The sequence below is a fragment of the Mytilus californianus genome, unplaced genomic scaffold, assembly GCF_021869535.1.
Source record: "Mytilus californianus isolate M0D057914Y unplaced genomic scaffold, xbMytCali1.0.p SCAF_33, whole genome shotgun sequence".
In the NCBI taxonomy this organism is placed as follows: Eukaryota; Metazoa; Mollusca; class Bivalvia; order Mytilida; family Mytilidae; genus Mytilus; species Mytilus californianus.
In genome coordinates this window covers 632,825-704,913 of record NW_026262683.1, presented here as the reverse complement: position 1 = coordinate 704,913, position 72,089 = coordinate 632,825, and positions in this window count along the sequence as shown.

The window sequence follows — 72,089 nt, the reverse complement described above, 5'->3', positions numbered from 1 at the left end:
TGTTGTAAATACTGTATACTCTGTGAATACCTCTAAACTTTATGATCAACTATCTTTACGTTCTTTCACGTTTCCTCTATGTTGTGTCTATTTTTCCTTTAACTTAAGTAAGTAAGTCAGTTAATAGTTGCGTCCTGTCTCAAATGGGATTGCTATGTTGAATGTTTTAAACGTTTCGTTTTGATACGTCTTTGTTCAATGAAAACCTCATTATAGTATATTTTAATGGCTTTATGTTGTGTTTATACATAATTATGTATCTTCTGTGAAATATATAATATATCATGGTATAGCTTATATGCGTTTTGCCAAACAATTGATACTTTCTGTTGACATTCAATATTTCATGTGAATCTACTGGTACGTTATGTGCAAACACGCTTTCATTTTATGTAAACACCTATTACGTTATGTGCAAAGGCCTATTACATCATGTGCAAACACCTATAACGTTATGTGCAAATACATATGACATTATGTGCAAACACCTATTACGTAATGTGCAAACACCTTTTACGTTATGTGCAAACAACTATTACGTTATGTGCAAATACCTATTACATTATGTTTAAACACCTATATCGTTATGTGCAAACACCTATCACGTAATGTGCAAACACTGATTACGTTACGCGCAAACACCTTTATCGTTAATGGCAATCTATGGAACGCCATGACTGTCTTTCGATGTTTATTGTTTAATATGTTCGGTGCTTTATGCATTATGTTCAGTAGTATTTATATTAATAATATGTTCAGTAGTTTTCATATTATGCACACCATAATCATTACTGTCAAAAAAGGGGCATAACTTTTTCAACAGTGGTGCTAGAGCCACATATTTTTAGGACAAATATCAGGGAACCAATACCAACCAATTTATCAACTTCATTTTGACTTAACTCCAAAAATTAAGGTGACAACTTTTGCACTCAGCGGAAGTGCAAACTTGTCCCGGAGACTGTTTTATGATCAGTAGTTTTCATATTATGCACACCATAATCATTACTGTCAATACTCGCATATATACATCTCTATACAAATATCTAAATCTGAACCCCCCCCCCCCCCCCCCCCCCCCCCTAGACACCGAGGTTCTGGATCCGCCCCTGTTAAATGTATCCTATTATATACATGTTGTACGGGTCTAGATAATAGCTAACAGTACAATCCTATAATTTGTTGGATACGAATCATTAGAGATTTGTATGTAATTATAGTATATACTGTATCACAAAATATACTTGTATACCCCCCCCCCCCCCCCCTCTTTTCTTAATGCAGTATTGAAAAGTAAATCATTTCAGAGTCTTGTTGAAAAAATATGTTTTGAAATATTTCCTACATACTTATTTATGCAAATACATATAGTAATTATTGGACTACTGTGGGGCTTGAAAAAAAATTCTATTTAAGGGATTCAGAGATGGGAACAGTAAAAAAAAGCTCAGCACCGACACCTAAAATCAAATATTGCATTTGAATGACAAATTATACCATTTAAAAAAAAAATATTGCATTTAAATAAATAAATATACCATTCAAATTAAAAAATATTGCATTTAAATGAAGAAATATACCAATTAGATAACAAATATTGCATTGAAATGAAAAATGTCAAAATTTTGCAACCAATACCACGCCATAGACGTTGAACATTTCATCTTCATGCTTCCTTATGTGGATATCAAATAATTTGATATGCATTTCTCTATATTACAAAGTTCATTGCGTTGGAACTTTACTTCTTGTAAAATGATACCAGCAAAGTCATAAAACTTTTAATCATAGAATTTCACACCGTAACGTTATCCTGACGACAGAAGTAAACATAACGATAATGTTTATATTGGATAAATTTTAGTTCATAATCATATCAGATAAATATTAATATAATTGATTGACTGGCAGACCTTCAGTTATATTTGTTTACTTCTTTATTCAATGTTATACTGCCATTATCGGAACTTGAAAGAATATTTAACATGTCTGAACGAAATGTTTTGAAAATAAATAGGTACACCTCTGACTTTCCGTATTGAATTTGCCTCGGAGTTTGGTATTTTTGTTATCTTACTTTTTGAATTTTAAATTACGCCTGCGATTAATATGCCCTAGAAATATGCATTTTGTTATTCGTTTCTTTATCATATTAGTTATAATATGCCGTTAAAAGGTATTCTCTGCCTTTGATGCAAAATGTTTTGTTTATATTTTCTCCAGTTAGGTCATATGTGAGCATTTTATTATATATTAAAGAAGGGAAAGATACCAAAGATGCGATCAATCATTTAACATGTTTAACGAAGATAAACGGTGTTGACGGTTGCTTGTTCAATACTGACTTTTTATCCTTCGCAGATTTGAGGAACAAGAACACGAAACCAGGAATGTAATTATCAACAAACACGCTGTGTTAAACAATGGCACATTAACTATAGTCATCTTTTTTAAAATCGTTAATAATTGAACAAAAATGTCGGATGAAAAAAATGAGAAATCATATTAAATCCCGTTAAGAACTAGGTTAAAAAAAGATAGATCACTGCATATACGTCAACAATCAGCACAAGTTCATACCGCATAGTAAGCTTGTTTAGGGGTCAGTAAAAGCACACCTTCGGGTGCGAGATTTTCTCGCTGTGTTGAAGATCACATTAGTATTTGCCCATTTAGTACCAATCCATGTGTCTAAGAACTAAAGGCGAAATTAGTATACCGGTGTTTAAACGTCATAAACCGATTGAGACAAACCAAATCCGGGTTACAAATTAAAATTGAGTGAAACACATCAACTACAAGAGGAAAACAAAGGATCACCAGTAACACTGAAGCGCAACAAAAACAAAAGCAAACATACAAAAAACGATCCAAATGATAACTGCCATTTTCCTGACTTAGTAGAAGAAATTTAAGGGCTTATATGATAATGTTAGACAATATCGCTAAAATGACAAGACTACGTGACAGAAATACAGCACAAACACAGACAAGAACACTCATTACAGAGAAATAGAGGGGGAGCAGATCCTGCTCCACATGTGCCATCCGGTGCAGGTAATGGAAATTTGTATGCACAACTTTTAAGGATCTTCTTTTGTTCAATTATATAGAACCATCGCAAATACATGCAAAAGAAACTCTTGCACATGTCTAACTAAAGTAACAAATTATCGCTTACGTTCGAGAAATATGTATTTAAATGTCTCATATTTACAACAAAGCTAGATTCTTTCTGTGAAATATCGATGGTCTGCAAAAATGGTTTTAAAAAACTATGGCCGGTACCAGAAGGATTTCAAACACTTCTTTCGTCTTCAATCCATGCACTTCTAACTTGGCAGTTGCAATTTTGTTTTTTTTTCAAATGTGAGCGACGTCATTTAAATAGGTAAAATCAAGAGGCTCAAATTTTTATTTACCGGTGAAAATTGTAGTTCATTGCACATTATTACTTTTTTAGGATAAATTGACAACCTGGCTATTATCTGAATAGCAACAAAAATAGCTCATAGTAATCTTGTATGATTGTTCTTACCGTGGTATTTGTCCTCGATCACCGTTATGTTTCTATTCCAAGACAAATGTTAATAGAAGCGTCATAAAATGAATATTTTCATCTTATTCCTGTATAATGTCCTCGTACAGTTGTGTTTGATCTCTTCTGTGCCTCAGGACAATACAGCTTATTCAACCCGAAACGAACAATAAACATGATAAAGCATTAATATGTATTTAATAACACTATACAATAAATTAACTGAAAATGGCTTCATATACAGATCGATATACTACACTAAAATATAACAAAAACACAAAAAACACAAAGTACAGATCTAAGAGTACTAGCGTCCATTTAAGCATATAATGACTAATTAACAAATAATGTATCTATTGATAAGGGATTTTCCGTTTTGAGTTTTCCTTGTAGTTAGATATTTTAATAGTTGTACTTTTTTTTCATCTAACAAAGGTAATTCCAAAGTTTGCATATTTGCATTAAAAAAATCTAATGAAATGATAAGATAAGAGTTTGGAAACTATTTAAAATGATTAAATATTAGTTTTAGACACGTACGTGCTGCTCAATCGTAAGCGTTCCATTTGATTTTTTTTTTTTTTTTTTTTAACATGGTATTATTAGTTTATATTCGACTTATGAGTTTAAATATCCTTTAGTATCCTTCCCCACGTTTAAAAAAGAGACCGAGAAAAAATAATAATTAAAGGGTTTTTTTTTTTTTGTGAAGTTTCACAAATATAATAGGTGATTCTATGCTAACAAAATTGTAGATAGACAGTTTTGAATGGCAGAGTCATTAAATGTACTGAATGACGTTGATACAATACTCCTGTTTATTTTGCAGAAAAAAAAGTCATTTGTAATTTTCAGGTTTATCGATACACGGAAAAGCAGATGGTCACAAAACACTTTCGCGTACATTCACAGAGCGGGATGAAAAACGAGATAGATTCACACTACTTGAAAACATTATGTAATTAATTAATTTGTATTTGACCAAGTGTACATAATTGATCATGCCTACCAATTTTTTGAAATACAGATAGGTGAAAGTCAAGTATATAATGTATACGATGTTTATTGAGAGCATTGACTTTGTGTCATGTAATAATATTTGATACATGCTATCTTTATAATCATCGTTACTTAAGCGATGTAAATACTGAGGATAACATGTATTAGTTCGAATGTTTTTGGCTCTTTTTTGACAAATAATACTGATTCCAATTAAGGTTGCTAATGAGACTTTATGAAACAAGAAACGATGCGTTATTACAAATATTTTATATATTTACCAAGTCATAGCATATGAATACGTTTGTTTCTTTGTTCTGTATGTCATAATTTGTTTTCATATAGTAATTAGCTCTTGATTGTGAATAGTGTTTTTCAATTGATGATTATTGTTCATGTATAATACCTATGTTTAACAATAAAATAATAAGGTTTTAGGGGACAGATATAAAGAAATAGAGCTTTAATCTTTTATGTATTTGCAACACTTTTTTTATGAAGGTTGGTTTGTGTTAACATACGTTGTTTTGAGTACATTTCCGTTTTAATATAAGATCGAATACTTTGTATTCACAATGTATAAGTTGATAATGAACTGTCGACGAACGTTGTTAACAGGTTAATAAAAAAGTTTAAAATAAAACGATTATAAAATTATCGACACGATAATAAACATTAACATAATTGATATCTAGCTGTGGCACTAATTGAAAACATTTAGGATTTTAAGTTATAACCAAGAATGTATCAGAAACACTATTTTAGATCTGATGAATACACGGATATACAGAGAAGCAATCCAACATTTACAGATGACTACTCTACGATCCAGTCTGATAATGGTATGTGCATTATTACAAAAATATTGTTTAACTATACTATCTAAATATGAGATGTTAATTTCAACATTCAATACTGTTTAGTGTTTTGTAATGTTGGTATTATGTTTTTATATTGCAGCAGAGATCGGAATTAATTTACAATTCATCTGTTTGCTAAAATGACGTTCAAATCATGACATTTGTTAACATATAATAAAACAAATATGAGTGGTGGAGCATTTTCCTAGCTTCAGGTTGTGATAGTACATGTTTATCAAATGGCATTTTTGCAATCTCTTACGTAATGTCTTCATGTCGTATAAACAGCCATATTTTCTGACTTTTGGTCAGATTAGGGGCCTCGGTGGTTAAGTGGTCTAAGTAGTTCTACTGCTGTAATCAGTAGCCAGTCAACACTGTGGTTGTGAGTTCGAACCCCGCTTGTGCACTCGACTCCAATCTTAATTGACTGGATTGTCGGTTTTCCTATCGAAGGTCGGTGGTTTTCTCCGGACACTCTGGTTTCTTTCATCAATAACATCTGACTGACCCGAACAAACCCAAAAGTGGCGTTAAAACACCAACAATCAATCATATCTTAAGAGCAACATCAAAATTTAACGGAGCAATGTGCAACACGTGATTTTGTATCGTTCAAGAAGAGAGACGGAATATACCAGAGTGATATTCTAACTCGCCAGACGAAAAGCGACCATAACAACAGTAAACGAACACAGCATTTGGCCGTGTACTCACCAAACATCCCCTACTGTAAACATGTTTACAATTAGTTCAACGTAGTTTCACGTTACATTTGTTTTCATCTGTTTGTATCTACGTGTTTAATTCAAGTACATTGCAAGTTATTTAATGAGCATGACATTTATTTGAAGAGTTTGAAAACCCAACTGAACTCCGGGTTGAAAATCCGCATAAGAATATGGTATCAGGTTTGCTGCATGTAAACATTTGTGAAAAATGTGGTGTCTAAAAAGATTGAATTAACATATTAACAAATTATAATTATCACTTGCAAGTGCTATCGTTTCAACAACAGTGTATACTTAGATGGAGAGTTATCTTATTGACGAGTTGTCTCATTGACACTCATACCACATCTTCTTATATCTACATGTAATTAGGGATATTATGTAATTCCAATGTGTTCCCGAGGGTCAAATATTCGATACGTTCTGCAAAAAGTAGTTTTTAATCTAAAACCACACAATTTTAAAGAAACTTACTTATGCTGTTATGTTTAAAGGAATAAAACGATATTATAATACGTGTGTACTTCTTTTCTAAATTGAAAAGCGATATGCTATTTGCAATAAAAACAATGATTTATAAATTAGAATCAGAAAACTTGATAATAATATTTAAGTGTAGTTATGGTTTTAACTTACATTGGTATCATACTTTAACTTTGTTTAAACCTGTTTATTTATTTATGACCTTATCCCTTATAATGTTTATTAACTATGTATTTGCATTCAGGTATTACAGATAAAATTTATTAGTTCATGGTGTGTTAATTTTTGTTTTTTGATTGAGATAAGCCTTCCAATTGATATTTTATAGTGTGTCTTTTTATGTTGTGATGTTATACTTTTTTTCAGAAAAGGGAGAAGGTTTGGTACCATTAAAACGTGTAATCCCGCTGCAAATGTTAGCACCTGTCCTAATTCAGGAATCTGATGTACAGTATTTTTCGTCTGTTTATGTAGTTCATACGTGCTTCTCGTTTCTTGTTTTTATATAGATTAGACTGTTGGCTTCCCCGTTTGAATGGTTTTACACTAGTAATTTTTGGGGCCCTTTATAGCTTGCTGTTTGTGAGCCAAGGCTCCGTGTTGAAGGCCATACCTTGACTATAAGGGTTTACTTTAAATAAATTGTTACCTGGATGGAGAGTTGTCTCATTGGCACTCATACCACATCTTCCTATATCTATTGAAATAGAGGTATTATTTGAAACAGATTTTGGTTTGGCATTGGCTATCACTTTTAAAACGCCCATTTAAAAGTATGAAACATGTTATAAAAAATCTTTGAAGAAATTCTATTCGTACAAAGAATATATCCCAACATATTTAGTGGTTTAAATTTCTGATTTAAAACGTTTCAATGACATGTATATCTACTGCTTTGGAAACAATGAATGAATCGAACCTTGCTTTGTTGTTTTTCATCCACTGAGCTGAAATATTAACGTTAGGACTGATCAAAGCGATGACTGTTCATTATATCCAGACATCCAGTTTTCCTTTAGGCAATGTTAGCTTTTCAAAGTAGGAAATATATCACATTTATTACTTGTAGTGTTTTGTTAATGTAGATTTTGTGCCAACAGGTTCAATTTGAAGATGTGATTGATCAATGAAAAGTTAAAGAATATTAACAAGAGACAAACATATAATATTATTCAAAACACAAACACCACAAATAAAGCAAGGGAGTCGACAACATCACACGCAAGCGACGTACATTAGTTTTTTACCACATAGTTATGAATCACGACGTATCTTATTGCGAAATTATGTATCTCGAAAAAATACCACTAGACCACCTTTCGATTCACTCATTCGCAAATTTGTTTGGGTTTCTAGATTCAAAGATATTTTATGTATTGACCAATAAGGATTCTGCTGGCCTTATTACCATGATTGTTCAGTCATGATTGCCTCTATTTCTAAAAGTGAAACCAGGGTTAATGTGTGTAAATACATATAATTACAAATGTTTTTCTTAAATTCATAATTGTCCATAAGTCTGGTGAAAAATATACGAGTAAACATATACATGAAAATTAGAAGATGTAGTATGATTGCCAAAGAGACAACTCTCCACAAAAGGTCAAATGACGCAAACATTATTAACTATAGGTCACCGTACAATGATGAGCAAAACCCATACGAAATAGTTAGTTTTCCGCCGTAAATGACCATGGAAGTATTTGTTGGAAATACATATAATCAGTACGAGTTTAGCTATACGATATTTTAAAGATTTCGGTGAAAAATGAGATGGCAGTCAATTGATAATCGTAACAACAGCAACAAAACATACGTTCTTATTAAGATATCAAACGCCACACATGGAAATGTTTTATTTTCTTCCTTTTTTAACAATATTTGTTACAAATTAACAAGATCCCTCTATAGGAAATTAATCTTTTCAAGCATTCATTTTACCTTAGTGCACAGTATTATTCAGAAAATTAAACCATTTTGACAGACATATTTCATTTTTATGTTTCCATCGTATCCAAAAGATATTTCCACATATTTCGGAGTTTAATTGTATGCAGTTGCTTTCACGATCCGATCTTTGATCCTTCACAAAACCGCAATGCTTATCACCTATTCTTTCACAATCTTTTACTCGCGAAACCGATAGTGAACCGTGAATATACCTGCTATGTCTGTTTGTTTTGATCAAGCATCGTTTTCAACATAATGGAATTTGATGCGACTGACATACAAGTGATGGGTTTAGCTAGCTATAAAACCAGGTTAAATCCACCATTTGCTATATAAGAAAATGCCTGTACCAAGTCAGGAATGTGACAGTTGTTATCCATTAGTTTGATGTGTCTGAGTTTTTGATTTTGCCATTTGATTAGGGACATTCCGTTTTCAATTTTCCTCGGAGTTCAGTATTTTAGTGATTTTACTTTTTCCTATCGTTCCTATTTTCTTGAAATCAAGGTTAAACAATTGTTTTATTTGTAAACATTTGTAGCAGCAAAGCACAGTCCGATCAATTGTATGTCTGTGATTTGGGGAGGCGATTGAGACATAACAAACAAACCTGATTATTTTCAGATGATCAGTGAGAATGTTTTTTTTATATAATAAGGGGAAAATATTCAACATGGTGGTTCCGCAACTACACCCAAATGTTATTCCTATATGTTATTAAAAACACCCATTGTTTGATGCTGATTGAAGTCCAAACAATTTCCCTGAAAAGTATAATGTGAATATTTTTAGTTGTCAGTCCAAGTTACTCTAAACAATCCTATTGTTTTTAAAATTCAATCAAAATAATATCAAAAGAAATTGCAAACAATCCAGAGGATACGGAGTTTACTTACACGTATGGAGTCATTAATTGATGGTTATTTCTCTCCAAAACTACTTATCTTTATTATCTACAATACACTTTCAATACAAATTATGTAATTAATCCTGGAAAACTGCCAGAAGCATCAATATATGTGATTGTTTTCTATAAAGAAGGGTACATATTCAAGTTATTTACCAAGTGGGAGGGGATTTACCTGCATATTGATTTGTCATTTGACACAGTAATGCTCACTATTTCTTACAATGTCCTGGGTTTAGTAGAACAAACTATCTTACAGTATGTATCAGTACGAGATCATTCATTTTCAACACCATTTGTGTCTATTGTTACGCTGCTCTAGTCTGCATAACTGTGACATCTTTAGAACTCTTAAAGAACTCTAAATCAGTATAGTAAAACAATTTTTCTTAAGGCGGCGATCAATTATCTCTGAGGGACAAATCATTTTCAATTTAATTTTGTTTTCAATTCCCCCCATAACAAATCTATTATTTTCTTAAAAATGGTATTAAAATATTTAAACCACCTAACACTCCAAATCAAATTTAAACAAATATGAATTGGTCTAGGCCTAACTGATACGAAAGTTAACAGAGAAATTTTCAATTCAATTCTGTGTAATGTACATTTGAATGACTTGTACCTTACAAGTGTAAACAATTATCACGTAAAAGTATTTTACGTCTCTTTGACACATTCCCCTTTTCCATTCTCAATTTTATTTCAAACCAGTGTACAGACCAGAACAAATTTAATGTGAAAAATATTTTTATTACTTATAAATCATTGTAAACAGGCTAACAGAACGCGACGTTCGATGTGAACACGGACTATTTTGTAGATTACACAAATATTATGTTATGATGTCTGTTTGATGTATTAGAGTAACTTTCATTTTCTCCGATCAATAGTTAAACTGATTTGCTGAAAATAAATGAGTAAATCTTGAAATATTTTTTTTTTCAGAATCGAGACCACTTCATGAACACAGGTATATATACTTAATGGTATAAAATATTTTTCTTATTACACATTCGGGAATACAATTATGAATTATCAATTTATGTGATTGTTTTGTCGTTTCTTGCTAATCAAAAGTAAAGAATCAGCATGGTATGTTGCCCGCTGATTGATGCCTGTTTAATGTCATGCAGTAAATACCAATTATAAGTCTTCGATTTGATAAGGACTAGTTTCGAAACCAATGATCAATGACACGCAACACAAGACCATTAAAGTTTTTGCATGTAAAGTATTGCAACATTATCGATATGACACCATACATATAAACACCAAATTCATTTGTATTACCATAAGCGCATCGATTGAGCATTCGGTGAATATGTATTATGCCCAAAAACAAAGTAGTTTGTTACATTTATTAATTTAAATGCAGATTTTGTTTTCCGAACCTTCAAACGTAGATACGATCGGGGTAAACTTATCGGTCCTTTGAATAAATTTATTATAGTAATAAGCTTATTTCTTAACGCCGTCACAACCGTTGGTCTAAACTCTCTTTCGCATAGTCCTTAAAAGGAATTGAGATACACTATTTACAAATTAAGAAGTTGAAGAATAAATAGAATCAAACTATGATATAAACAACGGGTATTCGTTGGTAAACGGTCTCTTTATACTGTTTGTTTACATCGATTGAAAAGTAGCGCTATCGTTGAGGTAACCCATTTAACCAAAAAACATTAGACCAACGGTTAATTTAAATCAGTATCCTTCTTCTTTGCGTTTTAATTATTTTCTTAAGTAAGTGTCCTTATCATTTGACAAGACTAAATGATTTTGTATTTTCGTGCTTATAAAAGTGCCATATATAAAGGGACAAATATTTGAATCGATATTTTAGTAGAACGTTTGCACAACATGATGTCGGTAGCATTTATACTAGGTAGTCAATTCAGGATCACAGTATGTCATCATGATATCATTATTGTGTAATCATATTTATAATTTATATAGAAAACTTATCATGATTTTGTTGCAATTAATACTTCTTGCTTATTGACAGATGCTTTATTATGTGCATAATTCCTGAGTAAGTATTGCTGTATTTTTTTGTTTCTCAAATTTATATTTTCCCTTTGGAAATTTAATTTCATTACTTTTAAGAATATCTTAAGATGTTTTGACACGGTACGATTGTCCTTCCGGTTTCCATCCGACAAATATGATCAAAATCACATCGTCAGAACGGGGAAACGACAGATCTGTACGATTTCTTGCTATTCTGATGCTGTACAAGCAGTTAAAAAAACAAAGATAAATTAATAAAGAAATCATACATCATACTGTACAGAACTTCCCCTTTTTTAAACACTTCTAAGTATCATTGCATTGTTTACAGTTTAATTTTTTCAAATAGTTGGATAATCATTTGATATAGATCATACTAAATAATCGTTTTTCTACATAATAAGATTTATTTTATGTTCATTTTCAACATGTTTGGGCGTTAATTTACAAATGGTTTCATCAAAACGAGCAGATGTGTCCTTATTTGGTGTAAAGTGACTTATAGTTTCATAATTATGTGTTTATATAAAAGTAAGGAGACGTGGTATGATTGCCAATGAGACAGCTATTCACTTATGTTCACTTAAAGTGGATATACTAGGCAATTATATGCAACCGTAAGTCTGATCACAACTATGTCGCCGTCATGGCAACCTACATATAACTTTTATCAATAATGTAGCAATGAATATTTTGAAAGTTGTGTCAGCTTATTCTCATTGGTATTTATAAATTCATCATATTTTATAGCCAGATTTGAAATAACAAAAGCACTAATTTTTAAGTCAAGCGCTGCCACTAAACACCCGATTGGTCTTTTTGCTACTGTTTATGTTGTTGTTGCGTCAGGCAATAAAATGTTATTTCGAAATGACTTATTGCAGATTGAACGTTACGACGTGGAAAGACAAATTAGGGACTGACCATTCGATTTGTTACCAGGGGGTTCAGGACAAAAAGTTTTTTTTTATAAAACAAATTATTTTTCGATTACATGCAGATGCACTACATTTCCGGAAATCAATGTTGAATTATTTTTTTTCCAAATGCAAGCGGTTAATAATTTTGTTTGTTATTTCCATAAGTTCTGAATTTATTCACGCTTTACTGTCACCAGCAAAAGTTGAATGGTCAGTGCCTAACGGTAACTCTTTTATTTTCTTATCGACTGCACAATACGATGAATGCAACAGCCTTACATGATTATGTATATCGCCTAACTATAGAGGTTTCTCAACATCTTACAAACGTACGAAACTCTACAAACGTATCATTAGTTAGGAAGCGGTGATTTTGTTCAGTCACTTTTTTTCGACCGATTTTTTTGTTTGTTTAAAAGAAACGGTTTGATATTCTTTATGAAGCTTGGATTTGTTTGTTGTTGTTTAACATTAGTGTTCCAATTTATCTTGTGTTGTTGAATGTTACATATTCTTACGTTGAGTCCGTTTGTTTACATGTCGTATATGCACTCGATTTATTTTCCTTATCCATTAAAAAAAGAACATTGTTTCTGTGAATGTCGTTGTTCTTAAAAATCCGCGTATCTGGTTTGCATTTGATTGATTGATTGTTGGATATTTAACGTTCAGTGGCAGGTATTATATGCATATTACGGCGATATTAGCATTTGATAAAGGATTGAAAAGTAATTGAGATGACAAATGTTATATTCATTATATCCACACGTCTTTTTGATAATCCAGCGCAATGTTCTACAACTCACAATTGCCATCTTTGGTGAGTGTTAAACAAACTACACACATATGATTCTTCGTATTTTTGATTCTTCATTACATGTTCTACGTAAAGACGCCTGCTTTTGTGCCGGCTGTTAAATTTTCCTAGATTTGTTTACCTCAGTTTATCGCAGGGTTTTTGTCTTTTGATCTGAGTCTAGATTAGTTATAAAAAATATTTCTAGCCCCTCCCATTCCAAAGTTCTACATTTAATTTGTTTCACATGTATGTACTACAAACTTCGATATGATGTAATGTTTATCAAAATTCTTGTATGATTACTATCCTTTGTCTAAATATTTCATATTCTTCGCTACAATTAATTCATAAATTAGATTTACTACTGTGTTGATTTAATTAATAATTATATTCTATATATATCACGTCAATATAATATGTCTACCAATCAAACTGGTTAAAAAAACCTGCATATATAATTTTATGTAAAAGACATTTCTAAGTGAAGATAACAACCGATAATCCAATGTTTTTAAATAAATGAATCTTAATGCCTCCTTTATTCTCGTTACAGAAAGTGATTTCTTGAGAAACCTCTGTTATAAAGATCATTGGGGTCCCTATTAGTATAAAACAAAACTTTTCATGAATACATTGCAAGCAACCTGACATTTTGTACATACACATTTTAATGTTGAAGCCTGTATGTTGGCCTTTATTGGTCAATATGTATTTTTATCCTTTATTATCTTTTTTTCAGGAACAAATACTGTTACAGTAATAATTTTTCCATTGGAATTAACTCTTAAAAAGAAATAAACGTAAACCAAACTGAGGATTTTTTTAGTTGTATGATATTCGATGTGATATTTGTTCAATTATCAAGCAAAACCACCTGTTCGCATCTGTTCAAAATCGGATGAAAAAAACAGATCGTGTAAACATAACGCTGTACGATTTACCTGAGTGACAGTAGAAAGAGTCATTGGCATCACAAAAGAGTATGATAAAACAATTAGCAGTTTATTCGATGAAAATAACATAACGTCTGTCTGCTTGATTTTCAAATGTTTGATTTAGAGCGTACTTGTAAAGGCGAATCCACTGTACCAATATTTCAATATAGGGTTATTTTTCGTAATCGAGAAAACTGACTCTTAATCCTTCGCACATTTTGTCTGATGTCGAATAAACTGCTAACATAATTCAAAGTTATTATAATTTAACATGAACACATTTAATTATGAGTATACTCGTTTCTCGATGCTATGGCTTTTCTACCTCAGGAATAGATTACCTTAGCTGTATTTGGCAAAACTTGTAGGAATTTTTGGTCCTTAATGCTCTTCAACTTCGTACTTTATTTGGCCTTTTAAACATTTTTTGATTCGAGCGTCACTGATGAGTCTTTTGTAGACGAAACGCGCGTCTGGCGTAAATATAAAATGTTAATCCTGGTATCTATGATGAGTTTATTTACAACCACTGGAAGTTTATATGGAAGGATCACTATGGAAATATCCGCTGTCATGGAACATGAAAATCGTGTTCAGGGGCATATTATAATAAAAGTCAGGAAATGTATTTGCTTTGCTGATTGAGAATTAGTCATACATTATTTTATCGTGATTGATTGGTTGAAAACTGTCTGTGTTAAATCAGGACGATATATTCCAAAGAGTTTTTTTCCGTATGTATTTAAGAAGCAACACAAAAGCTATTTTGTCACTTAAATATCTAAGAGTAACATATGGTGTGTGACACAGTAACGTTTTGGTAATTCTAATCTATTTTTAGGTTAGTTCGTCGGTTATACGTTACATGATACGGCAAAATGATAGTGTCAACTGATGAATATCGAATCAACTTAATTGTAAGAAAAACATGTGTTATAGCTACATAATAATCGCAAAACGATTCAAGGATATGATGATGTGAATCACGTGAATGTATAGATTGCAGTCATGTTTATGAATTTACGGATTTTATATCATGAATGTAAAAAAATATAGGAGGTAAGGACTTGTACCCATATACTTATAAAATTTTTCATTTTGCAGTATCAATACATATGAAGAATGTGGACAAACGTCAGCATACCAAAACATCAACACAATAAAGTCCGCTGAGACATTTCAACAATAATAATATATTGGGAGTCAGGAATAGCATATTTTGAAATATTGCATATCTATTAGTAAAAGAATAGATCTGATATCAGTCATCATTTAGACAGATTTAATGTAAAATAAAAGATACTTCTACCATCTCAAAATTATGTTAACAGAAGAGAGACATTTATTAAACAGTGTGATTCACTTTTATTGTCCTTCCCTGCGCCTATATCATCCTGATCAGTCGCTCCGTAATCATAGTATCTTGACAATGTATGAGAAGAAGTAATCAGCGACGTCACAATGAGAGAGGAGACACTATAAAGCTTGATTTCGTAAAGCGTAAAACCTTTTTTTTTGGCGGGGGGGGGGGCGACCAGTTTAGGAATGATAAACAGATAACCCGGTTTTATAGATATCGTTAAATATCAGCCGCTCGACACAATATATAGCTTTTTTTGCTCGTTCGCTGAGCTTACATGCCAATACGGTTCACATCACGTGAAAATAACGTGTAGAAAATCCGATAATCTATTCGTATCAAGTTAGTATGGCATTTGATATCTTAAGATAATATTTTAAAGATTAAAAATACATCTTCATTTTTTTTTCAAATGGTAAAACACTGATCGGACATATTTCATCAAAGAATCATAACATGTCGACGGATATCACTTTACGTAAATGAATTATTCACACTCATTTTTGAAAGGTTTACTGTTGCTCCATCTTTTGTGTTTTGTATAGGTTTTTTAAATGTTTTTTTGTCCTTTGGTAGTTTTTATTTCTTTAACCCATTGGTTTGTAAGTTTTACTTCAATTAATAAGTTTTGATTGGCCATTGGTATATTCTCCTTTATCCGTTTTTCAAACATTCTCAGTGACAACTACTTAATAAACTTAAAGATGATATCGGTCACAAATGAAAAATGCATCATATATTAGTCAAATTAGTATATAAGTTCTGTGAATCCGCTTCTTTCTCCTATTTACTTCATAAATGTGTACGACCTTATTTCAGGCGGTTTTTGTCAAATATTTTAGAATGCAAGAAACAGTAAAATAAAGAAACATTAAAACCAATCCCAGAAAACGCCATACCAGTTTGAGAATTACAGAATACCAAATTTCAACTTATTAAAGAAAGAATTATATTAAATCGCAATGCGTAATACGTTTGCGCGGGGAAACAACACGTTTGCGTGATAAAACCCTGATATTTACCTGCTGAAAGTGTTTTTGTTTGTGTATAGCAATATGTGTCATTATTTATATCTCATATACCTACATCATTTACATATGGAATACATAACTCCGAGTTGATACGTTATTCCGAAGCTTACGTTTCCTATCATGTTTTCTGGTGATAAGTCTAATTCGGTAGGTGTCATTCTTGGAGAGAAGACGGGAATTCTGTAACCTTAATTGGAATACAACTTTGAAATGTCGTACTTTATAGGAAGCTTTTTACATCCTTGGTTATTCGTCAGATACGTTGTTACCACCGTAATACATGCGAAAGAAAATACACATGCTTTTTTGTTTAATATTTTCATTCAAATTTATTGGATTACATAATTTAAAAATTGTGTTTCTTTAACGATAGAATTTAACAATTATTTCTGGTTATAGTCTCAAAAAAATAAGACAACTTGAGGTGGTTGTTTTACATATCACCTGCTTTTATTTTATAAGTCAATTGATCGATTCTGTATTCACCACAGACTATATTGAAGCTTTGTACTTGCCAAATATAAAACAAACCAAATTGACTTGTTTGTATTTTGCTGACTCTTAAACAAAATAAAACATTTCTACATTTTAGATAATAAAAACTCAAAATTAAAAAGAGAAACAGAATGCAAGTGACTTTTTCATTATTGATTTATGATCTATATAAAGGAAAATTTTCGAAAATGACAACAGAAATATATGTTGAAATGTAAAAACTAATCTGCTCAGATATACACAAACCGATTGAGTTTGTTCTGTTTATACTTACAAGTATTCATTTACTGCGACACTGATGTGTATATCGAACCTTTTGAATAAAAGTTATTAAAGCAATGCAAAGAGATTCTTGTGATCTTTAATACCAGGTATATATTGTCTAGTTGAAAGACATGTATGGAAACACGTCTATAATCGTTGACATCTTATCAATGACGTATATTGACCTTCATGTTTAGAGAGGCAAACCATTACCAACTTTGGACTCACGATATAAGTGTAGATTCAATATTGCTTAAGAGTAGGAAATACGAGGTCAACATTTTCGACGCTAACGCTATGCTGACACAAATAAAAAACAATATGAATACGGTCATCCGAAACCATCATGATTTGTTATAATGTTTGTGCTATCTTACATCATATAGTTAATGTACATCATTTGCAAACATTAGGTGTTTGGCGCGTCTGCGAAACTTTTTGAAAGAGAATGAACTTCCTTTACGAATTACTTAAATCGATTTTCAAAGCGCGTATGTGTTATTTATGTCATACATTTTATGTAGTGAAAAGGATTTATTATAATTATCAAGATAAAAGGGTTGATGATCAATGTCCTGTTTACAAGCACCAATTGTATGCTCAACTCTTATTTCGAACTTCTTAAATTTTCAGGGCAAGAGAAAACTCAAAAGAAACAGGTCATATATGACAATATGGAGATTTAAGCGTCTGATAGGATTTTTGTTCTCATTTTATTGTTGTGTAGCGTTCATGTAGATACATGATTAATGTATGAAATTAATCAGGGTCAGATTTTTTTGTTATCTTTCTAATTCCTTTTCCATCTTATAAATATGCTTAATTTATGAAATATGGTAGTGACGTCTGCTATTGCATTTTGCTCTTGTTTATGCTTGTTATCTCAGTTTTGACAACAATTGCAATCAAATATTTAGGCACAACAGACGCTTCTTGTTGTAAAAATTGTTTCACATTTTTTTTTTTTTTTAATTTTAGTGAAAAAAAAATTAACGTTTAAGTTTGTGCTATTGATTATAACTTATACTTATTACATTTTAATGAATAATTCATAACATACTTATAACATTTTAATGAATAATTAGTAGCAATATCTTTAACATCAAAATAAAATAGTATAAAAGATAGTGATCCGACTGCAGTTTTTTTAAGGAAAGTTATTAAAACAATTATAAAAGATCATTTCTTTTTTGCAAGTTTATACCAAATATATTCTGCTTAAACTTTATCATGTTTATCTATAATGTATTATAATTTCGTAACAAATAAATGTTATCGTGTTTGTGCATTATTTATTAACACAGAGAACGTACTACATGTAAGTCCATTCGGGGTTAAGATAGATTATTTCTCAATAAACTGATCCATACGATTTGTACGCGAAATGTTGAATGTATACAGAGAATTATGATACGGAAATAGAACATACATGTGTTATTTCAAGTATGCTTTTAACCCTTTTAGAGGGTGGCGTATCTTTTTCGGGAGGCCAAGACTTATTCATTGATGTGATCGATTAGCTATATTTAGATTTTTGCATATGGCGTATTGCTTTATTCGATTCATTATGTTATGGCAGCAAGACAAGTCCAATTTTTTTATATTTGTCTTTTAATTGTAATTCAATTTGTTTTAGCCTGTAATATAATAATTGTCCTTAAGAATGAACCAGTATAGAACTTAAAATGACTGAACACAACTAAATATTTCAATTGCCTCAAATTATTACCATTCTATATCGCTACTGTACATTTATGAATTATTAAAATTGAGAATGGAAATGGGGAATGTGTCAAAGAGACAACAACCCGACCATAGAACAGACAACAGCAGAAGGTCACCAACAGGTCTTCAATGCAGCGAGAAATTCCCGCACCCGGAGGCGTCCTTCAGCTGGCCCCTAAACAAATATATATACTAGTTCAGTGATAATGAACGCCATACTAAACTCCAAATTGTACACAAGAAACTAAAATTAAAAATAATACAAGACTAACAAAGGCTAGAGGCTCCTGACTTGGGACAGGCGCAAAAATGCGGCGGGGTTAAACATGTTTATGAGATCTCAACCCTCCCCCTATACCTCCAGCCAATGTAGAAAAGTAAACGCATAACAATACGCACATTAAAATTCAGTTCAAGAGAAGTCCGAGTCTGATGTCAGAAGGTGTAACCAAAAAAAATAAACAAAATGACAATAATACATAAATAACGACAGACTACTAGCAGTTAACTGACATGCCAGCTCCAGACTTCAATTAAACTGATTGAAAGATTATGTCTTCATCATATGAATATCAGGCACAATCCTTCCCGTTAGGGGTTTAGTATCATACCATCATAACATATATGAGAAGAACATAACCCGTGTCATACCAACAACTGGTTTTTAAATAAATGTGTTTAGTGCCGATGCAAAGACCCTATAAGTGAATCAATATTAACGCCAAAAACAATTTTTAATGACCTGACAACAGTATCGTAACTATATCCCTTCTTAATAAGTCTATTTAAAGGTTTTGTTAGCTTCAGAGGTGAATACTGACATTTTTGTGCTTTATAAAGAATATTTCCATAAAAAATTGGATGTGAAATACCTGAACGTATAAGAAGTCTGCATGTTGAGCTATATTTACGAATGATTTCCTTATACCGATGATAAAATTTGGTAAATGTTTTGACTAGTTTGTGATATCGAAAACCCTGGTGTAATAATTTTTCAGTAATACATAAATTTCTCTCGTTAAAATCTAAAACATTGTTACAGACACGAGCGAATCGTACAAGTTGAGATATATAAACACCGCAAGATGGTGACAAGGGAACGTCACCATCTAAAAATGGATAATTAACGATAGGAAATGAAAAATCATCTCTTTTATCATATATTTTAGTATTAAGCTTTAAATTTAAGCTTTCGTATGTAAGCTTATTGCTTGCATGTTTCATTGCAAATTTTGAAAAATAGAAATTACTTATTGCGATTTCCGTAAAATCTGGGAAAACATATATATGTATGTATCGGATATTAGACTAAAGTTTTTATTATTTTGGTACCCTTTATATCATCTCGCATTATTTACATTACTAAAAAACTGGCAATACTTTCTAATATAAAGTATTCGTTAAAATAATGGATGATATTATTTAAATTTAGAACAATTGGGTCAATATCTTTAATTGTTTTTACAAAGGCGGTAATGGTAACGTTTTTTCCTGTAGCTCAGTCCATAACGTAAACTTGGATATGTATGATAGCTTGTTTCGAAGCTGTGACATTTTCACATATGTGGTTAAATTTTCGGGGTACGAAGTGAGATTACTTTTTCCGTAAATTAGCATACCCGATCATCCTTTCGTGATGCGGCTCCTTATGGTAAAAAATCCCCTTTTGAACACAATAAGTTCTTTGAAAATTTAATACTTTGAACACATTTAATAGCTCCATAGTTATTACACATTTATTCTATGTTCCTCTTCTTTCCTAATCACCACAAATGGTTAAGCTCATTCATTTGTAATAAATAGAATCATGTCCAATATCACTATACAGAGATTTTTTGTTTACACGTAACTTTTGAGTTCCTCATTTCGAGGCGAATTAGGGATATTGTCCCAATTATCAGAATAAATATGTGAAGAAAATTGTATATTTAATGACCTTCTGAATATGCAGGTATGAAATGTGATATGATAAATAAAAAATAATGTAATTAAAAATGTAATTTCAAAGCTGAACAGTTCTAAATTAATATTTACATTGTTCAACCAAATATTCAAACTTGACAACATGTATTCACAGTTTAAGGAACTATATGGCTTCAAATAAAATACACAAAAATAGTATATGGATTATGATTGTTGATGATGTATCGAATTTGATAAAGCTGTTCATCTGTAATCTTTTAATGTAAAAAAAATACGAGTTCTGGTATGATATTGACATTTAACTTTTAATTCGTACAACATCTTCATGTTTTACATAGTTTTCTGTTTATTTCACAAATGAGGTCACAATGCAGGAAAGGATGAAGATCAACTGTTAAAATTCAGTTATCAAGTCTGTACCATTACAATAACTCAGTTATTGTCGAAAGGGGAAAAAGATAATTGTATACATGTAACTGGTTTGAGAAATCTACTCTTGTCCAACTTTATTAACTGTCTCGGGAAGAGGACTCGTGACAGCAGCGTTCCTTTCGGCTTCAAAAACTACAAATGTATGTGTAATCGCTAATTTTTTTTATGAAGTTGATGCAATGATATATCAAAATTAGGGATATTATAATCAGCGAAGCCAATGGCCGACGATAAATCGTATATATCTAAGGTTTATAAATAATAGTATATGTTGATTGATCTTATAGAACTTCTTTAATCCATCACCAATTTTTCAAAATTTGTTAAAGATAATAAATTTCTCTTTGTTTTTTCTACTTAATACATAATCATTTTGGTAATAGTCACTAAAAAGATATACACTGACAAGTGACGAAGACAAGCGATAATTTACGTTATTTTATTAACCCATACATATAAGAAGATGTGGTATGAGTGCCAATGAGACAACCTTCCATCCAAGTCACAATTTATAAAAGTTAACCATTATAGGTCAAAGTACGGTCTTCAACAAGGAGCCTTGGCTCACACCGAACAGCAAGCTATAAAGGGCCCCAAAAATAACTAGGGTAAAACCATTCAAACGGGAAAACCAACGGTCTATTCTATATAAAAAAAAACACGAGAAACACTTATGAACCAAACCAACAAAATAACCTACTGAACGTCAAATTCCTGACGAAGGACAGGTGCAAACAATTGCAGCGGGTTTAAACGTTTAAATGGTATCAAACAGTCACCGTTATCTGAAACAAAGCATCACAGCATAGAAAGACACACAATTAAATATCAATTGAAATGGCTCACTCAATCAAAAGACATTTTAACACAAGGGAAACATACAATGAACGAATAAATTTGATCTATATGATACAATGTAAATACAAAATCATTCAAATGAGGGCAGAATAATTAAAGTTACAGTATTATACCGATGTGAAGTGTTAAACAATTTCAGAAAAACAACAACATTGAACAAAAATCAGCCATTTTCAATAATATTATACACAGGTAAATGAATTGTGTAGTTAGGTATACAGTTTAAATGGAGAAAGGAAATAATTTTACCAAATAAATAGCTTTGGTGTTCATAGTACGAAGAAGTGAAAATTTATAGTAATACCAAACACTTATCAAAGCTGGTATATAGGCCAGATATGTCCCTGAATAAGTAAACATTAAATAACAAAAAAGTATGGCATTGACGTTGTCTATGGAAATACCTATTGAGGTTTACGGAAACTGTTTCAAATCATATATTTACCTCACACGATATTTATATTTTAACCCCAGTGATTATAATGTGTTATCATGAGAGATTTTTAATTTTTGTAGTTGCATAGCAACTATGATTTTTATGTACTGAAGATTCCAGTCATTTTTAAGCACTGAAAATTATTATTCTTGTATAACTTATACATTGCTGAAATTCAGAAACCGTATGTATAAACTATTCAAGTTAAGATTTGTTCCAAATGAACGGATGTTTCTTATTCATGTTATTGTTCAACGAGTAATTATTATTACGATTGGATAACTTACTTTTAATTGTTTTATGGATATCAACCATGTCTTAAAACTTATAAATTGCTGAAATTCTGTCTACCTCTGAACCCGTTCTTGAATGAAGATTCTTTTATGAAACATATCGCTATGTTGAATTTTTAGTTCATGTAATATATCTTGTATTTTGCGTTTTGGTCTTGGTATGATGCTTATGTTGAATGTTCAAATAAATGTTTAAATGAGGATCGACGCGTTCACTTAAAGGAAAAGTGAGCATAAGGTAGTATATGGTTGGTAGTCGACACCATACAATAAGCTCAGAATGGCTCCAACGCAAATAGAAAACAGGAATACTATCCAGCTGTACATAACATCGTTTCGTCAACTACATATTCAAACTCATAAGTCGATGATGATAAACTGACAACGCCATGAGGGAAAACAAAAAAAGAACAAACAGCACTATTCAAAACACAACATAGAAAACTTAAGACTAAGCAAAAGGAACGCAAAGAAAAACTGGGTGTGATATCAGGCGAACCTGAAGGGTAAGCAGATCATGTTTCACATGTAGCAATCGTCTGTGTTGATAAAGTAAGAAGTGATGTAAATATTTTGTCCATAACTTTGAAATCAATTTACCAGACATTACCTTACGTTTATGGCGACATAAAAGATAAATATATCTGTTTTGTTAAGTAGGAATTTACAGTTTGTAAAACTTTTAGTCTTTTATACAACTGTCCAATGTTAGGGTAGGCCAATGTGCGTTTGGTTATCTTTACAATTATTTTTTTTTACGTAGACAATGACATCTTCTGTTTTTACGGAAGCCCATTTAGGACCTACCAAAAAGTATAATTTGAATTTGAAATCACGAATTTAAATCGTCATCACGAATTTTATAATTCGTTATAACAGATTAAATTTGTGATAACGAATTGGTGAAAATCGTTATAACATATTTTGTAATTCGTTATTACGAATTAAATTCGTTATCACAATTTTTTGTAATTTGTGATAACGAATTAAAATCGTTATTGCGAAATTGTATAATTGGTTATAACGGATTATAGTTTGCATAAACTTTGACAAACTATACACTCGCTAAAAATGCGTCTACAGTTTGCCCTTCGTCGTTTGTTACTACAAACGCTGAATTTCTTTCATACTTTAATATTGAATCAGTTCTATAATCTACTTATATTTTTCCCACTAAAAAAAAGATTGATTATGTAGACAGAAAAAGAGGTATAATCGTGATTGTGATGACTCAAAACAATATCAACAATTACTCAAATTTAGGTGTATTAGGTATTTGGCCTCTTTTCTGTCAGTGCTGCTATTTTTCTTTGAATGTCATCTGATGCAGACGAAGAACTAACAATAAACTTATATATGCACAGAAGTCCTGTGTGTCTATAACAGAAGCTATTTTCCCGCGAAATAGGTCTGTTTACCTTTTTTACAGTTCAAACAGTCAGTAAACGTTGATTAAATGATGCATTTGTTTCTACTTTTGAAACATTTAACCAACTATAACAAACGACACACAACGTTTAAAAAACTATGGTTAGAAAGAAATGCACTCTTAATTAAGGATATTGTTTTATGTCTTGTGTTTGTTTTTAAATTACATCCACTCCTAATATGTTTTCGTCATTATTAAAAAAATATTATATTATTTACACATCAGCAAATACTTGAATGTGATTGTTCTGTTAGATTTTTATTCCTAGGATTACACTTCGATAAATCATGTTGGCGAAACTACTACTGTTGCCACTGTGTAAAATGTTTCAAGGCACGACATACCCTAATGATATTTACCGCTCTAAAAAGACTTTAAATAAAAGATAAGGAATAACAATCTATCGTTCAAGGAATATGAGGATTAGACACATTTTTTTTTCTAGAGTGTTTTGGTGTGTGAACCGTGTCGCTAGCTAATAAACTTACATAAGAGTTTGTGAGTTAACCCACCCGTTAAAATGCGTTTACACGACAAAAAATTCTAGGTATAGTGTTTTTTTGTTTAAACTGTCACTAATGTTGTTTCAGTTTGTGTCCAATCTGTTTTTCTAATTTTGCAAATAATATGCATTAAAACTAAACTGATTGTGGTCAAGTTTGTTCCACTTTGGCCGAAAGGTTTTAGTGAAGAAGATTTTTGTAAAACTAATGAACAGCGACGGGCGCAAAGTCAAAAGAAAAGCTCACTCTATCCTGTTGGCCAGGTGAGCTTAAAATCTGTGATAATGAATTTTAATCTGAAATTACAAATTACAATACAAACTGTGATAACGAATTCCACTGTGACAAAGAATTTAATTCGTAATAACGAATTACAAAATCTGTTATAACGATTTCCACCAATTCGTTATCACAAATTTAATCTGTTATAACGAATTATAGAATTTGTGATAGCGATTTAAATTCGTGATTTCGAATTCAAATTATATTTTTGGGAGGTCCTAAATGGGCTTCCGTATGTTTTTGTTTTGTTATTAGGAAAAGCAAAAAAAAATTCTTGGTAAAGGGGTCTTAATACAGAACAAACAATATTAACCAAAAATCCAAAATAGAGAAAAAAAATAGTATATTTTAGCAAAACGTATTTGACTAGCAGGTCGAACAACGAATGTTCGTAAACACTGCTGACTGCCATGGCGATTGCCATATAAAAGGATTACCAGATGTAACAAAAAGGATCGAAATTAATAATTCAAATACCAAACAGAAAATAATAAACGTGCAGAAAAGATGATATACCGCAAACATGAGGTGCAATGATTGGTACACCATATCCGGATTTCGACAAGAAATGTCTCTTCATTGATGTTAGAAATCGAAACAGTGTTTGGAAGACCACATTATTTACCTCTATTTAGGATTAACTCTTGAATTTTAAAAAATAGAAATAGGATGAAGAGTATTATAAATATATATTATATATTTGTGTGTTCAAATCAGTTATTTTTTGTTGTTGTAATTATTTGTTTTATGTCACAAGTATCATTTTACTTCTATGACACTAAAGAATTATTAGTATTATTATATGCAAAGTAATCTATAGCTTGGTTAAGAATAAGCAAAGTTTAATTTTGAACCATTTGGTCCGTAATGTGGACCAACTTTAAAACCGACCCTAAAATATGAATTTATAAATACACGGTTTGATTCTGCATATAAAAAAACAAGAATTCAAGAAATAAACCCCATTGTATTTTGTCAAGAAATGAGCAACGTATGCAAAAGAGAATAACGCATTGTTTTGGTGCCTCTTTTACCTTCAACGATTCATTTTAAACTTATACTTAAGCTATTGTCCGCAAATCAGAAAATTCTAGGTTTTCATATTGATTTGTTTTTTCCGTAATTTATAAACGTTTGGGGCCATAACCCCAAACAAATCAGTTACAACATTCCTTAGGAAGTATGGAAACTTGTGGTTCAAAATCATAGAGATTCATACTGTTGTCTGCTCTTTGGTCGGGTTGTTGTCTCTTTGACATATTCGACCGTTTCCATTTTCAATTTTACTTATAACTCAGTAATTGTCATGAAACAAGACAAATGCTTGTTTTTGGTCCTTAATTGAAAAAAGTCTTTTCAATTCGTCGACATTATCTCCGATATAAAAACTATTGATCTGATAACCGCTGTGCATATTTTAACGACAGGACTAGTTTTCTTATCAGAAAAGTAGTAACATTCCTTGTTAAAGTGTTGTTGTAATCAATCGTTTTATTTTTACAATCTTTATATAATGTTTCATTGTATTTTTAAAATATGTGATTCATTTAATATCTAAATAGAACAATTGTATATTTCATTTCAAAGTATTTGATTCATTAATCACCTTAGTTGAAAAGTAAGGCGGTCTATTCTGTCTTCATTTAGTATAAATACTCTGGGATATCAATGGCTATGTACAAGAAAAGGAAAACATTGAACAACGTCAAACCAGAATAAAGTAGAGCAGTATACAGAAATTGAGTCAAAGGTAGATGTTTTTCTTGTTATGAGAAATCAAAAACGAAAAATTAAAACTCTTTTGATTTTCATTTCGGTTTTTCAAAAATCAAAATCGAAAAATTAAAACACTTTCGTTTTTCGTTTTGGTTTTTGAGGAAACAAAAACAAAAAACGAAAACACTTTCATTTGTTCGTTTTTGGTTTTTGATATTGTTAAACGAAAAACGAATGGACGGAAATATTTATGGACCGAGATACATGTTTATTCATTAATTAACAATAATTTTGTAGCAGCTAATTTAATAACACACTATCCGTATTTTCGTGTTAGTCCATGTTCGGCATACGCATTCAGGGCAGTTTCATTACGACTAACATTGAATTATCACATACACAATCGATGTTTTTTTTAGCATTTTATTTGTTATCAAATATTTTAGGCAGATAGTCATAAACAAATGTTAATGTGCAATTTTGAAAGGTGGCAGTATCATCTAAATTTACTAAATAACATTCAGTTACATGGGTTTTCAGCAATAATAACCAACGAAGACGTTGAAGTTCCATATGTGCAACTCCATGCACCACTGTGTATTGAGTTACTGTATGGAGAAATAGTCAGGCTTGTAGTGGTTCCTGATTGTGTTATTGCAGGAGAACATCCAAATGATGGAATGCAGCCCCCTCTGTTGTCACCGTTCAACGAAAAGAATATGGATTGCATGAAGTCTGCTGTTTTACAATTTATCGTCATTGTATCTCCATTTAAAAAACAATCTAGTGATTTTGACAAAGTTTGCGAACCTAGATAAAATGTACAAGATGAACAAGAATGAAATACAACACAATGCACACAGCAAAAACAATTGCATGTAGATGTTTGAATATATAAAATTTTGAACATCATTGTATTGGTAATACCTCAACATTATGATCTACCCTTTTTGATTAAAAAAAATGACATAAAATATTACTAGTGGTACATGAGGTTGTAAATACTTGAATAAGTAAACAGAATTACTAACCAGCATACAGGTACATCTAATATCCAAGGAAACTTATTAGAACAATAAATGTTTATCTAATTTTTCATTTTTAAAAGGTCGAATGTAGTCTGGGAAATATCAGCCTAAATCTAGGAATTATCATCATAAAACATTGGATATTCATTAGGATTTAAAAAATTAATACACTGACTTGATTTGAATCTAATTAAATGTTTAAAGTTTTATACAAGTAAATGGGCATAAGCTATACATTATGGTGCTATATTTTTTTGGGGCCTCTCTCTCACAATTTCATGGCATTCGTCTTGTTGTAACTAAAATCATCAAACTCGATCCTTTATTCATATGCCTTAATGCTATCTTCAGAACTCCTTAGAAAAAAAGAAAGAAAACAAAGTATTCTTTAACTTTACTTTCAACTAAATAGTAGTTTTAATCTAAGTAATTCAAAATTTGGTGACTATGTTGGACGCATCTATCCCATCGAACTTGAGATAAAGGAAACAACAGTTATAGTTAAGTCTGCCTGATATCTTGTTTACAATCTAGAAATTGATAATGAGTAACGGTTGAAAAAAAAATGACAAAAGAGATGAGTTAAGCTACCCAACTGTGAACTTTCCATTTTTATGTAGGAACATTCTAGTAGCGTCTGCATACGGAGTATATATTCCATTTGATACCTAACTCCAGAGCTTGAATTTCCTATCATGATTTCATTAATAGAGAGTTGCTGCTCACAATGGAAGAAAGCTATTGAACCAAAAGTTCCGAGTGTTGAAATCACCCCCAACGTCGTATCTACCATCCCGTCCCTTTTCCCGAACGTGACCTACCGACTTATTATTGGGTATGTACCATGGTAAGCAACACGACGGATGCCAAATGTAGAGCAGGATTTTTTTTTACCATTACGGAGCATCTTTGATCTCCCAAGTTTTTGATGGGGTTCGTGTTGCTCGATCTTTATTTTTGTGTACTTTTGTTTGTCTGTTGTTCGTCTTCTTTGCTAGCCATGGCGTTGCCAATTTATTTTCGACTTATATGTTTGAATGTCCCATAGGTATCTTTCGACTCTCTTCTGAAAAAGAGATAAAGAAATTATTCATATTTCAACATATCAAAATGTTCGTCATGAAGGTGGGAATCAGAACATCAGTCTTGTCGGGAGTGAATTTATGTACAACAAAAGATTTTGTGCAAATCAAAAACACATAAAGTGCGGAAAACTGGAAATAATTACTTTTATGTCAGTTTTGGTTTGATTTACCTGTTTAAAACATCAAATTGTTTGTACTGTCTTTTTTTTTTATGAAAAAATATAGTAAGCTATTTAAAAAACAAAAAATTCAAATGACAGTTATTGGTTAAACAAATCAATTTGAAAATATAGAAATTGAGAAAAAATGACAATTCCATGCGAAAATCAAAAACTTTCAAAGACTTGAAAGCTTGAAATGTTTCAACTGTTGTAATGTATCAATTATGTTTGATTCAATACCAAAATTAATTTATCAAATTATAAACTGTAAAAAAAAATAAAATCGAATATTTGCCTCTTCAAAAACTCCATTCTACTTGAAAAATAAATAGGAATATAAATACATAAGAAAACCTGTAAAATCCTTATTTTTGGTCTTTTATATAGCTTAATACCTGTTTACTTAGTTCTTATGATTCATGGGATTGATTGTGGTGAAGAATTCACAACAGCAAATCCAATCACACCTATAACAAATCATTTAACAAATTGAAACATCAGTTCTGGAATCAACTGCTGTTTATCATTTCTTGTCTCTGCTACAGATCGACATTAAAGACAAGCTGTAGTCCTTGATTCCTCAATGTAAAGCTCAGGGTAGAGTCATGTTTCAAAAATTCAATTTTCAGGATGATTTTATAACTACAGTACTTCAAGTCATATACACTTAAATAGGAATAACTATCCTCGCTATTTGACAGTCAAGACATTACTCATGAACTTCAAGCGAATGTTTGATTTAACTATTCTGTGACATTACGTTTGCAACAAAAAAGATTGATCGTTTTAAAACAAAACCCTAAAAGGTAATGATGATATATTTGGTTTGACAACGAAAGGTCCTGCACTTATTCAATCGGGGGTTGATGTTAATTGTTTAAAGTTCGAAATTGCATGTTGGTTACGTGGGAGCGTTGCTGTTTTTGGTATCGTGTGATCTTGATCGGATTATGTTCTTCTAGTTGTTCTGCGGTTTGCATGTTTTGTCGACCAATGTATTATTTGTTTGAGTGTTTCTCTGTTATGAATGTTCTTGCTTGAGTTTGTGCTGTGTTTCTGTCACGTGGTGATTTAGCGACATTTTTTAACATTGTCATAAAGCGGGAGGTTTTGCATGCCATTGAACCAAGTTCAACCCACCATGTTTTCTTAAAATGTCCTGTGCCAAGTCTGAAATATGGCAGTTGTAATCAAATAGCTCGTTTCTATGTGTGTTGGAGTTTGTTTCAGTTGCTCCTTTGTTTTTCTCCCATAGTTGATGTGTTTTCCACGGTTATGGTTTGAGACCCTTATTGGTTTTTTCTCAATCAATTGATGAATTTTTAACACCGGTATACGACTTTATTATTGCATTTATTAATGGCAAATTGACTGTTCTTGCAGCAAAGTATCATATTCAGAGATGTCATCAGTCAGTCTGGGACCATGTTCAAGAACTATCATTAAGCCGCTAAGGATTTTTTTCAGAAACGTAGAAATGAAAATATTTAGAAAGTATGTGAACTTTTTGATTAAGCATTCATTGATCCATTTGATATATCAGATGCTCCTGATAAACAAATATAGCAACAGGTTCTATCTCTGTGGCTCCAAAATGTATTTAGACCAGTCTTGATAATGCCTTTAAAACTTGTTCAGCTATGCAACTTTAATTTGTCAATAAAAAGATTTATTGATTTGTAGTTTTCTTCGATTCAAACAGTCATGTGTTTTGCTGTTGCTAAACAGCATTTGTGTTGTTATTCTCGATACCGAATTTGTTAAAAAGAATAATGATGATGACGATAGTATATCAGAATGCAATGCCAAATGTAAAAGCAACATCTTCAAACAATTGCTAAATGCTTACTTTAGAGAGGAAAACAACCCATTTTAGAAGGAAACATTAACATATTTTTTTAACTTTTACTAGGCAACATTTCTGTTCTAGCCCTGTAAAGCATCTTGTTAAATCAAAAGGACTTACAATTTGTATCGTTTAGTTATTTTTAAACAATATATTTATGTAAAATTGTTCTAGTTTGAACTGATAAAGAAACGTAGGCTATGTGGGATAATTTTGATATTTAATAAACTCAGTTGCTAGGTAACCTTTCTTCCATCGGACACAATAAAATTATTGTTTTTTCAAGTTAGTATACTTAATCCTTCATAAATTTAATATAAATTATTTCGGAAAGGGGGCAAAAAAATGCCCCTTCTCATACCGTGTCCTATCCAAATTTTGCCTTAATTTAATTTAAAACAATGAAGAAATCTAGTGTTAATTTTCCTTAGTACAAACTGACTTTGAACAGGTTTTTGCTATTCCCAACTTTCAATATATTTGCTATAAGCGTTCCCTATTATGATTTTGTTTGGAAAATATCTTTGAAGGCAACATATTTGAAACATGGTTTATAACGAGCGTTCTCAACTTGACACCCCTAAAGTTATTTGAATGTTTTTAAATATATATTCGGTTAATATGATATTGTCTATAAAGCTACGATTCAAACTTTGACCTAAAATGGATGCAGAAATTAATTAACTCAGCATAAAAGGAACAAATCTACCTATACCAAGCTTGATGAATCTAAACACAACAAAATAATAAATAACGTTATTAAGAACATTTCTTCAAAATTCGGTTTCGTTTGCATTCAAGAAGGATACCGAAATTGCAAATGGGATATATAACAGCATATATTTATTTTAATATATGTTCTTTCCAATGAACCTGATAGAGTAAAGTTTACAAAACAAACAGGGACTAAAAATAACATTTTCATCTTGTGCTATCCTTACCTGGAAGATAAATACATCAAGTCCTTTTCGATAAAATGATAGAGACTTGATTATAACTTCATCGTTGTTTTTATACTATGAGTGTTGATAGGAGGTTACAATTTTACAATATAATGATAACTTTACAATTCCCAAAAATATATAACACAAATTAAATTATAAAGGGTATGTTTGATAAGGTCATATCTGATATTGGTATGAAATATATTAACATTGGAACAATTCATTCTAATGCCCTGTAATGTCATCGGTGTCTGAGCAAGAGATTGCTGACAATGGGTTTTGTCAAAGAGGTTCGATTTTTAAAGTTTTAAATCTTTATATATTTCATGTATGTGTATCTTTTTCTGTTCTTTCGGAGAAAAGATGTATCTTTTGAAAACCATCCTGTCCCCAATCTAAAGAAAATCGTCGAACATTTCCTGTCTCTAAATTAATGCGATATGAATTGAATGATGCATTTATTGTTTTGTATTTGTAAAAACTTATTTCTTCATAAATGTTTAATATATATCCTGGAAAGTAAAATGAAAAGACTCTTCAGTTGAGCAATTTTACAGGAGTTATCTACCCGTCACCATTTCATTTATCAGTATGCTATTGGTTCAAACGGATGTAATTAAACTTACATGACTTTTCAGCAAACACTGCCATAACAACTAACATCTTTAAGATGATATCCATGTCCCCAGCCTATAAATTTCAAATGGATATATCTATGCAAGAGATCTCACAATAAAAGGTAAGGTATTAATGATTTGGAATTATCACACATACATGTATATTATCGTTATATCGTGTGAACTACGCATTTATTAACAGACAGTCGAATTAAAGCAATTCTGTTGAACATTATCAAAAAGCATTATAATAATTTGATCATCTAGTCAAGTCAATATATTGCAATTGAAATGCAAACACAGTAAAAAGAGGACGCATTGTATGAACATTTAAATAAGATGAGAATCATTATGTTGAATATTACAAAACAACATGTACATGTATCAGGTATCAGATATGTCAAATATACATATGTATCATGTTCATAAAAATATCAAATACATTGATGTAAATCAAAATGTTTCTTTCTTTTTTTGTTGGAATGTATTATTTATAATTAAAGATAGGTCCAATGATAATGTAGATTACAAGCGTAAACACAGGATAAATGCTCTTTAACATCGTACTTTATTTGGCCTTTTTAACATTTTTTTATTCGAGCGTCACTGATGAGTCTTTTGTAGACGAAACTCGCGTCTGGCGTAACTGTACAATTTCAATCCTGGTATCTATGATGAGTTTATTTACAACCACTGGGTCGATGCCACTGCTGGTTGAGATTTATTTCCCCGAAGGTATCACCAGCCCAGTAGTCAGCACTTCTGTGTTGACTTGAGTTATCATTGATATGTTCATAATTATAAATTAACTGTTAATAAAACTTTTAATTTTTGAAATACTAAGGCTTTTCTACCTCAGGAATAGATTACCTTAGCTGTATTTGGCAAAACTTTTAGGAACTTTTGGACCTCAATGCTCTTTAACTTCGTACTTTATTTGGCCTTTTTAACATTTTTTTTTATTCGAGCGTCACTAATGAATCTTTTATAGACGAAACGCGCGTCTGGTGTAACTATACAATTTCAATCCTGGTATCTATGATGAGTTTATTCACTAGTAAATGTATTTTAGTGTGAAACAGTCTTCTCAATTTTATTTCTGTCATATCATCTTACAATCGGTTAAGGGTTATTTTCAGACACTTTCTTGCTGTTAATTAGGTACTAATTTGACATTTGTCTTGTTCATGTTTAAATTTGAATCGATCGATTTTTATTCACTTGCTTTTTAGACTATTTCGTAGCCCCCCCCCCCCCTTTTTTTTCGTAGCGTGCAATTTTGTACAGGTAATAAAAACAACTACCGAATAGTCAAAACATACATTGAGCAGATCTGAATTGGCTGCAAGTGAATCATTTGGATAGTACTAAATTTAACGCAGTGGAACTCTTTTTGGTTTACTAGTGAACGTGAACTAAAATTAAATTGTATATCTAGATATTGGTTTTGAATTTATTTTTAAACCAAATTCCATGATACTTATTGGTTTACTAATTTAATGTTCAATTCAGCTTTGAGATACGTCTTCTAACTATTACCAGGGCAAATGAACTTTTATCTTTTTATTGGTGCATTTGGTCGATTTATTTCATTTTTTAATAAAAATCGTTTTGTTTTGAATTTTAAAACAAGCATTTTAACACGTTTTTGTTCGGACTTAGGGCACGACCTATCAATGTTATCTTAAAAACGAAACAATCAAATTAGGAAGAAGAAAATGGCTTAAATAGAATGGCCAAGGAGTGTACATTATTGAGATAGAAATATACCAGAGGAACAGTCAGACTCATAGATCGAAAATAAACTGACAACGCCATGGCTAAAAAATAAAAAGACAAAGAGACAAATAATAGTACAAAAGATTAAGCAACATGAACCAAACCAAAAGCTGGGGGTGATCTCATGTGCTCCGTTCTAGTAAACAATCCGACTGGTCACGTTGTTACCGGTGACCCCAACATTGTCAATAACACTTCCATTCGAAATGTGTTATCCAAAGGTCCAAAATATCGTGAGCCTAAATCCATCAATTGGAAATACAACTTTAGAAAACTGATGGAATCAGCCGTGAGTTATGCCAGGCAATGAGCTAAACGCGAGAAAGAAGTTGTAGATACTCTTTCCAATGAAGGCTAAGAGGTCGTTGATACAAATCAAAATTAAGAAACTGAATGGGTCTATCAATACCCATGCTACGTCAACCTTTAATGACCCAAATGTTGCAAAAAAGTTGTCCTACCTCCGTGACAAATATGTTGTTGTCCCCACCGATAAAACCCCAAACAACAAAGTGTTTGTGTGTAAATCTCGTTACATAAACTGTTTGGTTAATGAATTAGGTATTGACCAAAGATGAAGAACTGGAAATTCCATCACTGTGTTGGATACCTAAACTACATAAGTGTCCTTACAAACAACGGTTTGCTGGGTCTTCCAAGCGCTCCACGAAACCTCTTTCTAAATAATTAACATCTACTGTATCATCATTCAAAGACGGGCTTTAAAGTTATTGTGAAACTGCATATTCTAGAGTTGGCGTGAGTCAGATGTGGATACTAAAAAAATTTAAAGATCTTTTAAAGTACATAAAATCTAAGACTCTTTCATCTTGCAATAGTATTTAAACATTTTACTTTTCTTCACTTAACACAATTATTCCTCATTCCAAACTAAAAGACAAATTGTCAAAAGACGAGTTGGTATTGCTTTGTTTCATAAAAAAGAATGACCAACGGAGATGCAAGTATCTTGTCTTAGGGAGGGATAAATCCTAAGAATATCTCTGATTTAAGCAAACAATTCTCTGATACTGACATTATCAAGATGCTTTATTTTCTTGATTGGCAACATATTTGTTACGCTTGGAGGACGTGTTTTTGAACAGACTGTCGGTATTCCAATAGGAACCAATTGTTATCCTCTTCTTGCAAACTTGTTCGTGTATTATTATTAAATTCATACAGGAACTTCTTAGGAAGAAAGACAAGAAGTAAGCAATATTCTTTAACTTTAATTTTCGCTATATACATTAATATAGATGATGTTCTCTCACTAAATAATCCATAATTTGGTGACTATGTTGAACGCATCCATCCCATCGAACTAAAGGTAAAGGATACAACAGATACAGTTATGTCTGCCTCATATCTTTACTTACCTCTAGAAATTGACAATATGAGTTGGTTGAAAACAAAACTTTACGACAAAAGAGGTGATTTCTGCTTCCCAATTGTAAACTTTCCATTTCTATGTAGCAACATTCCAGCAGCGCCTTCATACGGTGTATATATCTCCCAATTGATACGACATTCTCGGGCTTATATTTTCTATCATGATTTCCCTTATAAAAGGTTGCTGCTCACAAGGAAGCTTTGAAACTTATAGTTCCAAATGGTCAAGTTGAAATCATCCCTTCGTAAATTTTACGGACGCCATCACGAGTTGGTTGACCGTTATGGTATAACCGTTTCACAGATAATATCGATTGCGTTACTACAATCTCATTTTCTTTTCACGAATGTGACCTTCCGAACTAGACTTTTTACCGGGTTTTTAAATACATGAGCAACACGACGGTTGCCACATGTTGAGCAGGATCTGCTTACCATTCCAGAGCACCTGAGATCACCCCCAATTCTTTGTGGGGTTCGTGTTGCTTAGTCTTTAGTTTTCGTTGTTGAGTCTAGTGTACATAAATAAGGCCGTTAGTTTTCTCGTTTGAATTGTTTTACATTGTAATTTCGGAGCCTTTTATAGCTGACTATGCGGTATTGGCTTTATTAATTGTTGAAGGCCGTACGATGACCTATAGTTGTTAATTTGTGTGTCATTTGGAGAGTTGTCTCATTTGCAATCATACCACATCTTCCTTTTTTATATTATAAGTGTCTGTTTGTCGTGTTTTCTTTTAGCCATGGCGTGATCAGTAAATTTTCGATCTATGAGTTTGACTGTCCCTCTGGTATCTTCGCCCCTCTTTTACAAGGTAACCGTCCAGAGAAAGACATATCTCCTAGCCCTTACACATAAGTCTTTCTCTAAGACCATCTTACTCCTTATTGCCGCGTATTTGGCGGAGAGGCAGCAAATACCAATTTATTTTTTTTTGGTTTCACCCAACATTGGTTCGAACTCTCGACCTCGTACACTCGCGGCGAACACGAAACCACTGATACTGTTAGTTTGTTACTTATTGAAAAAGATACGTTAAGATAAGTAATTTAAATGAATTTTGAAGTGGTAACAACAGATTGTTCAGAAAGGATGAACCGTCATATGACCCTCTCTGGAACGCGGCTTAAACTTAAATGTAGGTTTACGGTCAGCACTTTTAGAAGCCTCCATTGAGGCCGTTAATTTTTTATATATCAATGCTCTTCATTTTTGTACTTGTTTGGCTTTCTAACTATTTTGATCTGAGCGTCACTAATGAGTCTTATAAAGACAAACACTCGTCAGGCGTATTTAATTATAATCCTGGTACCTTTGATAACTATTTGCCGTCATAGAAACACAACATCAAAGACCCTATGTCAATTTTCTCCAGTTATGTGTAGCGGTCGCAATAGATTAAGTCATTAAAATAATATAGTATTACGTTCATTTTGGATTATTTTAGTATTTGCTAAAAAAATCATCAGATGTATGATCGATACTATCGAAAAATTTGAATGATGGATGTTTATATTGCTTTTCGTTGTCTACAATACTAGTATTTATCAAAGGTATCAACAAAAGTAAAATCACAAAAAATACTGAACTTCGAGGAAAATTCAAAACAGAAAGTCTATAATCATTATATTATTACATTATATATAGCCATTATATTTACAACGATGCGTGAACAAAACAGACATAAGAGGTACAATTGTCAAAATATGGTTACAGCAGTCATTATCGTGTCATTAGAACAAAAACATACAAATATTTTACAAAGAAGCACAGAAAAACCATCTATCAAATTAAACAACCACATTCATTGCTTACTTAGATTTGTATTTTAAATCAACCCATAAAGGGTTAAAAAACTTGAAGTCCTGTGACTGAATGGCAAGGTTCACGTCAACTCTAGTGTAGAGTCGCGTGTTTGACGTCAGAATGTAAACGTCACCCTGGAAGAGATATAAAATGATTTTGTCCTTCAAATTATTTTCAAAATTATAATATGCGTTATAATAGAACAATAAAATAATGGCGGGATGTTTAAAAGTACAGAGCCACGTCATATGTACCAAAGAAACACAAAATTTCACACGTACAAAACACTCCAGCAAAAATGAAAGATAATACAAACAACATATTGAGGGGATGTAAAAGTACCTAGCCAAGTCAAATGGATATCGCCGAACACAGACCAAACAGTAAAACTAATATTAATGATAGAACAAAGACAAACAAAAGAACAATACATCACATTATTAAGATGATAAACAACGTAACTAGGCATAATCTATTCACCAAGAACATCATGTATTATTTGAGAAGTTGATACGGAATATTTATCAACAAGGTCTTGGTTCCTTCCGATAAACTTTTTTTTTAGAAAAAGGACGAGACGTTTTTTGGCATTTCCTGGTTCATCCACATTCTGCTCACACACTGGTGACGTTTTACAAAGTCTGAGTAGTTGCGCAAGCTCTTGAATATCGAATAAGCTGGGAAATGTATATCCCATAAGCTGTTGAAGTTGGTATATTGCTAGTAAGGTGGGGGAATTGATAATTTCAAAATTAAAATTGTCTCGGGTGTCATTGATTCTGGTACTGAGATGACTGTGTATGTCAAATTAGAGGTATAAGTCTAAAAATGAGGAGGAAGAAGCCGTGTCTGTTGTTTCTTTAATTTCTAGCTTAGATCATAATAGTTAGAATGCAAAACAAGTATAAAATTGAAGAGCAACGACGAAGAGTTAGAATTCAAAACAAGTATAAAATTGAAGAGCATCGACGACCCAAAATTCTAAAAGTTATGCCAAATACGTCTAAGGTAAACTATGTTTGGGATAAGATCCTTAGTATTTCGAATAATTCATACTTTTGCAAACAGTTAATTTTTTAAAATGACTATATAATTGATATTCATGTCAACACCAAAGTGCTGACTACTGGGCTGGTGATGCCCTCTGATGAAACGTCCACCAGCAGTGGCATCGACCTAGTGGTGTTTATAGTTATCAAAGATACCAAGCTTAGTTTGATACACCAGACGCAAATTTCGTCTACATATACCAGACGCGCATTTCGTCTTCATCATTGACTCTCAGATCAAAATAGTTAGAATGCCGAACAAGTATAAAGTTGAAGAGCATTGAGAACCGAAAATTCAAAACAATGTACCAAATACGGCTGCGATAATCTATTCCTGTGTTTCGAATAATTCATACTTTTGCAAACTTTATAAAAATGACCATATAATTGATGTTCATGTAAACATCAATGTGCTGACTATATGGCGGCTGATACCATCAATACTCTGTCTTTTAGCAGAATAAAAATAATAGGAAAAAAGTAGAAAATACAAGAGTGTGCATAAAGACTCGTATATGACGACTATTTATCATCCTCTGAAACGCAGAGGTTCCAACCCTAGAAGTGAGACGAATCAGGAAAATGGCACTTCAGACTGAATAATTTGGCTACTTTATTTTTACAAAACTTACTACACATTAAACACACGAAATATTCTTTTAGATACAGTAACATTTTGAAATATTACAGGCAAACACTACCTCATATGGAAAGAAATAGTTTAGTTGTGCTGCTGCTTCTTTATGAAATAGTTTACCAATCCAATTCAGGACTGTTACCAGCTTCGCACATTTTAGAAGTCTTGCATCGGAACGGACTATTTTTAAACTGCCTGCAGGTAATTTTTGATACATTATTTATGCTTTTTTATGCTGCATTAAAAGCTCAAATTGCAATTACAATATTCTTTGTTAACGTTTTAATTATTTCAAGAGTTATAATTTTTATTTTCAATTATTTACTGAAAATTTTAGCTGCAAGTTTCTAAATATAATTACTGTATTAGAGCTGCATATAAATGTTTTTAGTATAAGTAAGATACATGTATATGCTAGAGTAGAATGTGGCGTTGTTTTATACCTATTTATTTGCATGCTTGATTTTGATTCGGCATATCGACAAAAATACAACAAAATAAGCTCTTATAATAGGTGACCTATAGCTGTTAATTTCTGTGTCATTTTTGTCTCTTGTGGAGAGTTGTCTCATTGGCAATCATACTACATCTTCTTTTTTTTTATATATCTAATGTACTTTTCACTGAATATAAAAACATATGCAATAACAAATAAATTTTTTTTTCGATATTAATGGACGGAAAAATAATAATATTACATTTCTTTTAAAAAACTGAATATAAGAATGAAAATAGATCAATGAGTAGCTAAATAGTGGAAGATATTAGCAAGCAAAATCGAGGGAATTGTGCAAATGATGATACAAGCATGAAAATTAGCACAAAGCATCATTATTATATACTTTTAAAAAAAAAACTGCTGGTTATTAAACAAACATTTTTTTCAAGATGGCCACGGCCTTTTTTCTAAAATGGCTGTTTTTTTTTCAGTTTGAAAATACTGATTTTTCTGGAAAACTTTTCTTTGACCTTCTTTTAGTAAAAAACAATTATCAGGTTTGGTGACTACCTTCCTTACATGTGACGTATTTACTAGAAATGAATATTTGACATATCCAGGTTTTGCGCATGCGCGAAAATGTAACAAAATTCATTCTAAAACATTAGAACTATTTACTATATATTTAGTGTTTTGGAAATTTTATTGATATTATGAGTTGGTTTGATCACATTTTTCAAGGTTATGATACACATGCGTTAAACAATTTTGCGCATGTGCAAACTATTTATATTCATAAAAAGAGATTTGCATGCACTACCAGGACACTCTGGTATAAATCTTAGTTCATCTCATTACTTTAGAAATCGAGGCTCTTCTAAAGCTGTTCAAGTAAGTGTAACTTCTATGATGCCACTGTTTGAAAACATGCCCATTCAGTAACAATGTTCAGGTATCCGATAGAAGGCGAAAAATGTGGTTAATCCCGGAGAAACATCAATTGTAACTGCAGGTCACTTTTGGTAATGGCTAAGCAAATTCAGTGGGAATGGCCTGATTTGTACGGAGAAAATAAGTTCATCATCATGTTTGGTGGATTGCAAATTGAAATGACTTGATATAAAATTCTGGGTGATATATTGCGTGATAGTGGATGACTATGTGCCCTCACTGAAGCCGATGTTGCAACACCTAGAACGGGAGATTCTTGTTATGTATGTTTAAATGAACCTAGAACTAGACACGCGCATCAGATAACTGCATGTGTTTTGCTTGAATTGTAATGGTCAGCTAATATGAAAGCTAAACGCAGAAAATATAATGATTTCAAGACTCTGTGACGTTCAATGATTTGATAGACTGGTGTAAGGAAATAGAGTCATCTCGACCACAGTTTAATTCCTGGCGTTCAATGATAAATTAAGAACTTCTTGTGCTTTTGGTAGTATGCTCATCTCATGATTTAGATTTCGTACTTTACAAACAGACCATAGAGGCACAATGTGAATTATTTGCCAGGAGGCAGCAGCATTGGGATGCAATTCAGCCTACAAGAGGTTCTTTTCCGGAGCACATCAAAATAGAAGCATATCAAGGTGGACATGTTTGGGCTCAACCTTATTCATGTATTCGACAGGTACATGAACACTGGGCTTGGATGAAAGAAAAAATCAATGACAGTTGGAAACCAAAATGGACTTCCTTGGCTGCCGTTGCATCCTCGTTTCAGGAACTTTTGAAATGCGGAGGCACAAAATCCAGCTGTGTTTGTAACTGTCAATGCTACCGTTCTGGCCTTCCTTGTACGGGTTTTTGTATTGGCAACTGTCAGATACTTATAAATAAGATAAGCAACCTGTCTTTCTAACCAAACTAAGCATTAAAACTTAACAAAGCAAGCGATATCACTTGTTAAGTAAATGGAAATTATAAAAAAATACCTTTTCAATGTTTTTGCCGCCATTTTTGAACCGGAAGTCACTCTTTTTCTTCATTTATGTGTTATTTCGTCGTACTTTAGGAAATATCATTTACGATTTATCAAAACTTACATTGGATTATACCTATAACACAGCTTTTAAGGATTTACGAAATGTAGCCAATTAGATAGGACGCCATTTGCAAAATGAGCGGTGGCCATCATGAAAAAAAGATTTTTTTTATGGCCAGCAGCTGATTTTTTTTAATCATCATATAGGCAACCTTGATACCAAATTTCATGCTTGTATCACGATTTGCACAATTATTTTCATAATATCTCCCACTAACAGCAATACAAGTTTTCCTATGAACTATATAGGGTATGTGGTACAACTTGTATTATCACTTATTTGTTTAAACAGGTTAATAAGGCTTTCTAAATGAAAACGTGTACACTCTGAATATTTGTTGCTTAAATAATGGAAAATGGTTTAAAGAGTAAAGGACTCAGATTTGTAAACTTGTGGAACGTAAAGAAAATCCGAAGAGGGATGATCCAGATACAGAAAAAAAAAGATGTGTTGAGTTGGACATTTTAAAACAGATAAAAAAAATGTTGCCTTGTTGAAGAAAATATAAGTGTTTTGAATTAGTAAACATAGGCAAGCAGAACATATTGAATCGGGGTGCCAATTAAGCTTTGTGTTGTACATTCGTTGTTTTTAATTGTAATTTTTCTACTAATGCGGCGTTCACACATTGCCGATTATTGCTCCCGTTTTTTATTCGAGCATCACTGATGAGTCTTTTGTTGACGAAACGCGCGTCTGGCGTAAATATCAAATTTTAATCCTGGTATCTATGATGAGTTAATTTGCAACCACTGGGTCGATGCCACTGCTGGTGGAGATTTATTTCCCCGAGGGTATATCACCAGCCCAGTAGTCAGCACTTCTGTCTTGACTTAAGTTATCATTGATATGTTCATAATTATAAATTAACTGTTAACAAAACGTTTAATTTTTGAAAAACTAAGACTTTTCTACCTCAGAAATAGATTACCTTAGCTGTATTTGGCAAAACTTTTAGGAATCATCCCGAATATGCCGACAGTTTTCTAACGGATAACTTTCGTAAGCGTCGGTTCACTGTCTAGTCACTCTCTGATCTCTGTCGGATTACATTCGGTAGAATCGGACCGTTAGAATCGGGACGCAGTCGTGACAGACTCGGTCGCATTTTACCATGCGAAAGATACAAATCGGATTAAAATCGGATTGAGAACGGGATTATCGGGACAAATTCGCTTGGAAACGGTTGAATATCGACGCTTCCTCAACAATATCTGATTGTTGTCGTGATTAATTTTTTTTTTTACAAATTTTAATTAAAGTTTGAATTTCCATCCACTATTCACAGGATCTTAATCAGAGTTTTGACAAATTTTAATCGTGAATGGTACTGTCAAGGACGGCAGTAAAAATCGTGAATGCGTGACCCCAGCTTAATATGATTATTATTAAATCAATATTTTATATGAAATCAAATTCTTCATGTTAACCAAAATTATACTAGTCAATATTCAATTCACTTATAATTAAAAATTACCTACCTTTACACACCAGACGGGATATCACAATACAATCACAAATCTCTTCAAAATTGCTCTTGTCAGCAATGAAAAGGATTCAAGCAATAATAGTAGTGGTTTTCGAAAAAGTAATGACTTTCGTTTAGATTAAGACTCTTTACCCTCTCTGAATCACGTTTGATCGCACGATATTATCTTTGACAGACTGACCCCTAAACACGAAACATCCAAAATAGAAATTTAAATATACAAACCACAGTCATAATATCATGTCGTTCTGAAAATAAATAAGTGACTTACTTCAAATTTGTTTGATTTGTAATTCTGTGGAACGAAACAAACGAATACCAGAAGAACTAGGAAGTACACGTTTTAGACAAAAACACAAATAAAGGCAAACATTAATGACTCAGACAGACATATCTTCAACACGTTTTGCTTGTTTCATGACAGAGTATACAATAGTCTATTATAATACTGTATAGAGGTGTACATGTTTTGCTCTAATAAAAAAATTGCCACACACAAGTTTCCATAAAAGCTATTCTCTGCTTCACATAATAAGCCACGATAGCTGTTTTGCTCCATCAATTGACAACAAAATGTGCAATGTATTACATATTCTAGATAAATTTTATAGTTTAACTCATTACAGATGGTACAATTATGAAAATTTGGACCTGTATGTATTTGCTCTCCCCATCTGTTTGATATTAAAATGATGAATGGCACCGCAGCCAATATTACAACAATAAGTAATGTATTGTACAATAGTGACACTAAAATGGACATATCTCAGAAACTGTTAAAGATCCATTCATGAAATTTTTCATGCGATTATAGCAGTTATCAAAGCATGTTGTGATTTTCAATTTTTCCCGTTAAGAGCAAAAATGGCGATCCATAAAGGCCGCCATTTCATAATAATTTTTGTATGAAATTTACACATTTTTTGGTCCTGCTTTCTTATTTTTCAACTGATTTTAGCAATGTTTGCATCAAATTATTTATCTTAACACAAGGCTCTAATTTTTTAAATGAATTGTGACAATACAATTCATAATGGTAGCCATTTTGATTCAAAATGGCTCCCATTTCGGAGTTTTTATCTGTCGGTTAAATGTTTTTTCATCATTACTTAGTCATTTCTCAACTGAAGTTTGAAATATTGGTATCAAATTGTTTGTCTTAACACCAGCTATCAATTTTTGAATGTATTGTTAACAGAAAATCTTACTATGGTGGCCATTTTGAATTGAAAAAGGGTCCCATTTGATGTCATTTGTGAGTTTTATTCTCTTTTGATTAAAAGTTTTTTTTTATTCCTCTGTCATTTCTCAATTGATTTGTCCAATGTTGGTATCAAATTGTTTGTTTTTACACAAGGTTACAAGTTTGAAATGAATTTTTGTGAGTTATTGCTCATGTTTGTTTTGTTTTGTGGTTGTGGTTTTTGATTGACAGACCCTTCAGCTTTACATTATTTTCTGCTTCAACAAAGATACATAATTCATACATTTTATTTTGAATTTTCAGAAATATTACGACTTTTACAGTGAATATTTAGATGAAATGGAGTTGACATCTGATAGTTTCCATGTTCTGCAACTACTATCATTTGGTATAAATTCAAAACCTTTGGAAAATACAAATAAATTTTTCACCCTCATGATGTCATCTTTAACAGGCCAACGAAAAACAGTTTTTTTTTTAATTTATAGGATGTAGGCACTTCACGGTAGCAAAATTCTTGTCTAAAACTTCTTCAACCTGTCCTGGATACCACCAATTACGCATTCCGTTTGTTCATTGTATATCGAAGTTTTTTTAATCTGTCCTTGGACACCTGATAAAACAGATTTGATACATTCAGACAAAGTGTCCAGTTTTGAGTCATCTGGCTCGTATTTTATCCCCTTTCTTACATATTTCCAAACTGCATCCATCAGTAGCCCGCAGTTATTTTTCCAGTTGGTCGACTGTGAAATTCGATATCATGGTTGTCTGTGAAAGTGAGATCTTTCATGGCAGAAAACAACTATTTACGTTGACATGGTTTTATTCAAATCGTAATAGCAAGTTATTCATACAAAGACACTATAGTAAGTACATAAATAAATTGACATGAAATGAAAATATCAAAATATATGTAGCAATAATATTATCAACATAACGTATGCATCTTCTAAACAACTATCTATTAGCGTGAAATTATCATCGATTTAATTAACAGTTAATATGTTTCCTAGTCAACATAAAAAAAATTTGATTTATTTTTAACTACAATTTAACTAGACTAAATAAGAAACAAACTTTGAAATAATACATCTAAAAGTACAAAGTGTGTAATGCAATCTATCACTTTACTATAGAAGTACACAAAATATATAAACAAACAAAAGAAACAAAGAGTGTGTTATAATTTTAATTGATATAATTACCCATCATTCAGTTATTTAAAATCAATAATATTATTAAAGAAATAAAGTGAGAAGACAAATCCTTATTCATATAAGATATATTTCAAACAAACACATACCCTCAGCGTATGGTACAATTGTTCAGGTTCAAAATAACAACCACTTCTGTTATGTAATATAATTCTCTATACCTGTTTAAACAAATAACAACAAGTATAATAACTAAACCTAACTGATTACAAATGATACACATAACTATAAAAAATAATACAACTGTAATACTTAAACTTTCACAACAACTGTTCTCAACAAATGCACGTGCGTTTGTTTACAATTTACCGGATGTTTACAACACGTAGGATGCGCCGGCATCTATTGCACGTCATTACCATCGTGACGTATTGCATTCCTAACATACCCAAGATAAGAGAAGGTTTCAGCAGTATCCCATGCTGAGTGCATGAAAAATCGGATTACATTAATCACTATCAACACGTGTGTGAGGAACAATAATGACCTGAGATAATCATTTAACAATAGGGAATACCACCGATCATTATTTAATTTACATTAAGATAAGAAAATAATCTTTACCGTTAAATGGATAATAAAATTTACTACAAGTTAAAGACTTGATTAATTAACAAATCTAATTAGTCTAGTTACGAAAAGTACGAAGATAATATTAAACAAATTCGGGAAAGATAAAAAATTAAATAATAGAATTACAAAGTATACGAACTTATTCTAGAAAACATGAAACTTAATTTCGAGTCTTTTCTACTCGGCAATTCTTATACATTTCACAAAAAAAACACATTTTAATTCTAAAAATGTAGTTTCAAGAATAATATATCATAAAACAACATATATACAATAAAGTAACTAAGTAAAATATGATAAAATTATCAAACTGACCTTTACATGAGAATATTTCCTACTGACAAAATATACTTCTTTATATCTGAACCGTCAGCGTGCGTCTGCCGCAAAGTTCCCAAAACTCCAAAATATCACTTAACCGACGTGATTAAAACCCGGGAAAATACTTAATTGGATTAATAAAAATTAATATAATAAATTGATTTTTGAATATAACCAATTACAAAAATCTAAGTTTTCATTAAAAACTTTCTTTAAATATACAAATGCAAAAAAATAAAACTTATTTTATTTCACAAATATGCTTCCGTTTGAATTCTAGAATTATCGTCTGCAGATCTCATATTTCTTAATCTACTACATGGTTACTAATTAAAACAACACACATGACCCCAATTTGTTTACACGTGAATTTATTCTGTGAATCTTATCTAGAAAATCTAATACACATCGGTCATAAAAACATTATGAGCTTAACAAGATAGTACAATTTGACACAAAAATATTGACGTGCAAATTACTATTTCACACTCCCCTACTTTGTGTTAACGTCCCCGGTAACACTATTAAAAACAAAATAAAAAATATGTACAAAATTGCGAAAAACAAGATCTATGCTAAAATTTACTTTTTACTTCTTTAACTATGAAATGTTATATTAAACCTAGTTTTGTAAAGAATTAGTCACAAATTGAGCCAAAAGCAAATGACACTGGGCCATAATACCTAAACCGCTTGGATCAATGTTAGATTTAACACTTTGCATGGTCTCGTTCTGGCTAACAGATCTTGGCAATTTCAATGGATTAGGATGTTTTCCTGCGGTTGACCTTTGACTTCTTCGCAATGGCGGGTCATCATCATCATCATCATCATCATCATCATCATCATCATCATCATCATCATCATCATCATCATCATCATCATCATCATTTTGCTGAGAGTCAGTTGCTTCAGAATTTTTCTCATCCTCTTCTTCAATAGATTCCGGTTACGGTGATTCTATGTTTAGAGGCTCCCCTACTTTTTCATCAATAAGGTCGTCTATAATCTCTGGAACATGTTCCACTTCATCGTTATTCATGTTATTCGTAACAGGACGGTGCTGTAAAAGTATTACAAGATCCTCATCATCGCTGTCCTGTCTATCAATGATTTCTGACCGTTCATTCACTACACGACCACACGGTTGTGGACGATCAAAGTCAGGGTTTCTGTTTCTCACTAGATATCTGGCATCTAAAATCTCTCGTCGATGAACATACTTTCACTCTTCACGTCCAATAAGCGGTTCGACTTTATACATGTTGTCTTTCTTATCTATGATGCGATAAGGTTTGTCGTTCCAAGCATCTTGTATTTTTGCTCGTCCTTTCGAGTGATTACGTAGAAATATTCGGCATCAAATAGGCAGTTCTTTATTATTTAAATTGACGTTTAACTTTTTGTTGTCGCTTTAACGCTTTCTGTTCCGTTTCCTACGTAGCTAGTTCAAACGCTTCCTTAAGAGTTTGAAAATGCTTGGTTATACATTCGTCTCGACGAGTTTATTTTGTTTTCCAATCCCAATGTCATATCTACAGGTAACACGGACTCTCTTCCGAAAAATAAGAAATAGGGCGAATAACCAGTTGTAGCATGAGGTGTGCAGTTGTAGGCATATACAAGTTCTGGGAGTAGTTCTGGCCATCTTCGTTTCCTCTTTTGTGGTAAAGTACATAATAAATTGTGCAATGTCCTGTTAAACCGCTCGCAAACACTGTTACCTTCAGGGTAATAAGGTAATGTTTTCGTTTTCAGTACACCATACATATCGCATAGTTCGTGTATGACTTCGTTCTCAAAGCTCCTGCCCTTGTCACTGTGTATTCTCTGTGGAATACCAAATCTTATTATCCACTCTTTTAGAAAAATATTCGCAACAGTTTTAGCTTTCTTGTTTCTAGTTGGTACCGCCTGTGTAAATTTTGTAAATACATCGGTCAAAACTAAGACATTTTCGAATCCAACAGTTCCTTTTTCCAATAGTGTGAAATCTATTGCTAATATTTTAAGTGGTTTCTTGGCAATTATTGATGAAAAGGTTGTCTGTACCTTTGGCCCTAATTTTCCAACTTTGCATCTCTCACAAGTGTACATATAAGGCCAATAACACCTGGTTTTCAAAAGTGAGAAGGTTCTTTCAAATATTTGATGACTCATGTCATCATGCACGGATTTTAGTACCCTTTGTTTTAACATTGACGGTAAGAGAAGTCGCCTGTTGTCTTTAGTTTCTCTATAGATTATTCCATCTTTTTCTTTGAGAGTTTTTATATTATTAACAAGCCGACGTACTTCCTTCGATTCTCGTGAAAGTTGCCTCTTGGTGACTATTTCTTCTCCTTTCCAGTATAATAATAGTCTTTTGATGTGAGGGTCCGATTTCTGTAAATTTGACATCTCTTCTGGTTGAACAGTTCGTATTGTAGACGCTATCATCGGTAAACATGATAAAGGTGATGTTCCTATTTGCTTTTCCTAAACTGCAGCAATCTGGTTTTGGATAGCGCATGTCAAGTCAGACGGAAAAAGACTACTCGGACTTTTTAAAATCATGGTTTCCTCTAATCTTGCTGTTTCAGGGGTATGCTTTGGCTTTCTACTGAGTGCATCTTTATCGGTATTGGACTTCCCAGAACGGTACTTAACATCAAAATTGAACTGCGCCAGTTCTGCAACCCATCTTGTTTCTGTAGCACATAATTTTGCTGATGTATTGATGTCACTAAGGGGGTTGTTGTCAGTAAATATCCTAAAATTCGCTCCAATTAAAAGGTCTAGAAATTTCTCTGTCACAGCCCATTTCAATGCTAAAGTTCAAGTTTCATACTTCTGTAATTATCCATGTTCCTCTCATTTTCTCGTAATGCTCTACTTGCATAACATAAGACTACGCGTCCATTTTCTTGCTCCTGTGATAGAACTGCTCCTAGCCCTGTGATGCTAGCGTCTATTTCTAATATATATACGGTCTTTTAAAATCCGGATGTCCTAGGATGGGTGCAGTTGTAAGTTTTGTTTTCAAATCGTTAAAAGCTTTGTCACTTGTTTCATCCCATGCGCCAATTCCAAGTGGTTGGTTCTTTTTCCTGCATTTGCCATTTTTAGCGGAACCTTTTCCCATTATCAAATCATGGAGTGGACCTGCTAGTTTTGCAAACTGTGGTACAAATCTTCTGTAGTAGCTTGCTAGTCCTAAAAATCCTCTTAGCTCGGTGTCGGTCTTTGGGTTTTTGCCAATCAGTTATAGTTTTGATCTTTTCGTCATCTGGAGCCATACCACGTTCGGAGATGAGATGTCCAAGGTACCTTAATTATACTTTAAATAATTGACATTTCTCTGCTCTGATTTTCAAATTATTGGCTTTAAATCAAGACAATACCATTTCTAATCGTTCCAGAGTTTCATTAAAATCTCTTCCAAAAACTAGTATGTCATCAAGATAGGTCAAGATAGTCTGGAAATTTTGGTTGCCGAATATCTTATCCATCAACCGCATGAAGGTTCCAGGACTCCCAGTCAGTCCAAACGGCATACGAAGATATTCGTAAAGACCACCTGTTCCTACTCTAAATGCTGTCATTTCGATGTCTTCTGAAACTACCGGAAGTTGATGGAAACCATGCACTAAATTAAGACTGCAGAAGTATTTGGCGCCATTTAATGTGTCGAGCGCTTCTTCAATCCGTGGTAATGGATAGGCGTCCTTTCTGGTTTTAGAATTTAAACCTCTGAAATCTACACACATTCTTAGTTTGCCATTTTTCTTTGGGATGATGACTGCAGGTGCAGCATATGGACTTGAAGACGCTTGTATAACACCCATCTTTAGTGCATTTTGAAGGTATTTTCGCACTTCTGACCACAGGTTTGGCGGAATGCGTCTGTGTAGAATTCTAACTGGTATGTTATCCGAAGTTGGTATATGATGTTCTATTTTGTCGCCAAATCTAATGCCGTCTTCGCTTTTACTAAATGTGTCTTTATATTTTATTATTAAGTTTCTAACTTGTTGTTCTTGTTCTTCTGTCAGTGATCCAACCTCCATTTTCGTCAATATATCGTTACTATTGATGTCGACGGAACATGCAGTGTGTGTGTTCATTTCAGCAATTTGAAAACTTGAAGTGGTGATGTTAGCTGCACTACCAATCAATGTTCTTGGTCTAAAATTTATATCAATATTACTGTAATTGTATATCTGCACTGGAATGCATCCAGTATCCGTTACTGATACTAGTGTAGATGCTAGTGCGAAGCCGTTCGGCAGAGTCAATCCGGTATTTTCTTCCACTATACAATCAAGTTTTTCTCACTTTGGAGCTGGTTTCGTTTGTACCTCTATAATATGTACACTTCCTGCTGGAATAATTATTGAATGATGATTTGGTATTCTTATTTTTCCTATGTAATCATTCTCGTAAATTTCTTCATAAAGTGCCAAAATGTTCCCCCAGGTTTTCGGTAAAATTTCTATATTGTCGAATAAAACTTTCATACTTTTGAAAATATTGAAGCCTATTACGCCAGGGACTCTTCTTTTTCTCTCTTTTAGTGTATCTTCGCTTGGATCTCTTACTACAAGAAATCCCATATTTTCAAAAGTATATCCCAAGGCCTTCGGGTTGCATTCAATATAGCCTAGGTAGGGTATGTCTCCACCATTTGCTACTGATATTCGTAACATATCAGTTATATCAACCAAGTCTCCAAAATCTGCCATGTGGTTCCTATAGAAGGATTCTGTCATAGTTGACACCTGTGCTCCAGTATCTAATAAACTGCACATCTTTCTACCATTGACTTCCACATTAGCTTCTAGACATACTCCTACTGCTTTAGATAAGCAAGAGCTTTTATTGAAAATACCTGTAGTGTGGCTCTCCACAACTGGACTTACTCGTTTAAAGCGATGTCCCTTCCTCGAGGATTCTCCATCCTCCTCTGTGGACAATTTTTGTTTATATGGTTGGTAGAGCCGCAGGTCCAACATTGTAAAGGTTTCCTGTACTTATTACTAGTGTTTCCCGACTTTGATAGGATTGAGTCTATTTGTTGTTGTTGTTTCTCAATCATTGCCTCTTGTCTTTTGATTACTTCAAGTAGATCGGATGTAGAATCACCTGCTTCAAGGCTTGTCGACTGGACTTCCTGGTTTATAGTTGATTTCTTGTCTGCTACTAATCTTCCTAGCCAATGTATGGCTCTGTCTCTCAATTCAAAGAATTTAAGTGCGGGAGACTCAATGTTTAAACGGCGGAGTTCTCTTCGTAACCCTTTGTCCTTCACTGATTCTGCAAATCTACCCTTTAGAGCAGCGTCTCTACAAGCTGCAAACGATGCATCGTGTTGAATAATCTTATCGTACAACTCAACCATATTCAAGGAGCATGATATTAGGACTTCCTCCTGTTGATTATATGCGTAAAATCTTTGTTGGAGCATTGGAAGGTTATCTCCGTCCCCAAACACTTTCAGTAATATCTTAATAATTTCTTCCGGGTCTTTATTGGTTGAGTCGCCTCTTCCGAGAATTTCCTGCCTCGCTTTCCCGGCAAGATTGTCCACCATGAACACTGCAAAGTCTGTCTTGTTCAGTTTTCTGCATGCTGCTTTCGTTCGAACATCAGACACCCATTCTGTGATTGAAGGATCTGATGATGACGTCGGCCTATCCCTAAATCGGTATACACGTCTTGGATTCATCATTACGACCGCTTTGATGGAGTCAGGTGCATTGGTAACAGTATCTTGCTTCTTCATCTTCTCTCTCTCTTCTCTCACAATAACATCTAACCTCTCAACTTCTTCCCGCAATTGGGTCACGGCCTCGGCCTCACTCATATTGAAATTTAATTTATTATTCTACTTTAGTTTAAAATTTTAAGAAAATTAAATATTTTTCCTTTATGAACCTTTCAACCGTATATATATATATTATATATATATATATATAAAGAAAAGTCAAATAGAATCCGTATGCTGGTAACATATAAGAAAATTAATATAAGATAATGACGGTTTCAATTCATCACTTTTACTAGCGCTTTCACTGCTTTCACAGATCTTCAGGTAATGTGACTTGTATACATAAATGTTATAAAACAATTGATTGACGTTAACAAATACAAGGGAGACTACTAATGTCATTTTAAAATTGGAGTAAAGTCTTTAAAATGTTTCGTAAAAAATAAAATATTATTTATCATTTAATCCCGGGTTGAGAATGTTTATGAATAATTCTTCTTCCTTCTTCCGGAGAAAATCATTTTGACGATTGACCATATACAACGGAAATATTTTAAATCGTCCATTAGAACAACGATGGAAATGGTCGTTAGCCCTGATGATTGTTGAATCTTCATGGTGGATTTGCTGTCTATGTACAGTCATTCTAGTCCGCAGTTCTGTTTTTCTCTCCCAATATAGAATTCCTCACAATTTGAACATATGAGAGAATAAATGACGTTTGAACTTTTACAAGACATATTTTGTTTAACTGTGAAATGCTTTCCATTTTTGAAATAAATTGAACTTTCTTCTGTTAAATCTGGACATGTCATACATCGTTTATCGGTACATTTTCTAACAATAGGCAAAGTTTCAGTAAAGCCGAATTTTGAAGATGTTAAATATCGTTTTAGACTTTTTGACTGTCTTTTACTGTTGATAATCTTCTTTTTTTGTAATACTTTGTCCATTTTTTCACTTTTGTGTAAATTATTTTCAATTTGTCGCAAGAAACTAAATATGTCATAATCTCGTGGGTTATATGTTGAAACAAACGGGATAATTTTGTCTAAACTGTTTGATGATTCTTCGGTTGTTTCGGATCGCCGTGATTCTGTAATGATTGGTCCTTTTATCAGTTCCTTTTGAATTCCGTAATCTATCACTTGTTCCGGATATTGCTGCTTTTTTAAATACACTTTTAATTCTTCCAATCTTTGATTGCGTAATAGTTCTGTACTTGTAATGGTAATTATTCTTGACGCTAAATTAAAAGGTATATTTAATTTTACATGTTTTGGATGATTTGAGTAAAAATTTAAATACATATGTGTATCGGTGTCTTTAGAAAAGATATCTGTGACAATTTTATTGTCTTCCGTTATAAGTACTAAAATATCCAAAAACGACATTTTGTTGACATTTCTGTTAATTGTGAAACGAATATGTGAATATGTGAATATCCGAATTCCAAATTATAAAATAATCGTCAAGAAATCGTTTCCAGTTTTGACGTAGGTAAATGGCATAGATTTCCGTATTTATGGTCCATTTGTTCGTATAATAATTGTTCCAAATATCCAAGTGATAAAGTGGCGTATGAAGGCGTCATTTTAGTACCCATAGCTGTTCCTTTTTTCTGAAAATTTAGAGTTTGAAATGTAATCCATCTCTTCTTTATACAATTTAGTCTTATGTTTATCAAGTAACTTTTTAATCATTGTACTCGTTTGTTTGTCCATCTTTTTATCTGTCACCTCATAAAACATTTCATCTTGTAACATATTTAAAATTTTATCTCGGTAATACTCACGGTCCATGATTACAACCGCATTCCCTTTATCCGCTTCTTTAATTATTATTGATTTATCTGATTTTAAATTTTGCAAAGCTATTTTCTCCTCGTGGGTTAAATTGTCCTTGACATTTTTATTGCTTTGAAGTGAATTCGTTTTTAATGTTTTAATTGTTTCTTCTAAATCTTTATCTTTTGTGGGTTTTGGAATCCAGTCTGATTTATTTCTTACTAGTGGTTTATTTTCTTCTTCTTTGTTTTCTTCATTATCCTCACAAAAAATATAATTTATCCTCAATCTTCTGCCAAATTCATCAATGTCGGCTCCAAGTAGTGTTTTATCCTCATTTGGTGTAAATTTTAATCCTCTTTTTAAAAGATTTATTTCCCTTAATTGTAATTTTTTATGCGACAAGTTTATAATTCTATGGTGAATGTTTTCCGTGTTTGTTAGGCTATTTCCTTTCGGAACGTCTCCTGGGTATTCGTTGTTTCTGATGATAGAATTGTGTTCCGTATACTGCGGTCTGTTGTCCCTCCGCCCTTGTCGTTCATCATGCGTTGTCCTAAAAATGGTTCTGTACGTTTTTCCCTATGTATATAGTACCATTATCATTAATGAAATTTTGTTGTCTTCTATCTGGTGCGGGATTTCTTCGTAGTCTCAAATTATAGTTATTCTGATTGACGTTTGTTGTTTGCTTAGAAATATGCTTTTGATGTTGAAATTTTGGTGTATTTCGGGGTTGTAAATTTCTGCGGGATTATGTGATACTTGGTTTGTAATGTTATTGCCAGTATTATGTGTAGTTGCGGGATAATTTCTTTGTACTTTCCTTTTTTTCTGTGGAATGCTCTTCTTTATGTATTGGTTATCAAACTGTGGGTTTTCTTCAGTAACGAATAAATCACCGAAATTTTCTTCGTATTCTTCAAGCCAAAGCTGTTTCCGCTTCCAGATTTGTACAGATTTAATTTCTTCCTTTTCACACTCAGATCTCCATAAATTGTTAATACCTTCTGTAATCTCGGCGTTAAACTTAGCAACAAAAGTTTCGTACATTTCTTTATCTATTTTTTTGTAGTTATCTTCATATCTGTTAGCTTTATTTTTTTATTTAATTCTGAATTGTATAAAGAAGAGATGGATTACATTTCAAACTCTAAATTTTCAGAAAGCTATTTCTATGGTTTACCTAAAATTCACAAAAGTGAGGAAATTTCAAATGCGGTATCAGAACAAAACAGTGAATACATAGAACTTTTAAGACCAAATGATTTAAAATTTCGACCTATTGTGGGCGGACTCAACAGCGTCACACAGAATTTAAGCCATTTTATAGACATTGTGATTAAACCTTTATGTCGTGAAGTTCCTAGTTTTATACGAGACGATTTGGAATTTTTAAATCATCTACCAACAACTGTAAATCCTAATTCAGAACTAATTACTTTTGATATTGTCAGTCTTTACACAAATATCCCACACGACTTAGGAATTACAGCCGTAAAATATTGGTTAGAAAATACGGAAAACGTCATTGAAAACAGATTAACAAAAGAATGTATCCTTGCATCTTTGAAACCTATATAAGAAAGAACTATTTTTTACTTTGACGGCACATACTATCATCAGAAAAAAGGAACAGCTATGGGTACTAAAATGGCGCCTTCATACGCCACTTTAGTACTTGGATATTTGGAACAATTATTATACGAAAAAATGGACCATAAATGCGGAAATGACTTTGCCATTTACCTACGTCAAAACTGGAAACGATTTCTTGACGATTATTTTATAATTTGGAATTCGGATATATCTGTCTCAGATTTTCATTCTGATTTAAATTCTTTAAACCCACATATTCGTTTCACAATTAACAGAAATGTCAACAAAATGCCGTTTTTGGATATTTTAGTACTTATAACGGAAGACAATAAAATTGTCACAGATATCTTTTCTAAAGACACCGATACACATATGTATTTAAATTTTTACTCAAATCATCCAAAACATGTACAATTAAATATACCTTTTAAGTAAGCGTCAAGAATAATTACCAGTACAAGTACAGAACTATTACGCAATCAAAGATTGGAAGAATTAAAAGTGTATTTAAAAAAGCAGCAATATCCGGAACAAGTGATAGATTACGGAATTCAAAAGGAACTGATAAAAGGACCAATCATTACAGAATCACGGCGATCCGAAACAACCGAAGAATCATCAAACAGTTTAGACAAAATTATCCCGTTTGTCACAACATATAACCCACGAGATTATGACATATTTAGTTTCTTGCGACAAATTGAAAATAATTTACACAAAAGTGAAAAAATGGACAAAGTATTACAAAAAAAGAAGATTATCAACAGTAAAAGACAGTCAAAAAATCTAAAACGATCTTTAACATCTTCAAAATTCGACTTTACTGAAACTTTGCCTATTGTTAGAAAATGTACCGATAAACGATGTATGACATGTCCAGATTTAATAGAACAAAGTTCAATTTATTTCAAAAATGGAAAGCATTTCACAGTTAAACAAAATATGTCTTGTAAAAGTTCAAACGTCATTTATTTTCTTACATGTTCAAATTGTGAGGAATTCTATATTGGAGAGACAAAAACAGAACTGCGGACTAGAATGACTGTACATAGACAGCAAACCAACCATGAAGATTTAACAATCATCAGGGCTTACGACCATTTCCATCGTTGTTCTAATGGACGATTTAAAATATTTCCGTTGTATATGGTCAATCGTCAAAACGATTTTCTCCGGAAGAAGAAAGAAGAATTATTCATAAACATTCTCAACCCGGGATTAAATGATAAATAATATTTTAATTTTTACGAAACATTTTAAAGACTTTACTCCAATTTTAAAATGACATTAGTAGTCTCCCTTGTATTTGTTAACGTCATACTATTGTTAACGTCAATCAATTGTTTTATAACATTTATGTATACAAGTCACATTAACTGAAGATCTGTGAAAGCAGTGAAAGCGCTAGTAAAAGTGATGAATTGAATCCGTCCTTATCTTATATTAGTTTTCTTATATATATATATATATATATATATATATATATATATATATATATATTGTTTTATAACATACTAAAATTAAACCAATCAAACAACAACAGTTTGAGCTTTGCCCTTTCAATAAAAATTAAAATTTAAAAATGCTCATCATTTTTCACATTATTAAAACTTATTGTCAATGTTCATATACGATTAACAGTCTTCTTCTTGGTTCGCTTACACTACACTACACTACCTCTTCGATCTTCTTGGTGTGGTATCTATTATTCCTTTCTGGAACTGTACCATACTTGTTGATCTTTCTGCTGAGGGACTTCTGCCATCCTGTCGACGACGCCAAATGTGAAAGTGGGATCTTTCATGGCAGAAAACAACTATTTACGTTGACATGGTTTTATTCAAATCGTAATAGCAAGTAAGTCCTACAAAGACACAATAGTAAATACATAAATAAATTGACATGAAATGATAATATCACAATACATGTAGCAATTATTATCAACATAACGTATGCATCTTCTAAACAACTATCAATTAGCGTGAAATTATCATCGATTTAATTAACTTTCTAGTCAACATAAAAATAGTTTGATTTATTTTTAACAACAATTTAATTAGACTAAATTAATAACAAACTTTGAAATAAAACATTTAAAAGTACAAAGTGTGAAATGCAATCTATCACTTTACTATAGAAGTACACAAAATATAAAAACAAACAAAAGAAACAAAGAGTTTAAATGATATAATTACCCATCATTCAGTTATTTAAAATCAATAATATCATTACAGAAATAAAGTGAAAAGATAAATCATTATTTATATAAGATATATTTCAAACAAAAACATACCCTCAGCGTATGGTACAATTGTTCAGGTTAAAAAATACAACCACTTCTGTTATTTAATATAATTCTCTATACCTGTTTAAACAAATAACAACTAGTATAATAACTAAACCTAACTGATTACAAATGATACACATAACTATAAAAGATAATACAACTGTAATACTTAAACGTTCACAACTACTGTTATCAACAAATGCAAGTGCGTTTGTTTACAATTTACCGGATGTTTACAACAAGTAGGATGCGCCGGCATCTATTGCACGTCATTACCATCGTGACGTATTGCATTCCTAACATACCCAAGATAAGAGAAGGTTTCAGCAGTATCCCATGCTGAGTGCATGAAAAATCGGATTACATTAATCACTATCAACACGTGTGTGAGGAACAATAATGACCTGAGATAATCATTTAACAATAGGGAATACCACCGATCATTATTTAATTAACATTAAGATAAGAAAAAAATCTTTACCGTTAAATGGATAATAAAATTGATTACAAGTTAAAAACTTGATTAATTAACAAATCTAATTAGTCTAGTTACGAAAAGTACGAAGATAATATTTAACAAATTCGGGAAAGATAAAAACTTAAATAATAGAATTACAAATTATACGAACTAATTCTAGAAAAAATGAAACTTAATTTCGAGTCTTTTCTACTCGGCAAATCTTATACATTTCACAAAAAACATTTAAATTCTACAGATGTAGTTTCAAGAATAATATAACATAAATCTATACAATAAAGTAACTAAGTAAAATATGATAAAATTATCAAACTGACCTCTACATGAGAATCTTTCCTACTGACAAAATATACTTCTTTATATCTGAACAGTCAGAGTGCGTCTGCCGCAAAGTTCCCAAAACTCCAAAATTTCACTTAACCCACGTGATTAAACCCGGGAAAATACTTAATAAGATTAATAAAAAATGATGTAAAAAATTGATTTTTGAATATAACCAATTACAAAAATCTACGTTTTCATTAAAAACTTTCTTTAAATATATACAAATGCAAAAAATAAAATTTATTTTATTTCACAAATATGCTTCCGTTTGAATTCTAGAATTATCGTCTGCAGGTCTCATATTTCTTAATCTACTACATGGTAACTAATTAAAACAACACACATGACCCCAATTCATTTGTTTACACGTGAATTCATTCTGTGAACCTTATCTAGAAAATCTAATACACATCGGTCATAAAATGATCATAAAAACATTATGAGCTTAACAAGATAGTACAATTTGACACACAAATATTGACGTACAAATTACTATTTCACATTTCTACTGATTGTTTTTTTGTGCATAATGCAAATTAGCTGATGAGTCGAGCTATTTGCAACTGATCTTTAAAGTTTGTTTTCATGTTACGGTCTTGCACCACTTATCCAGGTAGGGGATGATTAAGCGCTTGCAAACATATATAACCCCGCCATACTCGTTTCTACTAGTTGCCGTTGAAAATCCGGACCATGTCATTCAGTGATTGTCGTTGGTTGATGTTTACCATATTTGTTTTTTTATATTTTGTTTTATCATAAATTATTTCGTTCGATATTTTTGTTTAAATCGTACCAGGTTTTGTAATGCCGGGACCTTTATATGTGACTATACTGTGTGGAGTTTGCTCAGTTTTAAAGACCATACGTTGACTTATGGTTGCTTAAATTTAGGGCATTTTGATAGTTGTCTCATTGGGAATCACACTGTATTATTTTGGTTATATACATTTACTTCAGGTATTCAGTTATGTTTCTTTTTACTTCGAGAATGTATGATACTTATTTCCATAATCGTTGTTATTGCATCCAGACGGCAGTGTCAATAACAACAAGCATTCGCTTCTGGACAGTTATTGCACTGCGTCAAAAGATGCCTATGATGATAACTTCTACAAAATATGCATATATCTTCTTAGTGTACTCTTTCCAACTGACATTTGTCTCATAACTGTATACCAAAATATAAATGAACAATGTGATGAGTTTGATATTTACGAAATTGTGAATAAAAACAAAACTAGAACAAAAATTGCTGCTTTTCATTTCGATTATGTTTAAGCTATAAAAGACGGACGAAAGATACCAGAGAGACAGTCAAACTCATACATCGAAAACAAACTGACAACGCCATGGCCAAAAATAAAAAGACAAACAGACAAATAATAGTACAGATGACACAACATAGAAAACTAAAGACTAAGCAACACGAACCCCACCAAAAACTGGGTGTGATCTCTATAAATACCGCCTACGTTGTGAGGTTATTTTTTGGCATTCGTACAAAGAAATAATAAAATTATCATTTTACAAATTTGTTTTAACATCAAAATTTCTTGTACAATTTATAGATCTTCAATTTGGAAACTAAAATGGTAATTATCATACACTGTAAAAAGCCTTTTTGGAATTTCAGCACTTTTTAAAATTAATTATATAAGATAGCCCCAAATTTCTATGTATTTGAAACTTGCAAAAAGTGTTAGAAAGAAACTAGCGATAAGTAGTAATAGTTATTTCCCCTTAAACGGTGTATCAACTTTTAAATAGACTGTTTAACAAACTTTAGTAAAAAAATTGATAACCAATATACTCTTACTTGAATGTTCTTGTGATAGCTATAGATTATTGATTATACAGGCACGACTTATTTATTTTGAATACACTGTACCGAGTTGAATAATTGCTCTATTGGTCTATTTTTTACATAGTGTTATTTTCTTATCAAACCATTCATTTAATGGAAAAACACGGGACAAAATTCGGAATTTTTGTTATTTCAAAGATCGTATTTTCACCCATAAATTCCAAAATCGATATAAGAATTAAAACTTTTAAACTTAAACATGTTCTGCTTAAAATTTTGAATGCGTTTAAAGATATTTGAAAACTTAATTTTTATCTTCAAAATTAAGTTCCTACTTTTGTCATCATTTCCCGCAAAATGTGTGTTCAATAACTCGGTATTTTCGACTTTTTATGTGGTCAGATTATTTTAATCATATGCATTTGCTTTATAAATAAATGTTTTTTTTTATTGGATAACAGTTTTTCCTATTTATAATATTTTATATTTTATAAAAGGGACTTTCCATTTTGAATTTTCCTTGGAGTTCAGTATTTTTGTGATTTCACTTTGTTTCACACTTGTGTATTGTTTCTTTTGTTGGCTAGTTTATTAGGAAAAATGCTGTTCTAACATGCCATGCCAACGGCACAACCGGATGTATTGACCGTTTCCCACGTCCGTTCATCCGTCTAAAAGACTTTGAATAGAAAGCTTTCGTCAAAATTTTCTTTGAAACTGAAAGGACTTGATTACATAGTTGGTCTATGGCTTTATAATGATATCAATCCTTGTACAAAGAAAATTTTCCTTCAATTTGAAATAAGTTTTTTTTACATTTTAATGTTGTGTTTCTGTTGTATCGTAGTTCTCCTCTTATATTTGATGTGTTTCCCTCAGTTTTAATTTGTTACCCGTTTTTTTTTTATTCCCTATCGATTTATGAATTTCGAACAGCGGTATACTACTGTTGCCTTAGTTAAGGGAATTAATTTATGTTTGATCCGCAGCTTGTTAAGTTTCAGTTTCAGAGAGTAAGACATGTTTCCACCAATCAACATCTTTTCTTGCTTTCAATGAAAGGGAATAGTTAGATAAGATTCAGTATATATTTTACTTCAATCTATTGCATGTAGAGACACAGACTCACCTCTTGAAATAGTCTTTTTTGAATGACATGCAGTAGTTGTTGTGCCGATTATTTTATTTGAATTTGACGAAACTTGAAATTACAAACAAAATAAGTATCTATCTACCCGTGTGATATAATAAAAATTTGACATGGTGTTTTGGTAAAGTAATTTTTTTCTATTTCTATAAAGAAAATTGAAACTATTTTGTTCAATAACTAGGTAATTGAAATTTACAATAAAACCATTGACATATGTTTTTCCAAATCATGATCTCACAGCAAAATGAATGATCGATGTCTTATTCGTTATGTGCAGGTAAATGGCTGTAAACTTAAAAAAAACTGACAGAAAAGGATATTTATTTTCATGATGTTGTTACCCATTAATATTGTTTTTTGACAAAAATATATATTAAAGAAAAGAAAACATGCCAGTGTGTTATATTTTTTAAATATTATCCGCTTTTTTATCCAGAACACGAAAAAATTGCAACTTAGAAATTAAAAATCCTGTTTCCTAAGAAGGTATAGGTACTGTTTAAAGATGGAACAAAGAAATTTTACTATGCAATAAATAATATAAAGTAATATCATCAAAGTCAGTTGATTAAAACAACACATCAGCTAGATCGTAGATATATATATATATATATATATATATATATATATATATATATATATATAAAAGAGAAGTTTAGAACTAGAATAAACAATACTGATAATTATGCCATGATCCCCTTGGCGTTTCATACTTTTAAACAATATTTTAAGCAATTGTAATAAAGTACATTATATTGACATGGTTTTCATAATGTGTTTTTCCAAAAATATTTTATACATTCAAAAACACAAGGAAAATTTGGGAAGTCAATGCGCAAATTTTTATCTGTCACGTAATGCATGTATAATGTATCACAGGCACTTAAAAAATGGGTCAAAGTCATTGATATCTAAAGTACCCGTCCATTCAATATCGAAACAATACAAACGAAAATGAAACCCTGCTATAATTGTAGTCTATTACTCGATGAAATGCGAAGCCCAAAGTTCATTTTTACCAAAAATAACATTATCTTTCTTTTATGTTATCACTTATATAAACTTTAGTATTAAATTGTAAAATCCTTATAATTATGATTAAAAGTGAAATTTAATAATTATCGATGAATGTTTCCTTACCGGATTTCCAGCAACATTTATTTACATAAATTTACAAAATTACCGAAGTTTTTAATTAAATAGATGATAGGTATTTTATACAATATCACTGCAAATTCAAAATAGATATTTCAAAACTGCTGACCCTAATTAATAGCAATTCGCGGAAAATTAAATAGATTAACAGTTTATGACAAACGATCAAAACTGAAAAAAAAATATCGCCAGTTCGGCAAAAAACTTAATAATTCACTTCCGCATCTAAATATTATTAAACGGTAACACACGACGAATACATATTTGATATAATGGGATGAGTAGATACATTTATCTAAAAAAATAATCTAAATATCCAAACAACCATCAAAAAAGTGCAAATGCACTAAAATATCAAACAGTTTGATTTTTGGCGGGAAAGCTAATACACGTTCGGCAGGTGAAAATTTGTTCTTCACATCATTGGAAGTTCTGTATGTGTTCTTTATGTACAGCACAATCCGAACAGTAAAAGATAGGAACAATTTGATTGGTTCATATAAATGAATACTAGTCATATGTAACAGGAAACAATTAAAACTATTATTAACGAACATAAATTATATAATTTTACCAGTGCATTGTGTGTTGAAATCAATGAAGTTATTGTTATACAATATGAAACCTTGACTTAATACACCTTAGAACCTTGTGAATTATTCATATGAGTCAATATTTGAAAAGTGTTAAATATCTATCGGTCAGCTGTTTAAATAAAGTACGCAGAATTAAGTTTCTTACTCTTTTATATTTTTACGATGAAATGTCAGGGGATTCACTGTTCATTTCGGTTAACATATTTCCATCAGGTTAGAGCTGTCTTATACATCTAATAAGCATGTTAGAAAGGAAGATTTTAAACTGAACTCTAGTTGAAAATATTACCACAATGACAGCTGACCTCTCATCCGGGCCTCTCATGCTGTATTTTGTTTAATGCTGTCTCGAAAGTATTTCTGCCTTGTTGTTTGGCAAATGATGTAGGTAAAACACATTTTGAACTGTTGAAATAATAATTAACGACGCATACTAGAAACAAAGAACTTGATACACTTTATCGTTAACCTGATGTCTTTTCATATTGCTATTATTTCATCAAACATATACAATCATCATTTCATGTAAATCTAGGATTTGAATTACTAGTAGGTCAAACGTTTTGATCATATAGAAAACAAATAGGGTTTATGTAAAATAATGAAGCACTCGAATTACGTACGGTATACATGGTGAAGCACAATTAATATTTACTTTCCACCAATAAAAAGTTAAAAAAAAGGAAGACAGTGGATAACTGTAAATGAGAACACACTTTATTATTGATACAATAATACGACATATTCAAGATTAAAGCTAATCATGATATCACAAATTTTATAATGTGGCCTCAGCATTCAAGTAGATGTAAATGTAGCAATAATCTATTTGCACGACTTGCTGGTTTTCTTAAACCTTTGTTGACCTTTGGTTTAACACAAAATGTACGTTAGGCCTGAGAAAATGAAATGCGTTATTTTTTACAATGTACCGTGACATGAATGCAAAAGTTCTATCGACAGAAAGTAAATATGACTGGAAATACACTGAATAAGTGCATATGGCATCAAATACAGATTACAACAATGCAATACAAATCGTTTTTCTAGACATTTTCCTATAATTATGTCAACTTTGAAATTAGCTGTGTGAAACAGTTTCTGCACTATTAGAGCATTTGAATTGTTCAGTCCTAAGTTTGGTCGGCAGGTAAACATGGACTTAATCGACCAGGTTTAATTCAACATTTTTTACATATGAAAATGCCTGTACCAAGTCAGGAATGTGACAGTTGTTGTCCATTCGTTTGATGTGTTTGAGCTTTTGATTTTGCCATTTGATTAGGGACTTTCCTTTTTGAATTTTCCTGGGAGTTTTTTTTGTGATTTTACTTTTTTCTTCGTGATGAGCATACCATATGAAACTCCTTATGGTTAGCATGCAGGCATCATTCAATCGCTCTAGAAAGTCAATATTTGTGACGTCACTTTGTGCGTTGATGGCTTTGCCTAGCTCGGCTGTGAATTTTTATGTGCTGGTTTAGGTTGTTTTATGTATCCGTTTTTATTCTGTAGTAATCACCACTTCGGGTTTATCATGTATATCTATTATATAGTCATTTTATAAAAATTTACTGTTTGCAAACATTTGAATTATAATAAATAATAAGAATGTTTATATCCCTGGCAGAAAACCCTATTATTAGGCACAACTTTTTGGAACTTGTGGTTCTCAATGCTCTTCAACTTTGTACTTGTTTTGGCTTACGAACTTTTTTCATCTGAGCGTACAAAGTTGAAGAGCATTGAGAACCACAAGTTCCAAAAAGTTGTGTGGACGAAACGTGCATCTTGCGTATTGAATTTTAAACCTGGTACCTTTTGTTAGCTATTATTCGTGTGTTTCTCTGTCCTATATGTTCTCCCATTTATTTGTAATGTAGTCCTGACATGTAATGTTGTCATTTTAATGTTATATTTAACATTGCCAGAAAAGCGGGAGGTTTGGCATGCCACAAAACCAGGTTCAACCCACCATTTCTTTCTTAAAATGTCCTGTACCAAGTCAGGAAAATGGCCATTGTTATATTATAGTTCGCTTCTGTGTGTGTTACATTTTAATGTTGTGTCGTAGTTCTCCTCTTATATTTCATGTGTTTCCCTCAGTTTTAGTTTGTAAACCGGATTTGTTTTTTTTTTCTCAAACGATTTATGAATTTCAAACAGCGGTATACTACTGTTGCCTTTATTTTCTTTTACAAATTATCAACTTAATACTATTTTAAGACATAATTAAATCTGATATTTTTTTCCGAAAGGTTACGTGTGTATCGTCCTAGAATATACGAATTACGTCTTGATTGCTTGCGTGGACAGTATTTTTTGTAAGAGATTCCCGTTTTTGTAATTTATTGGGTTCTTTTTTGAGAATCGATCAAATATTTGTTGTTATTTATTCTCATTTTGATTGAAACAGGGACTGCTCACACATGAATTCGAACAGTCACTTGCATTGGTTGTCAAGAAAATTATATTGGACAAAACGGTAGCACCATTACAAAACGAACGACCACATTTATTTAATTTTTTTTTATTCGAGCGTCACTGATGAGTCTTTTGTAAACGAAACGATCGTCTGGCGCTAATACAAAATTGCAATCCTATGATGACTTTATTTAAACAACAAATTCGAGTCCCAAAAGAGAAGACAAATTCAGCTTAGCGACCATATTGTATCGAACGCGTGACCAAATAATTCAAATGTTTTGATTTTTCCATTTTATCAGTGTTTAGATTAAACAAAACAACCAATGAGAATTACTTTAAATTCAGAAATTATTGCAAGATTTTTATTATTGCGAAAAATGCGACAGAGTACTAAACGCAATAATTTAAACTCGCAATTTGAAATATTTTATTTGAAAGAAACAGGATTTTTCTCAAAATCGTAAAAAAAATAAATCTGAATTTACCATTATAAAGATAATTTTCAAAATACCCTCCAAAGTGTAAGCGTAGTTCTATATTATGACGTTCGGGATCTTATTATGACGTCGTTAATAGACGTTACATCTGACAAGTCGAAAACAAGGGTTGGTATCCCGCTAACATGTTTAACCCCCCCCCCCCCCCCCCCCTCCTTTCCACGTTCTCTATGTATGTGTCTGTCCCAAGTCAGGAGCCAGTAATTCAGTGGTTGTCGTTTGTTGATGTGTTACATATTTGTTTTTCGTTTATTTTTTGTACATGAATTAGTCCGTTAGTTTTCTCGTTTAAATTGTTTTACATTTGGCATTTCGGGGACCTTTATAGCTGAATATGCGATATAGGCTTTGCTCATTGGTAAAGGCCGTACAGTGACCTATAGTTGTTAATGTATGTGTCATTTGGTCTCTTGTGGAGAGTTGTCCTATTTGTAATCATACAACATCCACTTTTTAAAGTTTAAAGGACTGAAAGATTAGTGGTTGAACACATAAAAGGAGTCGAGATGAAACTATTTGTTTCTAGTTTTTTGTTCTTGTTAAGGTTATCATAGTAGGGACCTTCAATGTTCATAAGAGGCTTTTACCTGTGAAATGGTTATGCTGTGATTGTTTACTATATGATTCCCTTTGAAGCGTTGGACCTTCAATGAAGAATTTAAAATTTCATTTAAATTAAAATAGACTAGATGCAAAGGGTAATTCGATGACTCTGAGACATACAGTTATGCAGAAGTACAATTAAAATCGTATTTTAAGTGGGCTGTTTCCTCCTCTTTGTTCCGATTGTTGTCTCGTTGAAACATTTCCTGTTTCCATTTCCTATTCTTTTCTTCCTATTATTTGTGATTAACATGTATATGTTGTTATCTAAGCATATTAAACCTTTTTAAATAACAATTCGTGGAAATTAAAATAGGTTAACTATTTATAACAAACAATCATAAACAAGACATAATAACTACTAGTTCGGTATATACTTCGATAAAGGACTTCCGTGATCTGATTTGTTTAACTGATTCAAACAGCCAATATATACATGAATTAATGTTACTAGAAAATAAATTTATCCCTAAAAACATGTTTATACATTTTATTACTTCTCAAAGACGTCTAAAAGCTGTAAAATAATAGATGATTTCAATTTTTGCGGGAATGCTTATACTCGTTCGGCATGTGAAAATTTGTCTACAATTTGTCGGAAGTTCGGTATGTGTGCATTTGAAAACAGTTCAAATTCGAGCAGAAGTTGAGAAGGCCGATTTGATTAGTACATACAATTTTTGCAGTGTTAAATAACAGGAAACAATAAACTATTTATAACGAACGCGTTAAGTATATCCTTTCATCGATGCATTGTGTGTTAAAATCAATATCTTTTGTTATGAAACATGTTGTCCTTCACAAATAGTACCTTGAACATTTGTCTGTCAATAATTGCAAATCATTTAAATGTAGGTCAACTGTTCAAATGTAATTCACAAATGTAACATGTTTCGTGGAACTAAACTCTAGTTGCAAAAATGCAGGAATTTAATGTAACATCTTGTGTTTGGATTATTATTTTGTTTTATTGCTGTCTCGACACTATCCTCTTTTATTCCTTTAAAACTGCATCTCCACCTATATTCGAATAAACTAAATGTCACATCTTTAGGGTGTTTGTGTCAGTACATTGTTATATCATTCACAAAACATACCGATCTTTTTCGTAACAAATTGATATAGATTATAGTTAAACATTGCTGATGTAGAATAATGATATAATTAAATATGGTACTGTTTACATGGTTTGACATATTTTTTTATTATTTGACATAAGTTACCAGCATGTTTTATAAACAGAAACCACTATTTAGCTGTATATTCTACATTCTTAGATAAAGGCAACATAATTAAAGCTAGTTAAATCATTAGCTAGTTATGATCTGGTCTCTGCAACCTTGTAGTTGTCAATGCAAGGACGTGTGAGGTATAACTCGGTGGACGACCTTTTGTTGTCACTAAACAAAAATGTTTACTTGTCTAGCAAAATGGAAACTTACGTTTTTGAATTCACGGAGTATTATTGGTGCTAAGGTTTGAGACGTTCTAACTTTTTCATCTGGACACGTTTTGGCGAAAAACAATTATCGGACACGTTTGAGGATGTAAAATCGGACACGTTTGAGGATGTAAAATCGGACACGTTTGAGCGTAAATGACACGTTAGGGGGAAGGTCACGTGTGGGGGTGTTACATATATATAAAAATATATAATAAAGGTGATCAACTAACTTGAACTCTTTGTATTATATGATAGAATTTATTATTGTAGGTTAATTTAGTTGTTCAAATGCATTATCTATAATACAATTTTTGTATTTTTCTGCAATTTGACAAAAATCGTCATTCACACGAACGAGAAATTTTACCGAAAGTTAAAAGTACAAATAAAGGATCAAATAAAAGATACACTAATAAAATATTCATTTGAACACAAGTACCAGTACATTTGAATTTTAGACAATTATATTTAAATTATCAATTAAATTTAATGATTCGAGAAAAGTGTTGTTTTCATTGGCAACCGAATAGTGAATACTGATTTTACAATATTTTTTTTCAATTCACTTTCTGGAATGCATTTCTAGAAAAAAAAATATCTAAGAATTCACTTTTCTCACTCAATATGAAACCTCAGCTTCCCCTTCCCATACATGTTATAACAAATATAACCAAGACCAGTGTCATGTGTTTTAAAAGATGTTAATATTTTAATTATTTCAAAGTTTGTAACAAAAGCAATCATTTTTTCTATGAATTAACGAAATAAAAATAATACCCATCAGAACAGAAACTCAAATCTATATTTAGAATACAAAGACCTTGTCAACTCAGTTTGTTTAAGGTCTGTTTGATTCATGCACCACTTGTGCATAATTAAGTTAACCTATAAAGAATCATAAACAAATTGTTATAGAAACGTTCAAATCGTTATCAAATAAATCATTAAGCTACTTTTTTAGTGATACGCGATACAATTCTTTCAATTTTATCATGAGGAATGAAATAATTGCATGCATTAAATGTTACCTCCAAAACAGCACTAACGGTTGTGTAAAATACCAACCGTACCTGATAAGTATCAAATCAGGAAACCTCTATTAGCAGTAACTGACATACAAGCTCTAGACCTCAATCAGATTGATCGAAAGATTATGTCTCTACCATGTGAAATACGATTACAATCCTTCACGTTACGGTTTAAGTATCATTTCATAAAAGATTATACAGCTGAAAGAACATAACCCGTATCATGTCAACAAATAGTTTTACAATAAATGTCATTAATGAGTTATGCACAAACCTACATGTATGAGTGAATTTAAATTATTTTCAAAACATGCCGTCTTAAAAGACTTGACTACAGTATCGTAAATATATCCCGTGTGAATGAATCTGTTTAAGCTGGCGTCACACATTCACGATTTTTACTGCCGTCCTTGACAGGACAATTCCCGATTAAAATTTATCAAAAGTCTGATCAAGATCCTGTGAATCGTGGATAGAAATTCAAACTTTAATTAAAATTTGTAAAAAAAAGTATTTAATCACGACAACAATCAGATGTTGTTCAGGAATCGTCGATATTCAACCGTTTCGAAGCAAATTTGTCCCGGTTACCCCGTTCTCAATCCGATTCTAAACCGTTTGTATTTTTCGCATGGTAAACAACGACCGAATCTGTCCTGACAGCGTCATGATTCTACCGATTGTAATCCGACTGAGATCGGACAGTGACATGATAGTGAACCGACGCTGACGGAAGATATCCGTTAGAAAACTGTCGACATATTCGGGATGATTAGGTATTGGCAGAACGTAACCCTATTACGGTCCGCTGTACCGTATTGCAAACGATTTGTCTGGACTCAGTCGCATTGTGTTCTGTAAAAGAGGGACGAAAGATACCAGAGGGACAGTCAAACTCTTAAATCGAAAATAAACTGACAACGCCATGGCTAAAAATGAAAAAGACAAACAGACAAACAACAGTACACATGACACAACATAGAAAACTAAAGAATAAGTAACACGAACCCCACCAAAAACTAGGGGTGATCTCAGGTGCTCCGGAAGGGTAAGCATATCCTGCTCCACATTTGGCACCCGTCGTGTTGCTCATGTTATAGCAAATCCGGTAAATAGTCTAATTCGGTAGGTCACATTTATGAAAGGGACGGGGATTGTAGTCACGACGTAAGGAACATATCCGATATCATCTGTGAAACGGTTATTCCATAACGGTCAACCAACTCGTGATGGCGTCCGTAAAATTTACGAAGGGATGATTTCAACTTTACCATTTAGAACTCTTGGCTTAATAGCTTCCTTGTGAGCAGCAACCCTCTATCAATAAAATCATCATAGGAAATACAAGCACGGGAATATCGTATCAATTGGGAGATATATACCCCGTATGCAGGTGCTTATGGAATGTTGCTACTTAGAAATGGAAAGTTCACAATTGGAAAGCTGAAATCATCTCTTTTGTCGTAAAGTTTTGTTTTCAACCGACCCTCATTGTCAATTTCTAGATGTAAGTCAAGATATGAGGCCGACTTAACTGTATCTGTTGTATCCTTTATCACTAGTTCAATGGGAAAGATGCGTTCAACATAGTCACCAAATTTTAAAATTATTTAGTGAGAGAACATCATCTATATAGCGGAAAGTAAAGTTAAGGATATTGATAACTTCTTATCTTTCTTCCTAAGAAGTTCCTGTATGAAGTCAGCCTCATAATAATAAAGAAACAAGTCGGCAAGAAAAGGTGCACAATTGGTTCCCATTGGAATGCCGACAGTCTGTTGAAAAACACGTCCTCCGAACGTAACAAATATGTTGTCAATCAAGAAATCAAGCATCTTCATAATGTCAGTTTCAGAGAATTTTTTGTTTGAATCAGAGTGATCCTTTACAAAGTAGGATTTATCCCTCCCTAAGACAAGATACTTGTATCTACGTTGGCCATTCTTTTTTATGAAACAAAGCAATACCAACTCTTTCAATTTGTCTTTTAGTTTGGAATGTGGAATACTTGTGTAAAGTGTAGAAAAGTCAAATGTTTTAATACTATTGCAAGATGAAAGAGAGTTAGATTGTATGTACTCTTAAAGATCTTTGGAATTTTTTAGTATCCATTTTAATTGTCGGACTCTGACGTGGTTATCATTGCCGAATTTCGTATTAATAACGGGACAGTTCGAGAACGGTTTTGGCAAAGACGGTTCGCATTCGGCAAGATCTGGGTGCAATCTGGACTCAATCGGCAGAAAAAAGCATGACAAATTTCTCCAGATCATTCCCGTTCCACAGGTCACCATCCGGAAAACACAGAACATTGTTAGAATTTTGATCCGATACAGCAGAATCTGTCACGACATAGTCACGATTGTAATCCGACTAGACAAAATCGAGTTTCCCCGAATTTTACGGGACGCACTTAACTGTCGGGGTGCTTGGCCGACCTCTCCGGACTATTCCCGATCCGTAGGAATCTGTTACGACTGCGTTCAGACAAAGATATGACATTCCAGCTAATTGAGGATAGTAATCCGACTTTTTCAATTTACGTGTCTTATCGCTGTCTGGTCTCATACGGGAGCCATAATCGGCAATATGTGAACGCCGCATCAAAGATTGTGTAATTTGTTGATGTGAATAATA